The sequence below is a fragment of the Nuphar pumila genome, chromosome 14 (genome assembly GCF_984573655.1).
Source record: "Nuphar pumila chromosome 14, dmNupPumi1.hap1.1, whole genome shotgun sequence".
NCBI classification, from domain to species: Eukaryota; Viridiplantae; Streptophyta; class Magnoliopsida; order Nymphaeales; family Nymphaeaceae; genus Nuphar; species Nuphar pumila.
In genome coordinates, this window is record NC_143262.1 from 31,934,352 (window position 1) to 32,006,440 (window position 72,089).

Below are 72,089 nucleotides of genomic sequence, written 5' to 3' on the forward strand. Positions count from 1 at the left end.
ATTAATTCATTCAATACTTAGGTCTTTTTAGGTTTAATGAAAAGAAAGCCAAAAGAAGTTTACGTGAATGGCTGGGTAAGATGGAAAGGAAGAAAAGGGAAGAAGGAAAGAAAGGGAAGAAAAGAAAGGAAAGAAAGAAGAAAAAGAAAAGGAAAGAAAGGAAGAAGAAAGGGAAAAAGAAAAAGGAAAGGAAGGAAAGGAGAGGGGGATGGAGGTTTGGGTGACCACCTTGTGGGTCCCACCTCCTCTCAAAGAAAATAAAATAATATAAAAGAAATAACAAACAAATAAAAAAAAACAAAACGAAAGAAAAGGAAAAGATAAAACTTTTTTTTAATAGAAATGAAGGAGCCATCTCAGAGTGGGCTCTCTTTCTAAATTTGAAGTTCATTTTGATAATCATAGGGGTCAAATGGTCTTTTTAGAAATTTTTTGGATAAAACGAGCTATTTTTGGCAGTTTCTGAAACAAGCTCGGATTTTGAAGTTCAATACCTCGTTGGGAAGCAAATCCAATATAGAATTTAAAAATTTAATTTTGAAAAAAATCCAGATTGTTTTTCTCGAGAAAATAGTTCCAAATTTTTTTTCAGACGAAATGAGCTATTTTTGATAGTTTTTGAAATGAGCTCAGATTTTAAAGTTCAATACCCTGTTGCGAAGCAAATCTAGTATAGAATTCAAAAATTTGAGTTTGAAATAAATCCAGATTATTTTTTTTGAGAAAATATTTCCAAATTTAGACTCTCGAAGGTAAAAATGTCAATTTTGGAAACCCAGGGTTTGAAATTGATTTCTGAAAGCTTTTAAAACTCGATCTGGATTGAAATTTATAAAACTGGAGTTCTGGACTTCGAAAATGAAATGAAATGTGATGAAATGTTATGAAATGCTGAGAAATGATATGAAATGATGAGAAATGACATGAAATGCTATGTGAAATGCTAACCCTGAATGACGAATTTTGGATTTTAAACCCTGATTGGCAGCTGTACCAGTTCAAAAAGCATAAAAACTGATAAATTTGCAAAATGGTTGAAGAAATGGTTTTTGGACTCTACTGGGTTAGAATGACACTGAAAATTAGGGTTCTAGCTGGATTGAACTGAGATAAGCTGGATTGAGCTGGGTTCTAGAGTTTCAGAACTCAAATAAACTGACCAGGCACTGACTCAACTGACCTTTCCGACTGAATTTTTAAGAAAAGCTGACATTCTTAGAGAAATGGTACAGAATGATCACTGGAATGAAGTGAATTATGAACCTAAACTGGGTTTGAGCTGAAACAAAGGTCAGTAATACTGAGATGAATTAAAATTGAGGCTCAAACACTAGCTCAACTGACTGAACTCAGCTCAATTTCAGTTGAAAGAGCTGAAATGGACTAAAATGGGCTCCTGGACACTTAGAAATGGTTTTGAACTGAAACTAGAGCACTCGAACTCCTGATGAGATCAAGTTAGACTTTGGGGAGTATGACTGACTTTGAATGACTGACTCAGAGAGAATTGGCTTGGATTTGAGTGAGAAATTAGCTCATTTCTGAAGAAATGATCCCATTTTGGCAAGAATGGTAAGAAATGGAAATGGTTTGTTCCTTGTTAGTTCAGATGAGCTTGAAATGATTGATATTCTAAATGTTCTGAACTAACCAATGAGCTTGGTTGACCCCGACTGACTGGGGTCCGGGATGACCTAGGGGTAAAACGGTAATTTTCCTAATGAAAGTTGGTAAACTGGTGATTTTCTGAAACTGACTCAGGGTTTGACTCCTACACTGACCTAACAGGGTTGGCACTGCACGAGGAGGGTTGTTTGAGAATGGATGAGGAAAATTTGGGGTGTTTACACATATGCACTTCATTAGTGCACAATATCCTTCCCTGCTGAAACACCTCCAACACCATTGTCATCTTTATCTTCATAATGCCTCATGCACTTGTTACAACAGCCATATTTTGCACCCTTCACAACAACAACCACATTTCTATTCAATGCACATGCTCTCCCCGGTACAACATGTTGGTGCCCATGCCATTTTAGTCACTGTCTCAACATTCATACACCCATTTGCACAGTCACTTGCAAATCGTACTATTCATTCCCCATCTTCATTTTCCTGTCCAGCACCTCCATTATCCCCCTGTTATTCCACCCTACTTATCACCATACCGTACCTGTTAGCACCCTCAGACTCCCATTATTCAGTCCCCTCTGCTGTATCACCTGTTGCTCATAATCGGGCACTTCATTACTGCATCCACAGTAGTAGCACCCGGTCCAGCCCCATCTTCAAATTCCTCTTTGCTGCAACGCATATGCCCCTACTGCAATCCACACGTCAGCACCAGCCTTCACCCTGCTGTGAGCTCTCCACAGTAGCTCACAGTTGTCGTAGCTCACGACACCCTTTGCTATTTAGGCTCAATATGCACCTGTCCTTTCCCCACTATAACTTACAATACTTACTCCACTTTCACAGTAGTATACCACTACTGCTGCACATCTTCCCTGCTATCTTAGCAGGTCAGCACCCACTCCCTGCACTTGTGTAGCCGCCGTATTTTCTTGCATTCCAGCCACCCTCACTAGGTAGCATCTAGCATTCTCATAACACAACATCCACCTTGCACACCCTGTACACAGTCACTAATCATGGTTAGTTGTTATCCTTCTTGTTGAATATCATTTACAATCCACCCCTTTGTTCCTTAGGCCACCGTATCTGTGCACTTAGCATAGGCATTATAGGTAAATATAATACCCATTTCATCATTAATATGAGCATGATGCTTAGGCAATGTATAAATGATCTTATATCAAGCATATATTTATGCTTAGACTAACGTCTATAGACTTTTCATTTTAGACTAAGGCATTATATGTACCTTCTCTCATATAGATCATCATTAGCTTAGGATGTCATATGTATAGTCATGTATATAAATTATCTCATTAGCATATACATGTATACCTCATCATTGATATAAGCACAACAATTTGCATAGATATTCCTCATTAGAATGGACATGATCTCGTTTTAAGGTGGCATTTTATCTTCTTTTGTATATTGCCTTTTGCTAACTCTATTTTGCAGAAAAGATGCAGAAATGTTAAAATTTCTTTTCTAGATTAAGAATCTTATGATTTTAACTTCAGTTCAAATGTAATAGTTAGATACTAATGAGAATCTTTATATTTCCAACTTTTAAATAGAATGAATGAGCATTATAAATATCATGAATTGCTCGTTTTCATATCATTTTACTTTTTATTTCAAAAATTCACGGATGGAAACATGAATGGCACGTGCACCATTCTAATAAGAGGTGATTAAATCCTAAGTTGACGATTTGCATCAATGGCCATAGTCAGAATGTGAACAAAACTTATGATTTTCATCTTTTATGGGATAACATTGGATCCACACTGGATCTCTTCTTAAAAATCATTATATTTTCTAAATATTTTCTTCCTTTATCAGAGTTTAACTCAAAGTTAACTCAAAATATATATCAATGGCCATAGTCAGGATATATTGAGAGTTAATTTCATTTGAAACTCTATAAAGGCACAAAAAATGTGTTTTATTCTTTACTGAAATTTAAATATGATTACTATACAATACATTCAATGACCATAGTCAGGGATGTATTATATCTTCAATCTTATTTCAATTCATTTAAAGAATGAAATATGCTTTTCCAAAATCCAATTTCAAAATTTTCAATTCATTTCATCATTTAGGATAGAATTACATCATATTTTCAAAATTTCTTTTTCAAAATTCAAGTGATCTTGAATATCTTCTTCATTTTTCAAACCAATCTTCAAATTTCTATTCATCTTTCCATCTCACTTCAAAATTCAAAAATTCAATTTCAAAGTCCCATTTGACTTTAAAAAATCGAATTCACTCCTATATTCCAAATTCAAAGTTCAATTCAATTTTGAAAATTCAAATGCATTCCCATTCTCAAGATTTGATTTTGAATTCAACTCAATATTCCAGATCAAATTTTGAAAGTTCAATTTAACTTTGAAATTCCCGGTTCATCTTCTAATTTCAAACTCAAGGTTTAAATCAAAGTTTATCCTTTATTTTTCAAAATCTTCAAAGTTCTACCCCAAGATTGAGCCTTGATTCTCAATTTAAAATCAAGGTTTTGAGATTGATTCTGAGTCTCAAAACCCGATTTTCCCTAAGTTTAAAATCTCATTTTTAAATTCAAATCTGGATTTCCAAAATCTAGATCCATCTTCAAGGTCCCATTTGGATTTTTCAAAATCCAATCTCATCTTGGATTCTAGACTTCGGATCCAATTCCACTTAGGATTCCAGATTCCGTATTCAATTCCATCCTGGATCCCAGACTTCAGATCCAATTCCATTTAGGATTTCAGATTCAACTCTATCTTAGATTTCAGACTTAAGATCTAGTTCCATTTAGTATTTCAGATTTCGGATCAAATTCCATCTAGGATTCCAGAATTCAAATCCAGTTCCATTTTCAAATCCTACTCTCAAAAGATTATTTTTTTATCTATTTCTCAAGTCTAAAATTCAAATTCAATTCCTGTTTTAGGTCTTAAATTCAAAATTTCCTTCTCAAAATTGATTCTTGAAAATCAATCCAAATTCAAAGTCCATTATGACTTTGAAAAATTCATTTCTATTTCAAAATTTCAATTCTAAAATCCCTTTCTCTTCATCTGAAGACTTATCTTTCCAAATTTTGATCATTCCGAGATTTAGAATTTCAAGTCGCTTCTTCCAGATCTATTTCAAATTCTGAGTTAGATTCAAAATCTAACTTTTTCCAATCAATTTCAACCCTTTGAATCATTTCTTCACTCCACTATCACATTTATTTCAGAATCACTTGGAAAATCCCAAAATTTTCTCAAACGCATACATTTCTGCATTTGCATTGCATAAGCATGATTCTTTGTGCATTTTAGACTTAGAATAAATTCTTAGATGATATTAAGGCAAGGAAAAAAGGTATAAATTTGATCCTTGGTTTGATTATCCCTGGTAAAGGCGCCAGAAACGGTCAAACCTCGTACCGACGAGCAAATCCTGTCTCTTATTTTCTCACAAATATTTCAAAATTAAGGTCAAATGAGACCTTCAGAAAAGAGTTCCTCTGACTCTTCTTTCTTTTCTCTCCTCTCTTCTTTTGCTGCCTTTTATTTCCCCTTTACAAAGGGAAATAGAGGTTAGAAAGAAAAAGCGAAGGAAGAGAGAGAAACTAAGAGAAAAAATTTTGCGATGATCACAGTCATCTTCGGCTATCCCTTCCCTATGGCTTCCTCTCATAACGAAAAATCCATTAAAATTTTTCCAAAGCTCGTCTTCCCCTCTTTTGAAAATTTTCAAAAACACGGTTGTTTTCAAAGAGTTTTTTTCTAAAAGGTGGTTCTCACTAAAATGATTTTAAAAAAGGGACCTTAAACCGATTTTTTTTGTATTTCTTCTCCAAATTTTATTTTTTTTGTTGTTTTCCTTGTATTTTCTTCATTTTTTTTTGTGTTTTTGAAATAAAAACTCTAAAAACTAAAGGATTTTAAACTAATTTTGCAAAATTTAAAAATATTACAAAAGAAGGATTTTCTGAGAATTCGGGTTTGAATTTTGAAAATTTCTTCAGAAAATGGGTTTGGATCCAGGTTTAGAGGAAATATTCTAGTTTTTGGACCTTGAATTGAGAAATATGGAACAGTGGATTCAAACGGATACCGAATGGATTGTTTGAGAGGTTTTAAACTATTTTTGGTATTTTTGTAATTTCAATTTGGAAATTGGATAATGAGGCACAGATTTGGGGTTTGACACTGGATCCGGATTTAAAATCAAATCAGACATAGAAAATTGATTTGATTTCAGTAAAATTCGAGAAATAACTAGAATTTAGATTAAAATTGACTCAATTTATTTAGAAAATGGGGGCCAGGGGCAAAAAAGAATTTTTTATAAAATTTTGAAAAATTTGGGGTGTTCACACCGACGGACCCCTTCAGGACTTGCTCATCATGGAAGATAGTGATGGTACAACCCGAGTGACATATATTTGATGTTGAACCTGACAGAGTTCAATGGGACCTCAGTCACTCAAGGGGTTTGAGGTCGTGGTTATCCTTAAGATCTAAGGATTGAACCCAACTACTGCAGTAGCAGGATGCATCTGAATTGGTCTGTTAGGGTTCTCCTGATACGAGAATATCGTCCTAACATAGATGGGGTCATCAGGCCTCTGAGGTATCTAAAATACATAGAATAATCAACCCCCAGAACATCGCATTGATGCCTGGATAAAGAGTTCTCCCATGTACCAGAGGGTGAAATGTTAATATCGAAACAATGCATTAGCTCTAGGTTCAAGGATGTATTGAATGTATGAGTGGATGGACGTTGTTGTGTCAAGTTCTACATAACCTTATGAAAGGTGTCATGGTCGGTATACTACTAGACCGATTGGGCAAAGACCCATGTTGTATCTATACGACTAAGCAAAGCTCGAGGAGCTTGTGCCTTAGGCTCATAAGATACGGATGTGTCATGTATGAAGACTTGAGCTTTGACATCCCAATTGAGACCCGGAAGAGGTCAGTGTTAAGTCATGAGGACTTAAGCAAGATATTCAAATCACAGCCCGGAAGAGGCTTGAGCTAAGTCATGAAGACTTGAGCGAATGCTAAACTCATAGCCCTAAGGAGGCTCTTGCGATATACACCAAGTCATGGACACTTGAGCATCGTTATTGCGAACTGTGACCCTGAATGGTCAATGCATTTACTTGAGTTGAATGGATGCATGATTGCTTGCTTACCAGACCATCAGTGGTTCTGACCCCGTTTAAATGGGGATTCCAGGTATTGGACCTGCGTTGCGATATGCAGAATAAGGCAGCATCGAGTTCCAGGGTTTCTCTAGACAAAGTTGTATTGCTTCCTTTTATTGAACCTATACTGCTTTTCCAAACAGTGATGTTGTAATAAACATGTGATTTTCGATAAAATGGAACACTTTGGTGGTCAATGAGTTGCTTGGACACATACCTGTAATGTGCTCGAAGTTTTCTAAAACTGACGACTCATTATCATCTGATTCCGTTGCTAAAAGCTTTTCTATGTTCCACTGCAAAGAAAAAAAAAAGAAATTCATAAAAATTTTAACTTAGCTTTGTTTTGGAAATCTAGGGCGTTACAGAAGTGGTATCAGAGCATGTGTCTGAGAAACCTGGTTCAAGTTCTGTCATGTTTGCAGTATCGCATTGTAAGTATAAATTTTATACTTTTTCTGATTTTGGATGCATATTTGTATAGATGGCAACTCACGACTCATGTGGATACTGCTATCGTTGCGAGATCATACACGATGAGTGGGTATGCCAGTTGAAAGTCCAAGACTACCAATATTGTGGCGAAGATGAGCATTCTGCCAACGAATGCCAAAGGAGGTATACCGCCAATATGGGTCGGTGAAGGTTGCTTTGTTTAAGAGCTGAGACCTCATGCATTAGTGGATCACATCACACAAGTGTTGGGAATAACCATATCTCATCGACTTCAGATGAATTGCCACATCTGGTGGAGTTCAACTTGAACTTCCTTACGAAATTTAATCGCTTGCAAGGCTATCAACATGCGTCACATACGCCTAGCTTGCACTGCAGGGATGAGGGATACAACAACTCCTTCTATAATCCCATTATGATTTCGGATTCTCTGAGTCATAGCGCTATTGTATGGGGGAATGTAGTGGCATCACAAACGTTGAACCTGGATGACTGTAAACACCCCAAATTTTCACCCTCATCCAGTGCTTACATTTCATATGTCACTGCATATCATTGAATGCATTCGACATATCATTTCATTGTATTGCATGTTATTGCATCTCATTATCGAGATCCAGAACTCCTGTTTTCAAAATATTAAATCCAGATTCGAGCTTTTAAAACTTTTCTTTCAAAGTCAATTTCAAAACCTGGGTTTTGAATTGACATTCTATCATTTGTCAACCTCCAGGATCTTATATTTTGAAGTGTTTCTCTCAGAAAACAATCTGGATTTATTTTAAACTCAATTTTAATCGATTTCAATTCTCAGATGAGACCCATTCAGGTAGTGTCGCTACCGGATTCCTTTATTTATCAAAAATATCAAAAATTTCAAAGTCCTAGTTGGATTAGGACTCTGTATTTTCATCTTTTTGAACCTTTTCAAAACTTCATTCTGATTTTAAACCAGATGTAGTCATACCCCTTGCTCATTCTCGTCACTTTTGTCCAAAATTTCAGAATCGCAGTCCAATCAGGACTCTTTTTCTAGAATCTTAGTTGAATGAGGACTTTTTTTTAGAGTCCTAGTCAAATCAAAACTCTATTTTTTATAACCCTTTTTACTGGTTTTTGAGAAAGCTTATCAGAATCCTTTGTTTTTTGGCCAAAATTCTAGAGTCCCAGTCGAATTAGGACTCTTTCTCAGAGTTCTAATTGAATCAGGACTCTATCCTGATTTCATCTGTTACTCCTGTTCTTCACTGGTTTTCAAAACCTTTTCATCTGATTTTCAAAATCTTTCATTTTAGCCAAAACTTTAGAGTTTTAGTCGGATTACGACTCTTCCTTAGAGTTGCAGTCGGATCAAGATTCTATCTTTCATCGTTATTCCTACCTATTTTTAATCAAATCTTTTAAAATCTTTCAAAGAGAAGTCAAAAACTCAGAGTTTTAGTTGAACCAGGACTCTGTTAAAGAGTCCTAGTTGGATCAGGACTCTGACCTTGATTTCAATTTTGAGAGAATCTTTCAAAAAATCCTTCTATTTATCCCTTCAGGAATAAAAATTGTTATATCTTTATTTGGGAGTTTCAAAATTCTGAGGTTTTATCCCAGAGTCCTGATCGAATCAGGACTCTATCCAAAGTTTGTTTTCTCACTTCATTTTTACTGGTTTTCAAAAGTTTTGTTTAAATCTTACCATTTACTTCTTAGAAAACCAAAAATTTTCAGAGTCCTAGTCGAATTAGGACTCCTCCTCAAAGTCCTAATCAGATCAGGACTTTGAACCTAACTTCAATTCTATCTTGTTTTCACTTGTTTTTCAAAATCCTCTCATTTGTTTTCTCAGAAAAACCAAAATTTTGAGAGTCCTAGTCCAATTAGGACTCTATCTCCAGAGTCCCAGTTAGATCAAAAGTCTTTGATTTCAATACTTATCGTTATTTTTACTGTTTTTGCAAGTTCTTTCGTCTGTTTTTCAGAAAATACCAAAAAAATTTAGAGTTTCAGTCCGATCAGGACTCTATCCCAGAGTCTTAATCTAGTTAGGAGTCTATTCTGAAGTTTTTTTTCACTTCTATTTTCATTTGTTTTTCAAAAATTAGGTCATTTTGTAGAGTCCTGGTTGATTCAGGACTCTATTTCAGAGTTTCGGTTGAGTTAGGACTCTAACCCTGACTGTGTTTTTCAACTTGTTTTTACCAGTTCTGATAAAATCTTTCAAAAACTCCTTCATTTGTCTTTTAAAATCTAAAATCTCAGAGTCCTAATTGATTTAGGACTCTGGCCCAGAGTTCCAGTTCGATTAGGTCTCTATTCTCAAGCCTTTGAATTTTATTTAATGATTTCAATCCCTTTTCAAAGCTACTTTCAATCTTTATTTCAGGTTTTTCAAAATTTCAATGTGGGGCCCACCCAGTTGGCGCCATATCTGGAGGAGTTCTGACCCAGTCAGAACTCTGTATCATTTCAAAACTTTCAATATCAAGCTCACTTTTGAATCTCCTTTGAAAAATTGATCATTTTCAAGTTTTAAAATCGTTTTTTAAAATTCAAGTGGGGCCCACTCGGGGTGGCACCACATTTGATAAAGTCAAGGTTAGACTAGGGTTAGTCATAGTTCTAGTTAGATTAGAAATTTAGAAGAGTCAAAAATGATTTTGAAAATCCATTTTAACTTTGGCTTTTAACTATTAGTTTTTAAAAGTTTTAATTAAAGCTTTAAAAAACCGATGTGGGCCCACAGAGGGTGGCGTCACATTTGGAGTCATTTTAATAGGATTAGTAGTCTTAGGTTAGTTAGGGGTCTAATTAGGAAGGTCAAGAGTCAAATCAAATTAGAAAAAATCACCCCCACTAATTACTTGAGATAGGTTTTAAAAAGGGGTAAATTTGGAATTAAGTAAAAGCCCTAATTAAGACCTAATTCTTCCTATTTAAAGAGGCTAGAGGGGAGGTCGACCCCTAAGGATTTCTCAGCAGTTTCTTGGACCTTCTCTCTCCTCCCAGCTGCTCCCTCCATTGCTGCACCATCCAAGGTAGAATTCCTTAGTGATTTTTGATAGTTTTTATTATTTTTTTGGTGTTTTTCAATAGATTTCTCCATTGGCGCCTCCTCTTTCATGGTTTTAACCTTGGATTTTCATCCAAGAACCCTAGAATCGACCCAAGAAAGTAATCTAACTCAATTTGGGGATATTTTTCAGGATTCTAATCCGTTAGAATCGATGAAAGGTATATTTTTTATGTTCTTAACCAATGAAATATGCGATTTACCCGTTAAATGGATTAAATCCATGATTTCAAAGGTAAAATTAATTCCAGCCATGGATTCCCTATTTTCTTTTTATTTTTTTAGCATATTAGTGTTTATTGAATATGTTTCAATATTAAAATAGTTTTTTTTTTGCTTTTTAGGTATTCTTTACTATTTTTCATTGTTAAATCATGCTTTCTTTAGTGTTTTCTTAGATTTTCATATGTTTTAATTCTAGATCTGTAAAAAGTATGTTATTTTGCATTTAAATATTTGTTAGAAATTGTGGATTTTTTTATATGTGATACACGGATATGTTATTGAGTCTCTGTAAAAAAATTAGAGGTTTTGAGATTTGGGAACCCTGTTGGAAAAATACAAAGTCGAATCAGGATTTTTGTTGATTAAAATCGTTGTTCAAATTAAAGTATAACTTGTAGATGTGATATTTCTTTCATCCGATATCCAATTCAAGATCCGTAAAGTGCAGTAACTTCATGTTAATGTCTGCTATTTACTGTAAATTTTTATAATTTTTTGTCACTGTTTGATATTTTTTGTCTGTCAGAAAGTCAGGTCCATGTTTTAAAACTCGTTATGACTTACTAAAACCTTAATTCAACTTGTGTTGATCATAGATCCTTAACCGTAGATCCGATTCATGATCTGTAAAAAGAAAAGTTTAATATTTATCTTTATAATATTGATTTATGAAATCTTAGAAATTTTTTATGAGATCTGCTACTTTTCTCTGTATTTGCAACCATAAGTGCCTATTTTGATCAATTTTATATTCGTTAAATTCAAGTACAGATTGTCGGAATGATATCTCCCCAACCAAAATTGATTTTTCAGATCTGTAAAAAGGAGATTCTTTATTTTTCTGTCTATTTTGTTTCCGTAAAATTTCAAAAATTTCCATGGTGAATTGGCCCCTGATTCGGGTTTGACACTGAAACCGGTGCGTGATCGCAGGTAAAAATAGCATATTTTAGGGTTTTAGTGCAATTTTTGAATTGGAATAATAGCAAAAATATATTTTTATAATTTCAATCTAATTTTAGGATGGTAATAAGTACAAGTGCCAATTTTTATGAACTTTTGATCTCATTTGATGCTTGAATGGATTAAATTGCAAAACAGGGTGCCCGTAGGATCCCGAAACACTGCCAAAATCATGATTTTTGAATTTTCGTCTATAATTTCATGTTTTTAAGGTTTGTTCATGTTTAGAATCATGTGAGGACACTTCATGGTCGATTTGGTTGTTATTTGATTTTATTTAAATACTAAACACAAAGTTTTTACCAAAATATTTTCCTAAAACCCTGATTTCAAGGCCATAGTCTTGCTATTAGAGGTAATTTGGTCATTTGACCTCATTTTTGAAATTCCTAACTTGGGTTTTCTTATTTTCATTCATACTACATTAGATTATGATTGATTTATTTTTATTTGAATTCCAAAACCTCATTTTTACAAAATATCTTTCTGAAAAACCTTGGTTTCAAGGCCATAATCTTACTATATGGGGTATTTTGGTCATTTTGACCCCAATTTTGAATTTTCAAATCTTATTTTCATTATTTCTTCTAATTTATTTCATATTTCATTATGTTTATCTCAGGAAATCATGGAAAAAGGCTTATATCTAGCAAAAACCAGTAATTTCCAAATATTACTGGATAAATCTAGAAAAGCCAACATATCTTCACTAACAAGTTTTCTAGTTTTGCTGGGATATTTAAGACTTTACTTTCCTTTAATTTCCTTCATTTAAATTCAATTAGTGATGTAAATTAAATGTAAACTTTGGAATAAGAATTTCAAATTCTGCTTAGATTAGGATTTGCATTGCATATAGTTTGAACTTTGATATATAACTGTTATGCTTGTCATTCATGTGCATATTTCTATAAATCCTCCATGGTCTACACGAATGGCACGTGCACTAGATCTTAAGAAGTTGACAAACTCGGTGGAATTCATATTTTTGGCCATAGTCAGAATATGAATGAGACCCAGATTTGTGATCTTCGTATTAACCACATTCAGCCTACACTCTTAGGATAACTTCAAAATGCACTGCATTTTTCAAAACTCAAAAGAATTTTCACAATTCCTCAAAGCCATGTCTTTCAAATCTATATTCATTCATTTCATTCAATTTGCAAATTCCAATTCCAATCTAGAGAAATCGATTTTCTCAAAATATTTCTAAGTCTCACTCAGAAATTGATTTTCTCAAAACTCTGAGCTTTCAAATGGTATTTCAAGTATTGTTCAAAGTTCAAAATCCGATTTTTAGGTTATATATTCATTTTCAAAGTTTGAATTCAGAGAAATCAAAATTTCCAAAGTTACTTGAAATTCTTCAAAAATCGGTTTTCTTAAAACACTTGGATTTCTTCATAAATTGATTTTCATTTTCCTTAGAAATATCCTCTCACCATGATCCACGATTTTCCAAGTGACATATTCTCCGAAAATTCTTTAAGTATTTCAAATATTCAAAGCAAACATCATGTTTTCAAACCTGCATTTTCAGAAAATTCATAGCACATGCCTGATTCTTTGTGCATTTAGGAAATAAAACACGATTTAGACAAGTTGAGCAAAGCTAAGCACACTTTTGATCCTTGGTTCGATTACTCCTGGTAAAGGCGCCAGGAACAGTTGAACCTCATACCGACAGGCAAGTCCCATTCTTGAGAATTATCTCGCATTTTAAAAATGAAGGTGAGTTATTTTCAAAATCTTTTTCAAATGTCAGTTTGACTTGCAAAAGTAAAATTTTGCGATGATAACAGGTTTGACGACAGAGATGGGACCTGTCTTCGCCTGATCAATTGTGTGCTTGACTTAGTTCGAATTATTAAAATTGTGTTCTATAGAATGTCAGCTTTTATTTTCTGATATCATGTGAACTTAGGAGCCTAGACTTGAACCCAACTGACATGGATGCATGTAGACTAGGCATGAATTGGAAGGACCATATTGAGGAGGAATTTTTCATGCTCACAGGGACTTAGGTCTAATATAACCCTCCTCAATCTAGGAATTGTATGAAAACATAGTTTGCTTCTTTAAATTTTCAAAAATCTATCTCTCTAGGTCTTAGAGCCCTCTGTTTGCTTGCATGTGCTCATTTTTCAAAAAACCACCCCACCTATGTCTTCCTAGTCTTCACGTTGCTGAGCTTTATTCCATAACCATAGTTCGGGACAAAGCCTCACAACTGAGTCACTTATTTGGGCTAACGCCCCATGCCACGTACCAAGGGTCATAGTCCAACGTATATCTGCAGGCACCCAAGGATGTTGAAAAACATGAACCTAGAACCAGAGAAATTGATCTTATTCCATGTACATCAGGATTCAGCTCGAGTATACCAGCATAGCATGGTTGGACACGGATGATCTGAGCCTAGAGTCAAAATTGGGGTCCTAAAGCTCTTTCAAAACTGATGCATTTAGAGTCAGCTTCTTAGGGAATGTTGTATGTGCATAATTGTCTGTGCAGAATGTGATGTATTTATTTTTCATCTTATTTTGTCATATTTTCCTAATTTTCCTAAAATATTGGACAATTTTCTAAAATATCTCATTTTCCAATTTATGAAACCCTTCTTTGTATTTTCTCAAAAACCCTAGACAAATTTCAAAATTCTCCTCTATTTCCTTCAAAACTCCAGGTGATTTTCTATCCTTTCGTTCTTTTGGATCTCGAATTTCCAGCTTCATTTTTATCCTGCCTGCATCTTTTTCAAAATCCTTGTATTTTTCTCAAGTCTTATTCTAGTTTTCCATGTTTTTCAGTCTGATGGCATCCAGTCAACTTGATTCGGTCTTTCCTAAGGGTCACATCTCCTACGAGGTGCGACAAAGTATTCTCGAACATCGAACTCTCAGCACCGGATCCTTCATTCCCCGGTGGTATTATTCATGGCTCAAGAACTTCTCTCGTATGTTTTCGGACCATCTGAGTGATTGTGGGTTAGAACTGACATCTACAGTGGGAAAGCAGACCGTCAACAAAAATTTGATCCATGCATTGGCAGAGCGGTGGAACCCGCACACATGTACTTTCTGGTTCCCATGGGGAGAAATGACTTTGTTAATGGATGAGTTTTCAGAAATCATGGGATTTCCCGAACCAGCCGGTCATCCAGGAGATCCATTAGAGAAACAGTTCCTAATCAATGTCAAGGGTCTGGATCCCCGAGACGCTTTAGCCCGCATGACAGGACGCAAGTCTTGTCCATTAATTGAGGAAAATGGAAATGAATATGTGAACCTGCTCGAAATCTATAGACAGTATAGGACATTTGTCGAAGTCAGTTCCTTATCTCGAACAACTCGGAAGAGAATCCATCATGCGATGATCTTATGTACAGTAGGATTGACTTTCTTTCCAGACAGACAAAACTACATGGATATCAGGATAGTTCAGCTCTTGCGAAGGTGGAAAAGTCGACAGACCAGCTGCCTCTCCATAGCCATGGCTGCACTCGCTTTTCTGTACAAAGGGTTGACTCATTTTACACTCAGAGAATTAATTCTAGTCGAGGGGTGCACCTATGCCCTACAGTTCTGGTTCCTCCGACATGTGCCAACTAGAGCCTGTTCATTCAAATACAATGGCGAGAAGCTTCTTCCAGTTGCACGATACCGGTTCTTGATCGACAATCTCCAAGAGGAAGAGATCGTGTGGGACTATTTCGATCATCAGGAATCACCTCCCAGATATACTTATTCATATGGCAAGCGGTTCAGGCTACTTGACCCATTCTTCTGCACATATTACCATCCAGAGCGCTGCGTCAGACATTTCTCTCAGAGGCAGAAATGTGTAGAAGCTCGCCTACTTTCAGAGATCATGCCAGAGTTAGATCTCGCATCAGTGCAGTGGTCCAGAGCATACCATTTTGACAAATATAGCTGAGATTCTTTTGTTAATCTTACTTTTTTTTCGGGCCTCGAGTGTCCAATGATTATCAGGAGTGGTGGAAAATTGTTTGTCACCCTCCTTTATGTCAAGTTTATTATTAAATCATGTTTCCTTCAATAAAATTCTTTTCATTTTCATTCTATCATGGTTTGACGACCTCGCCTAGGTAACAAGGTGCATTTTTAGTTGTCTATTTTGCAAAGAATGGCAGAGCAATTGTCGTGACTCCAGTGATGACTCAGTCCCTAGTAATGGGACATCTTTCAAATTGTCTACTAGATATCCAACAAATGTTTCCTATTCAAAACCATTTTCAGCAGCTAACCCTCAGTTTTGCCTTATAGAGAGCACTTGCATCCTTACATTGTTCAGACAAGGTCCAGTAGGAAAACCACACCAATCCAGCTTATCAGTTCTCTGTCAGCCTTAGTGTAAACACCCTAATTTTTTCAAAATATTATAAATAATTCCTTTTTGCCCCTGATTCCATTTTCTGAGTAATTGAGTCATTTTTAAATCTAAATTCCAGTTTATTTCTCAGATTTACTGAAATTAAATCCATTTTATATATCTGACTCGATTTCGGATCCGGATCCAGTGTTAAATCCAAAATATGATCCTCACTAATCCGATTTTCATATTAAGTTTTACAAAAATACCAAAAATAAATTCTAAAATTCTCGAACAGTCGATCCAGTATCCATTTGGATTCGAGACTCTATATTCCTCGGTTCGAGGTTTAAACCTTGAATATTTCTTCAAAATCCAAATGTAAACCCATTTTCTAAAGAAAACTCCAAAAGATAACCTCGAACTTTCAAAAAGCCTTCTTTTGTAAATATTTGAAAACTTTTTAGAAATCCCATAGCTTCAGAATTTTTTGTTTTCAAAAATAAAAAAAATATAGAAAATTTCAAGAAAAGAACCAAAAAAATAAGAAAATCGAAAAAGAAAACACAAAAATGGCCTTTTAAAAGCACCTTTTTGAAAATCGAGTTTTGAAAACACTTTTTAGAAAAAAATCTTTTTAAGGCCTCCTTTTTGGAAAATTTGATAAAAAGAAGGGACCCGATCTGAGAGGGGCCTAACGGCCACCTCTTATAAAATCGACCCTCAGGGGGTCGATAATATCATCCATTCTCCACTTCACGATCTCCTCATTCCCCTCTGACTCCCCTTCTTTCCCTCTTCTACTGGTCTTCCCCAATTAGCAAGAAGGATCGACTTCCCCCCTGCGAAGCTATAGGAAGTCGATCGACCTCCCTCCTCCTGAAATTCATCTGCAACCGTAAGTAAATACTCTTCTCCCTTTCATGTTGATCTTCCTAATTTTTTTTTTATCTTCATCTCCTCTTAAAGCATGTTCGATAGCGTCGGATTGCCTATGGCAATGTCGATCTACTCCTATGCAATATCAATGGAGTCATAGAACTCCAACATTTTCTGTTATTTCCTTTCATTATTATTTTCTTTTTTTTCATCCTCAATTCCTTTTTGTTCCCTGTGATTATCGAATTTCCATTTGTATCTGCATAAACAGTTGATCTGGATGATCAAAGAAGCTTCGATTTCCTGTCTTAACCTTTAAGTTTCGATTTGATGTTTAGACTCTTTCTTTTATGCTTTTGATTATCATCCTGTATCTCGTTAGCTCTTTTGATTTTTTTTTTTGTTGTTGTTTGTTTAGCATATTCAATTTACATTTCAGGCCCCAATTCATACTCGATGCTCGATTTTGATAGCATTCTATAGTCATATCCTGTCCCTGCATTTCCGTTCTGATGATGATTCTGTATACTAACCATAAGTGTCTGAGCCCTGTGTTACATTTTCTGTGCTTCATCCACCCAATTGTTCACGATTCTAGTATTTATGGAGCCAGCTGCTTCTGTTAGGACATGCTGAAGGCCAGATTCACCATAAACCAGTCTTAAACTTGATCTCATGATGAAATAGTGGCTCACTGTGCAGTCTTTCACGTTAGCTCACCTCTACATTCATCCTCGATATATCTTAAAGGCACGGATAGCTTCCGTCAGATGCTCTCAACTTCAGTCAGGAGCAAGAGGCCCAAATGACCTTGGATATGGATGTCAATCCCAAGTTCCCAACTGGACTTGTGGAAACTCACGGATGCTCTCGAGCAAGAGAGCAAAAGCTCAATGAGTCTATTTCATTAAATCCTCCTTAGGTTTCCATAGTTTAAAATTTTTTTTTTTGCTTTATTCCATTACATTTTTTGCTCTGTTGTTTGTTCCCATCAAAGAGGCTCCCATCATAAAACACCGGCTACTATACGTATCTCTTTCCCCTGTCATTTCCATTTTTTATTTGATTTCCCTGCTTATCGACTATCAAAGGCATCCTCGTAACTTTGAGTTGCTCATTGTAATGTCAAATCCATGTCTGTGCAGTATTATTGGAACGTGAATCAAATTTTTTTTTTGCCGTAGTTCATTTGCTTCTTCCCTTATAACTTCATCTGATATAGCCTACCATTCCCTTGTACCTGATAAGTTCTTTTGATCTCTCTGTTTTACATGTTCAACTTATATTTTAAGTCCCAATACACATTTGATGCTCGGTTTTTAGCACAATGCTCTGTTTACTCTGAAATCAATCAAGAGATTGTTGAGAAAGTGTTGGGTTTGCTGACATTCGTAATAAGATCCACTCAGACCCCTCCCATCTGGAAAGTTTCTTCATACAGGTTTGTAAAAAAAAAATATAACGAGACTTAGTGTTTTGATGCTCTAAAGAGCCTGTATAATGCTGAAAGGAGAGGAAAGAGACGGGTCTTGATCAAAATTTACTAAAAAAAAAAAATCTTTTGAGAATACAGAAGCATGGTTACATTGAAAAATTTTGAAATTGCTGAGGACAATATAACAAACAAGCTGATTGCGGGAGTGAATAAAACACCGAACAAGTATGGAGTGATCAACTTTCGGTCTTTGATAATGCAGAAGCATGGTTCATTCATTTGCATCACATTAATAGCATTGATCATCGGAAGCATTGTCCACTCGTTTATAACAGCATAACCCAAATGGTTTTGCATTTGTTACTGCCCCCCCCCCCCTTATCACTCTCACCCATTAGCAAACTATGCTAATTTGCCTTCATTCATCTTCCAACACCTTGCACACACTCAATATATGTTCACATTCATCCCCCTCTATGTTCAGCACTCCATTGCACGTACCAACAACACACCATGTTCACCTACACTTTCATCTTACAACCCTACTCATCTATGTTGTTGTCTCTGCATATCTCTGCACTTAACACCATGCAAAATGAACTATTCACTTCCAGCACCTATCACTTCTCTACTTTGTTGCATGTCACCATCTCCAACAGCATTTACACTGTTGTGTTTTCACTTGTTGCAGTATCTTTTACTGTTGTAAATCTCTGTCATATTTTTTTATATAACCTCCACTTCTTCCATTCATCACATCAGCACTTGTTGCTACCATAACTTCACAAGACACTCAGCTGCTGTATTTTCCAACAAACACCATCCCACTAGTGTTACTATTTCAGCTGTGCCCACCGAGCTACAGTGAGATCTTCACCTAACCATCTACAATACCTTCTTCACTATCCTGCAGCAATGTCATCAATACAACCTCACATGTATTTCCTGCTGCATGATATCCCCTTACCACTCCCACAACATACCTTCACATTTAGCACCATCCACTTGTATACATTACATCAGCAAACACCTCTTCTACCTGCTGTTACACAACAACACTCTCATTACCCTTCATCATATTACATATAATTCCATTTCACTATACCTATGACTACATGTGATCATCGCAAAATTTTTCCTCTCTTGTGGTTTCTCTTTTCTTCCTTCTCTTTTCCTTTTCTGACCTCTATTTTCCTCCTTTTGAAGGGAGAAGAATAAAAGAAAGATAAGAAAGAGAGAGAGAAGAGAAAAGAAAGAAAGAGAGAGATAGAAGAGGAACTATTTTGCGGGTTTTCACTTGACCTTTATTTGAAAAATATTTAGAAAATAACTCGCCTCCATTTTGAAAATTTGCGGGAAAAAGATGGAGAGACGGGATTCGCTCGTCGGTACGAGGTTCGACCGTTCCTGACGCCTTTACCAGGGGTAATCGAACCAAGGATCGAATCTATGCCTTTTGCTTTGCCTAAATATAATCTAAGAATTTATTCTAACTCTAAATGCACAAAGAATCATGCTTGTGTAATGCAAAAATGTATGCTCCTTTTTTAAAGAGGTTTTGAAAATTTCCAAGTATCCTGAGATGAACTTGGTAAAGGAGTGAGGAAATGATTGAATCTAACTTAGAACTTGAGATAGATCAGATGAGTTCTAAGTCTTTGAAATAAATCAGGATTTGGAAGAATAAATGAGAAGGAATGACTTGAAGTTTTAAAATGAAAGGAAATGAAGTTTCAAAGTCAGAAATAGACTTTGAACTTTGAATTTGTTTTTAGGAAAGGAAATGAATACTTGAGTTTAGATTTTGAAGTTTTTAAATTGGAATGGATTTTAGAAAACTCAAATGGTATTTAAGAATAGAAATGGATTTAAGAGATTCAGAGTAGCTCTGAAAATGGAATTGAAATCTAGAATTGGAATTGGATCCCGGATACTAAACAGAATGGGATCCGAGATTTGGAATCCAAGATGAACTTGGGTTCTGGATCCTAAAATGGAGTGGATCTGAAGTCTGAGATCCAAATGTAGAATTGGACTCTAGATCCTAAGATGGATTCGGATATGAAGTCTGAGATCTAAGGTGAAATTGGAGTCTGGATCCTAAGGAGGAGTTGGATCTGAAATCTAAGATCCAAAGTGAAATTGGACTCTGGATCCTAAAGAGGAATTGGATCTGAAGCCTGAGATCCAAAGTGAAAGTTGGATTCTGGATCCTAAGATGGATTCGGATCTGAAGTCTGAGATCCAAGGTGAAATTGGAGTCTGGATCCTAAGGAGGAGTTGGATCTGAAATCTAAGATCCAAAGTGAAATTGGACTCTGGATCCTAAAGAGGAATTGGATCTGAAGCCTGAGATCCAAAGTGAAAGTTGGATTCTGGATCCTAACATGGATTTGGAATTTATTGAATTAAGAACCTCCAAGTTTTGAATCGAACTTGGAAAATGAAATTTAAAATTTGAACCTTGAATATATAAATGAATTTAAAAGTCAAATTAGACGTTGAATTTTTGAAGTTTAAATTTGAAATTTAGAAGATGAAGGGAATCTCAAAGTTAAATTGAACTTTGGATTTGATTTGGAGTATTTGGATATAAATGAATTTGGAATTTCAAAGTCAAATTGAACTTTGAAATCCGATTTGAATTTTGAATATAAAATGAATTTGAAATCTCAAAGTTTAGATTGAACTTTTGAGATTTAAAAATGAAATAGAATTTTGAAAATTGAAAGAATGAATTGGATTTGATAAGGATTGAAGATAGATTTGAAGAAAGATATTTACTTGGAGTTTTGAAAAATGAATTTTTGAAAAATATGATGCAGTTCAATCCTAAATGATGAAATGAATTTAAAGAATTTGAAATTGGGTTTGAAAAGGCTATTTCATTCTTTAGATGAATTAAAACAAGATTGAAGATATAATACATCCTTGACTATGGTCATTGAATGTATTATATAATAATCTATATTTAAATTCAAGTGAAGAATGAAACAAATTTAAAGTGAAATTAACTCTCAATATACCCTGACTATGGCCATTGGTATATATTTTGAATTAATTTTAAGTTAAATTCTGATAAAAGATGAAATATTTGAAAATATGATGATTTTTGAAAAGGATCCAGTGTGGATCCAGTGTTATTTTATAAAAGATAAAAATACTAAGTCTTGTTTACACCCCGACTATGGCCGTTGGTGTAAATCATCAACTTAGAATTAACTTACCTCTTATGGAATGGTGCACGTGCCATTCGTGTTCCCATTTTGTGAGAATTTGAGAAATAAAGGCAAAAATGCATGAAAAACAAGTCATTCATGATATTTACAATGCTCATTCATTCTACCTAAAGCAAGAAATGTAAATTCTTGTTCCAATCTAGTTATTACAATGGATAAAATCAAATGTACGACCCCAAGTAATGATATATTTTCCATATTCCCTGCAAAACATCTGGGTTAATACGAGAAAGGAAGAAAATTTTACCCATATCATGTGGATGTCTACAAAATATTCACATGAATAATGACAGGACAGAGAGGATGATATATGTACTCATACATACATATATATATATATATGTATATATATATACATGTATATGTTATATAGGTATATATATGCATTTATATATACAGATACATATAGTTTGAGAAATAAGATGAATTAGATGGTTTACAAATGGTGGAGCTGGATGATAGTAGTAGTGGAACATCACAGCAATGCTAACCACTGCTGTGAACTAGTAAAATTTTTACTGCAGTGACCACTATTGTGAGTGTGTGGAAATCACAGCAATGTTTAAACACAGCTGAGAGTGAGTGGGCCGGGGTAGTGAGCTGGGTAAAAATTACCACAGCAGGAGGGTATACTGATGACAAGCTGGAAAAGGGAGCACCACTGTAAGTGTTGCAATGATGGTACGAAGGTGAAGACAATGCTAAGATAGCAGTACATGGGTGGCTGAACAAGATATACAGTGCCATAAACATCGAGGTATGCAGCTGGACTAAAATAAATGAATGCTATGGATGATAAGTGGAAGAGGTGTTGAGTCGATATAATATCAACTCTTTATACTGTGGCAAGTACAATGTGTTGTGAGGGATGGGTGCAGCAATGTTATATAGGCAAAATGAAGGTGCAGGTGAGAGTGTGAGTGGTATATGCAAAAAGAGGTGTTTTTGTATAACGAACAGTGTAAGATGGGAAAGTGAAATGACTTGGCAGTGGAGTGCACTGTGATTTTGCTATTATGGCACAGAAAATACTGTAGTGACAGTAGATATCAAGCTATCATAACCATATTTGTAACCTTCCAGAAATTTCTGACCCTGTTGTAACTCCCATGTCCTTTTAGTGCAGATGCGTCACTAGCCATTGCAACTGCATCATTCTGGTATTGTAGTGAATCAACCAACATGTATTTGGGGGAAAAGCTCAACTCTGGTAAAAAGTACCATATGTTGCAGGACTAAGATTTTCTTAATAGCAGGAAGTTCTTCAAATTCCGAAGCAACGTAAGATCAAGCAGATAATCAAAAAGACCTTAATTTGGTGGCATAGAGGCCCTGCAATGAATTTGCCATCACTAGGGACAACTATACTGCCAGCGCATGCAATATAACATAGAATGGGAGATAGTTCACAAATGTAGTGAAAACACCTACATGATGAGTACTGAGATTGAGCTGAGATGTGCTATCTATGAGGCTGCGCAATCCCTCATGAAAAATTCAATTGACAAAACAATGCTACAGTTCTACACTCAACCCATTGATCAATGATACAGGGTCAGTATTATGGAAGTCATGCATCAGATAGAATATTCGAGATGAGCACTTAGCAGGGGACGATCCTGGACTAGGATAGTCTTGAATAACAACAGGGGAAGAAAACAGGAACATTAAAGATACAAAGCAGGAGATCAATTTAAGCATAAACGAAAACGAATAAATAAAATGAAAACGCACTAATAAGAATATAACAATATCTATGCTAAATTAATCTAGTTCATTCAATTGAAATTATCATAGAAACTCATGCATAACATGGAAAGGAAATGATGCTCATGTTCAGCTGAAAGGCTAAAAGGGAGTAAAATGCACAATAGGTGAAATATTGAGGAATGAATACTTACATTACAGAGTAACCAACGGATGCCATGGAAATCACATGAGATGTGATATGGGAATATTATGAAAATAGATGAAGGTGAGATAAAGAAATGATGCAAAAAAAAAAAAAAAACCTAAATATATATATATATATATATGACAGGAAAAACAAAAGAAAACTGTAAGCCATCATGATCATAAGGGGAATTATTGACGTTAAACGGATCAAAAAATCCTGGAGACAAAAGTGGTACCCTCGTTACTGATGATCTTCCAACACTGTTTCTTCTTAAATGCTCATGATTGATCCATAACGTGGATATATATTAATGGGATCAGGGATGGCTTGCTGGGGAGTCTTTGAGGCACCGCGTAGCTTGATTGACCCATGAGAGCCCAATGGACTTGATGCCTAGGGGGAGGTCCACCTGTATGATCCCTTCACACTGAAATAATAATAAAAAAAAGTAAGGCTTCCCCAACAAAATTTTCATACCTGTCTGGTGGTCCTCTTTGTTGCAGAACAGGTAGGCACCGTGCTGGAGACATCATATGAATGGTACCACAGGAGACAAAATGCAGTCAAGGGGATAAAGATACACACATGCACCCTGCTGGGGTGCGTGAATCCTTCAAGTCACAGATTTGCTTGACAATATGTTTGCTAGCAATGTTGCTGCCAGCTTTATGACCCACCACAGCATGTATATGGAGTGGATAAGAAAGAAAACCACCAGAAAAAGCTGCTTGAACCATGAAATGGAAAAGAGACCAGTTCATTCATTATAGCAGTAACATATATTGAGCAACTACATGAAGAGCTTGTCTCTTGATAAGATTATGAATTAGGCAAATCAAGTGTTACTCTCTCTTTTCTTTTCTTTTCTTTTCTTTTCTTTTTTTTTTTTAGAACCTGGAATGGCATCTCATCTTCCCTTGATATACCCCCTTTAGTATATGACATGGTTTGATCCTTGTTATAAAAATGGCGAGAGATGTACCTGCAGGAACAAAACATTAAGAGAGCAAAAAAAAAAAAAGATATACCCGGGATTCTCAACTTGGAGTAGTACTCAATACCTATCGTTGCAAGAAATTGTGTATATGATGCAAAAGCAAAAGAGCACTGCATCATGAACCATAATATAAACTTATAGATTCCAATTTCCTCTTATCCCAGAGACGGTATGGAGATGAAAGTGTGATGACATACCTGTACTCCTGTGCTGTACATCTAACGCACAAATTTTCACTATCAAGGCCATTTAACTACCATAGTATAACTGTACCTTTTTAGAGATGCATGAACCGTCAGGCATAACTTCCCCACTGCTATTGACATTACTAATGATTCCATACTGGGAGGAATTTTCATAGGCTGGAACAAGGATGACTACCGATATTGAGGCCTTCCGGATGAGCATGGTATTGACAACCTCAAAATCTTGGAAATGAGGAATTCTCGGAACCTGATTGCTACCAGCTCTTGCAGCGTTTTCCATTTGATTCCTCCATCGAAGTTTAATATGGACCCAATCCTGTCCACAATGGTTTCAACAGGGCTGCGCTCATGAGCCATTCACGCATGAACTTTCAAACATTTCTGTGCAACTATGGGATTTTCTAGTCGAGTTCACTGTGAATCTGAGTTGATTTACGGTGGGGCTAATGCAGGCAAGACATAATACTGTTACTTATGGGGGTGACCCCATTATCCTCAGCATGGCGTGATGAAGCCATGATGATATGCATGAGTCGTGATCCCATCCGATCGATGCTAGAACAATAACGATGACCCAAATGAAACCAAAGGGGGCTCTCGGATATCATGACCAACCAAATGTTAAAATGCAGTAAAATGCACAAGGAAAATGAATCAGAAACATCTAAAGGGGTATTACATATAATCAAGGCAAAACAGGAACTCCGTTACAGCAGTAGGATGAATCGATAAAATGCTGGAATTACACGACCATGAAAACATATCTAACATTTATAACGAAAGTGTAAATTGAAAATGAGTGCTATAATGCAGGGAAATACAGGTTTAAAATGAAAATCGACATGCTAAAATATTCTTAATACTTAAGAGGATGAACAGAAATTCATGAAATAAATGGCAAAGGAAATCTAAAGCAATGCCAAAGATGAGAAAAAAAAAAAAAAACAAAGAGATGAAAAAGAAAGATATGAGAAATAATGTCGGAACTCATGTGTTCCTGTCGTTTTTGCACATATGTAGATCAATTTTGCCATCAGCAGAATGATCTTGCACGGGTGCTCTAAGGGCGTGATTTAAACAGAAATATTAAGAAAAGAGATCAAAAGCAACTGAAGAAGAAGGGGAGTATTTACTGTGTTTTGCAGAAATTCTGAAAGAGGAAGGATTCCCTTCAATGGGGTGAAGCTGAATGCTGCTTTTTCTCTCACTTTCCCTTATCTTTCTCGATTGACCAAATGAGGCGGGGGTGCTATGCTCCTGCCTATTGCTGCAGGAAGGGCCGTTTTCCTCCAGATGGGAAGGTGAAGGTGGATCCTGCTGTAGGGTTTCTTAGAGGAGGGGTTTTGATTGCATGCTAAAGGGGGAGGTCGACCTTCTCCTTCAGCCGATTAGGGAAAGATCAAAAGGAAGGATAGAAGATAAAGAAGAAGTAGAAGTAAAAGAAGATGTGGAAAAAGGATGAAAGAAGAAGAGATCGATATACACAGAAAGGGGGGAAGGGTGATAATGGATGACCTTTAGGGTTTCTTGAAGGTGGTTTATGTAGAGGGTGGAGGATCCTTCTGGAAAGGGGGAGCCTGCGGCTGATGGAGGCATGAAGGAGAATTCGGTGGTTGAAGATGAGGGGTTGAGGGAAGAAGGAGTTGTTGCAGATCAAGGGTTGATGGGGGGTTCGGTGCAGATGGACGGAGGAAGGAAGGAGCTCATGGAGGCTAGTGATGAAGGGCTTGGGCGGATGGAGGCCATGGGTGCCTTCGAAAGACCGAGCAGGAGGGGTTTCGTAACCCTAACAGAAAATTTTTGTTGAAACCCTCTTATTTTAGATATTTTCAAAAGACTGGTAGTTTTCCAAAAAGCTTTTACGAAAGTTGTTTTCTAGTAAAAAGGTTTATTCTTCAAAAACCAATTTTTGTTTTCTTTTCTATATTTCTCTGATTTTTTGTCATTTTTGGGCATTAAGATTCTAAACCTAAGCAATACGAGGGACAAGAGCATTTTTTGTATTTTTGATAAATATTTATAAAAAGAGGGTTTTCAAGGCTATCTTGGGAAAATTTCTTCAGAAAATGGGTTTTGGACCCAAGTTTTGAGAAAATATTCGAGTTTTAAGCCTCGAATTGAGAAATATAACCCGATGGATCCAAACGGATACTGGATGAACTATCTGAGCCTTTCAAAAAGTTATTTTTGATAATTTTGAGAATTTGATTTAAAATTAGATAATGAAGCTCGGATTTGGATTTTGACCTAGATCTGGATCCGAAATTGAGTCAGATATGTAAAATGAATTTGATTTTAACCAAATTTGAGAGACAAAATAGAATTTAGATTTAAAACTGACTCAATTACCCAAAAAACAGGGTCAAGGGGCAAAATGGGGATATTTACAACATTTTGAAAAATTTTGGGTGTTCACAGATGGCCCTCTTTGCTACTAAGCCGGTTGAAAGCCGAGCTTAGTGGCAAAGAAACACTCCAAATTTTGAAAAATGCCCCAGTCAGCAGATCTGAACTAGGTGTGGAAGAATTATTTCGAAAACATGGTTTTTCAGGCTTAAAATCTTATCCTGAATGGCTTTGGGGGACGAAATCCTTGACAATGATATGACTGACTGATAGAGATGAGGAAATCGTGATGGGATTTTGAGCGAAGATCCCGAAATGATGGAAGATAAGATTTTCGATCAAGTCTCATGGGTGAGACAAGATCAGCCTTTCAGAACGACTCAGGTTTAGCCCTTAACCTGGATGGGACGAAGATATATCAAGAAAATTTGGATGGGGAAAGAAATATATGAGGACCTTGAAGGGACATTTTTGAGAAAATGCTTCATGAGATGAAGCCCAAATAGGATTCTGTCCTGGATGGATATACAAAGCATGGGTTTCTCGATGGGAAGAACCATGATGGGACTGGAAGGAGACGCCTCATCGAAATGAGGGGAAACTCGTTTGGAATGAGATTCAGGTTTAACCAAAACCTGAAAAGGAAGATACCTCGATGCACGAGGTTCAGGCTTAACCCTTAACCTGAAGGGGACGACCATATGGAATCCTCGAGTGAAGAGACCATGATGGGACCTTCGGAGTTTGGACGAACAAATCCGAAAGGGGTTTGCGAAAGGAGGAAGGAAATGGGGTTCCCTAAAGCTTTAAAAAGGGATTAACTTGGACGTCTCATTGCTGAGACTAAATCAGCTTTTGAATTTAATGACCTCTCGCAGGGAGTACAGGTTTTGACCCTTAACCTGAGTGGGAACAACCATACGGATTTCTTGAAAACCGTGATGGGACAAGAGAGATGAGACAACTTTTATGGGAAATGTAAGAGATGAAAATAAGGATATGTGAGACAAATCGATGAATAAGGTGACAGAAGATGAATCTTTCGATGGAGTGAAAGATGAATAAGGCGAACCCTTTATCAAGGAGACGAATCTCTTGACAAGGCAAAAGATGGAAGAGGGCAAATCCTTTGGACAGGAGAAGGTAAAAGCGAAATATGAAGATGGCGACGAAGATGGCAATAGTAAGAAGAAGGCGAAATGTGAAATATGAAGAAGGCAATCCTTTTAACAAGGAGAAGGAAATAATGTGAAATATGAAGAAGGCAATCCTTTTAATAAGGAGACGGCAAGATGTAAAACATGAAGAAGGCTATCCTTTTAACAAGGAGAAGGCCAGATGTAAAATATGAAGAAGGCTATCCTTTTAACAAGGAGAAGGCCAGATGTAAAATATGAAGAAGGCTATCCTTTTAACAAGGAGAAGGCCAGATGTAAAATATGAAGAAGGGAATCCTTTTAACAAGGAGAAGGCAAGTCTCTCGACAAAGTGAAAGACGAGGAAGGTGATCATTTAATCAAGGAGAAGGCGAGTCTCTCGACAGAGCGAAAGACAGAGAAGGCAATCCTTTTATCAAGGAGAAGGCAAGTCTCTCGACAAAGCGAAAGACGGAGAAGGCAATCCTTTTATCAAGGAGAAGGCGAGTCTTTCGACAAAGCGAAAGACGGAGAAGGCAATCCTTTTATCAAGGAGAAGGCAAGTCTCTCGACAAAGCGAAAGACGGGGAAGGCGATCCTTTTTATCAAGGAGAAGGCGAGTCTCTCGACAAAGCGAAAGACGGGGAAGGCAATCCTTTCATTCAGGAGAAGGCAAGTCTCTCGACAAAGCGAAAGACGGAGAAGGCAATCCTTTTATCAAGGAGAAGGCGAGTCTTTCGACAAAGCGAAAGACGGAGAGGACAATCCTTTTATCAAGGAGAAGGCAAGTCTCTCGACAAAGCGAAAGACGGAGAAGGCAACACCTAGATGTATCAAAACAGATGTCAAGTTCTTATTTCTTTATCAGGAAAGCTGGAGAATTTTGCCAAAATGATAAAATTTACAGTTGCTTCAAGGTAATTTTAAGGTAAGCACTTTTTGGAAGATATTTCCTTTTCCACCTAGAGTATTACCCCCAACTAGGTTAACTCTATAGAATCCAGGATCAAAGTCAAATTTAGTTGTTGGTCTTCTTCAAGGATGCTATCAATTTCCTTGATATGAAAGGAGAGGAAATATTCTTAGCTGCATAAAAGTAATTAAATGAGAAGATATTGATAGAAGAATTTCACATAGATGAAGAAGATTCTTTGCAGTTTGGGCAGTTTGCACTCTTTTGAGTCATGGGGCTTTCTTGGGCTTTTACATCATCCTTCATTTTGGAGATGTCCTGACTTTTCTCTCTTTTTCAGGGAAGGGTACGTCACAAACTCCTTCATCTTGGAGATGTTCCGATCCTTCATTTATCTCAGGGATTATATATGATGGTATTGGCTCAAAGGTACTTAGATGATAGCTGGAATCAAATATCTTTTAGGGTTTGTCGGTAGGTCCATCACATCCGCCTTCATCTCGACGGTGATCCGAACTTTCCATGGAAGGATCCGTCACAAACTCCGTCATCTTGGAGATGTTTCAAATCTTCTTTAGCCCGGGGGGTCTACTCGCTTAATTTGCCTTCATCTTGACGACAATTGAGGGATCCCCTTTGCGGATATTTGATTTGCAGCTTAGCTGACTTGAGGAGACATGAATTGGGTAGGTTCTTTTCTGACTGCCCAGGATATTTCCACTGTCTTAATGCCAAAGAATAATCTTTAAGAATATGCCATAGCTATGATCAATATCAGCTCATTTATGGCTCTTCAACGTCATTGAATATTTTCTTTACCGGTCATATCGAAGATTTTTTCTTCATCCTCTTGGTTGACCAACAGAAAATTTGGAGTTTGAGCCTTTCTTCACAGAAGCTTCACCCTTTTGGAGGGAATACTTAAGGAGATTTGAGGAAATTCTTTATGTAATAAAAGTTTGAGATCAACAACTATTTTATGGCAATTTGGCAAGATATTCCTGAAATCCTTTGATGACGAAACCTTTGCTTAACATCAAATTTTGACACATCAGTGGGATTCTGGGGAAGAATCCAACATGAGATTGAATTCTGAAGGTAAATGTGAATTTAAAGTTCTGAAGGTAAGCTTGATATAAAACTAGATTTTGAAGGTAATCCTTTGAAAAGAGTATCAGGACTCGGATTCTACAAGGAAAACAGGGAAATTCGAGTAAAACTCGAATTTTCAAAGGAAAACTGGGAGGTTCAAGTCGGGGCTCGAATCTTAAAGGAAAACTTGAAAGTTCATTTATCGAAGGCAAGAAAACTCGAGATAAAACTCAAATTTTCAAAGGACAGCAGGAAGGTTCGAGTCAGGGCTCAAATCTCAAAGGAAAACTTGAAAGTTCATTTATTGAAGGCAAGAAAACTTGAGACAAAACTCAAATTTTCGAAGGGAAGCAGGAAGGTTCGAGTCAGGGCTCGAATCAAAATTTTGAAGGTTTATTTACTGAAGGCAAGAAAATTTAAAACTCAAATTTTTGAAGGAAAGTTGGAAAGTTCGGGCCAGGGCCCGAATTTCAAGGGAAAACTGGAAAGGTTCAGATTTGTGAAGGAACAAAAGACTTGAGTAAAAACCCAAACCTTCGAAGGAGAACTTGAAAAATTCCAGTCAAGGCTCGAATCTCAAAGGAAAGAGTTGGAAATTCGAGTCGAAAACTCGAATCTTCAAAGGAGAGTTGATGAGAATGGATAGAAGAAGACTGACAGAATTTAAGGAAACTCGAGGAAAGATTTGAAACTTGAATGACCCGAAGATCGACATTGGATTTAGAGCTCTGATTTTTGATGAAGGGTCAGTGCAAAAGACTGATCCTGAGAGGCTAACTGATCGGTCAGCCAGGCACTAGCATGAGTGCTAGGCCTACCTGTATGAGTACTGAATTCTTCAAAAATGCCCTAGTGTAAGTACTGGGTTTTCTGATGGAGATTTGAAGAAAAAAGGGGACACCGACATTCTTTAAGATACTTGAGATTTGAGCAAGAATGATTGTCGGCGTTTTCAGGATTTTCCCTTATCCTGAAGGGGAAATGGAATAGACATTTGATGAGAATTTAGAAAGGAACGATTCAGGTTTACTCCTTAACCTGAAAGAGGAGAAAAATAAAATTTATAAAAATGGAGAAGAAGAAAGGAAAGAAATTTTGAAAATTTATTTTGGAAAGGAATTCTCACAGGTAGCATTGTTGCTCCATGAGGGGTTTCAGGATTATCCTTTTATCCTGATTTTAAGAAAAGTAAAATGAAGGAAAATTGATATAAATCTAGAGAATCAATAAAGATTGGCAAAACTTGTATTTACGAAAGAATCCTCATAGGTAGCATTGTGGCTCCTACGAGGGGTTTCAGGATTGTCCCTTATCCTGAATGGGAACACCTCGGACAACGAGGGTCAGGTTTATCCCTTAACCTGAGCGAGAAAGATAAGAATAAAGGAAATACCTCATGGGAAGGAGGCATCAGGTTTATCCCTTAACCTGAAAGGGTAGAAAAAATTGATAAAATTTAATGGATTTGAGGAAATATTGATAAACTTGATAAAAACTTGATAAAATTGATATAAACTTGAATAAAGTGAATGAAACTAAAAAAAATATCAAATTTAACTGAAAATTTATAAGATTTAAGAAAAAGGAGTTTTTCCGATCCTGCCTGCATATGGGATCTTGAAAGGAAAATGTTTATTTAAGGGATAAATGAGAAATCATTTTGGGGGAAGAAAATCCACCACAAGAAGAATGATCAGCGCAAGATCTGATCCTTTAAATCAAACATGAGAGATCATCATGAGGGTTAATTTTCGAAGGCAAAGGTTTTGAAATCTAATTTTGAAGCAGAAGATCAACAATAGATCTGATTTCTAAAAATAACAGTTCAAAATTGATAATAAGATCAATACAGGGGTTGATCTTTTGAAGATAATGTTAAAAATCAACCTTGGAAGATAAGATCAATCACAGGGGTTGATCTTTAAATATACAATCCTGGAAGATAAGACCAACACAGGGGTTGATATTTGAATATAATGATTTAAAACCCATTTTTGGAAGATAAGACCAATGCAATGATTGATCTTTGAATATGATGATTTATAACCCTTTTTAAAAGATAAGAACAACGCCAGGGTTGACCTTTGAAAAGTTTTGAGATCAATTTTGGAGGACAAGACCAACACAAGAGTTGAACTTTTGAATAAAAAGACTTGAAATCTATTTTGGAATAGAAGATCAATACAAGGATTGATCTCTGAATATAAAGGTTTTGAAATCCACTTTGAAAGATAAGGGTTGATCTATAAAGATTTGAAATCCATTTTGAAAGATAAGATCAACACAAGGGTTGATCTTTGAATATAAAGGTTTAAAATTCACTTTGGAAGATAAGACCAACACAAGGGTTGATCTTTCAATATAATGGTTTGAAAGACTTATTTTTGAAGATATGATCAACACGAGGGTTGATTTTTTTGTCAAAGGTTAGACCAAGGAATATTTGAACCCCTTGATCATAACGAAGATTTTTAAAATTTCATGATTTTTGAAAAAGCCCTCATAGGTAATATCATTTCTCTCATGAATGATGTCAGGATTGGTCCCGCATTCTGAAAGGAACAGGAATTTAAATGTGATTTTAACAGAAGCTGATGAAGAGATTTTTGAAATATAGATTTTCAAAAGCAAATGCCCCTATGTGGCAGAGGAAGAAAGTATTGGGATATTTAGAGATATAAAGGAAAATTGACATTTCATTGACGAGCAAAACTGATAACAAAGAACTGAAATATTTACAAACACTTCGACCAAAAGGTCACAAAAGGACTGGGCTGACTGGCCCCCTACAAGATGACTTGGCAAAAAGGGAAAAGGTAGGAGAATTCTGACATCTTCAGTCTTCTGAGTAGCCGGGGAGAGACTTGGTCATGACGGCTAGGTCATCTTCCTCTTCATCTTCAGCAAAGAGATTCTTGTCGACGCAATCCTGAACAATATTTTTGAAGACGAAGCAGTGATCGGTGTCATGCCCCACTGCTCGATGGAACTTGCAGAACTGATTTGTGAACCTTCCCATGATCGTGGGAGGATCCATGACTTTCGGGAGTTTAACCAATCCTTTGGCCAGCATGAATTCAAGGGCTTCTTCGAGCGTTTGCTTCAGAGGAGTGAACTCACGGTCATTACTCCAACCTTCGCACTTTATCTTCTCCTTTTGCGAAAAGTTAGACTGAGACAACTTGTTATTCTGCTTGGAAGACTTCTCCCTTTAAGCTGCGCCATGGTTCTGACCATTTTTGCTGTCATTTCTGTTTCTTCTGCTGTTATCATGATTATTGCCAGAGGTATCAGCTGCATGAGTGAACTGCGCTTTCTTTTTCTGATCTTGGATATTTTTGGCAAGAGGCATGCCCTCGTAAAGCCCACTTTCTATTTCTGCCTCGAGCCATTCGACTCGTTCAATCAACTTGATAAAGGATTTTGCCGGAGAAGTGGCAATGAGACTTCTCAGGGGCTGAGAGAAATTGCTGAGGATTATTTGTAATGCATGTTCCTCTGGAATGGGAACTTTCATCTTGTTGCAGATACTTCTCCACCTGTGGATGAACTCTCCTGCTCTTTCAGTCTCATTCTGCTTTAAATTGTAAAGGTGATTGAGCGTAGGTGAAACCTCAGTGTTGAATAGAAAATGCTCAATGAACATATTTACTACCTTATCGAACTCTCGTAGTTCGATAGGATTCACATGATCAACATACCATCTGGCTGCTACACCCTCCAGACTGCGGGAAAAACAGATGAACAGAGCCCTGTTATCTTTCCTGAAACGGCTGCACTCTGCATAAAATGTGGCTAAATGGGCTTTAGGGTTGCCAGTCCCGTCAAATTTGAGAAACTTGCGGGGAAGATTCTCCAGATTATCATCCCCACCTAGACCATCATAAAAATCTTCGCCGGTGTAGGTCTGCTTGCCCTTACCCTTGGCTTGAATGTCCTTGATTGCTCGACTCATTTCCTTCATCTGCTTGCTCATCAGGTCTTCTGCTGGAGCCCCAGATTTGGGCTTGTTGACGGATTCAGGCTCTTCTGCAGCTATCTTTACAGTCTGTCTCGGAGGATTCTGTCTGTAGACAATCTGCTCTTCCTCTTTTGACTCTTCCTCGACTGACTCTGATTCCTCCGAAGTAGTGTCTGGCTGCACCTTCTTTTTGATGATTCTGATTGTCTTTTTCACAGGCTTCTTCTTCAGCTTGCTTTTAGGAGCTGCCTCTTTCAGCTTGGCCTCAGCTTGTTCCGACATCATCCTCGCCATCATCTTTTGGAACATGTCATACATAGCAGGGTCGATGTCATCCTTCTTGTTCTGACCCTATCCCCTGATTGATTTAGGAGAGCTTATCTCTTCCGCCTCACTGTCGCTGAGTTGAGGAACTATTTCTTTTCCCCCTCTTGTCGTGACCATTTTCAAATATCAACTCTCTCTGTAGAGGAAAGTGGAGGTTTTTTTTAGACCAAAGAAACCTTTTTGGAGAAGTTTTGACAAGAGGAAGGATTTATGTTGGAATCTAAAAATTGTATCCCATTACTAGGGATTGAATCGCCACAAAATTTGTGACAATTGCGTTGTTCACTCTATGAGGGAGAGTAACCAACTAAAAATATGAAAGAAAATACCATTTTGAAAAGGATATCTCTTGACGGAAAGAGATTTTTATGAAAATATAAACAAGAACATAAAAACAGAAGAGAATAAAAGGAAAAATGGAATTTGAGAATAAATGGTAAGGATTTAAAATTTGAAGAACTTGCAGGCAGGATCAGAAGAATTTTTTGAAGAAATTTTAGAAGGAGAAGAAGAAGAGAAAAATACACCTGGGTTTTGAAATCAAAGAGAAAATTTTGAAATATATACCCAGGGTTTTGGAAAATATAAGGAAGATATAAAATATCATACAATCACAGATATATAAGCAAGGATGCACAAATAGCACTCCCTAAAGCTGACTCTATATGCAATATTTGAAATGGCAAATAGGATCTTAATCCTAACTCTAAGATTTAAATTATCTGATTTCCATCAAGGTACGCCGATATACTCAAGTCGAAGCTTGAAGTACGTGGCATATAAGATATCTCTTCGGTTCTAAGGTAAAGGCTTCCCAACATCCTTGAGCACCTACCGATATACCTCGGACTATGGCCCTTAGGTACGTGGTAGGGGGGCGCGAACCCAAATAAGTGGTCCAGTTGTGAGGCTCTCTCCCGAACTATGGTTCAGTGAGACAGCCCAGCAACGTGAAGACCAGGACAATATAGGTAGGGATGTTTTCAAAGTATGATCAACATGCAATAAAATCAGAAGGCTCTAATGCAAGTCCTAAAGAGATAGAATTTAAATGAATAGAAGCATACACTTGCACACATTGTTTGCATTCAATCCCTAAAATTGAGGAGAGTTGTATTTAAGATCTAAGTCTAATGTGAACATGGATGTAATCTCCTCAATATGGTCCTACCAAACCATACTTAAATCCTATATGCAATGATGTCAGCTTAGGACAAATTCTAGGCTCCTAAGGTTTGCATGAAAATGTAGCTGACATTTTGAAGAATAAAGACTTAGATAATGTCAAAGTAAAAGAAAAGGCATTAAATTCGACCGAACGATGACGGGTCCCATCACGATCGCCAAAACTGTGATCATCGCAAAATTTTTCCTCTCTTGTGGTTTCTCTTTTCTTCCTTCTCTTTTCCTTTTCTGACCTCTATTTTCCTCCTTTTGAAGGGAGAAGAATAAAAGAAAGATAAGAAAGAGAGAGAGAAGAGAAAAGAAAGAAAGAGAGAGAGAGAAGAGGAACTATTTTGCGGGTTTTCACTTGACCTTTATTTGAAAAATATTTAGAAAATAACTCGCCTCCGTTTTGAAAATTTGCGGGAAAAAGATGGAGAGACGGGATTCGCTCGTCGATACGAGGTTCGACCGTTCCTGACGCCTTTACCAGGGGTAATCGAACCAAGGATCGAATCTATGCCTTTTGCTTTGCCTAAATATAATCTAAGAATTTATTCTAACTCTAAATGCACAAAGAATCATGCTTGTGTAATGCAAAAATGTATGCTCCTTTTTTAAAGAGGTTTTGAAAATTTCCAAGTATCCTGAGATGAACTTGGTAAAGGAGTGAGGAAATGATTGAATCTAACTTAGAACTTGAAATAGATCAGATGAGTTCTAAGTCTTTGAAATAAATCAGGATTTGGAAGAATAAATGAGAAGGAATGACTTGAAGTTTTAAAATGAAAGGAAATGAAGTTTCAAAGTCAGAAATAGACTTTGAACTTTGAATTTGTTTTTAGGAAAGGAAATGAATACTTGAGTTTAGATTTTGAAGTTTTTAAATTGGAATGGCTTTTAGAAAACTCAAATGGTATTTAAGAATAGAAATGAATTTAAGAGATTCAGAGTAGCTCTGAAAATGGAATTGAAATCTAGAATTGGAATTGGATCCCGGATACTAAACAGAATGGGATCCGAGATTTGGAATCCAAGATGAACTTGGGTTCTGGATCCTAAAATGGAGTGGATCTGAAGTCTGAGATCCAAATGTAGAATTGGACTCTGGATCCTAAGATGGATTCGGATCTGAAGTTTGAGATCCAAGGTGAAATTGGAGTCTGGATCCTAAGGAGGAGTTGGATCTGAAATCTAAGATCCAAAGTGAAATTGGACTCTGGATCCTAAAGAGGAATTGGATATGAAGCCTGAGATCCAAAGTAAAAGTTGGATTCTGAATCCTAAGATGGATTCGGATCTGAAGTCTGAGATCCAAGGTGAAATTGGAGTCTGGATCCTAAGGAGGAGTTGGATCTGAAATCTAAGATCCAAAGTGAAATTGGACTCTGGATCCTAAAGAGGAATTGGATCTGAAGCCTGAGATCCAAAGTGAAAGTTGGATTCTAGATCCTAACATGGATTTGGAATTTATTGAATTAAGAACCTCCAAGTTTTGAATCGAACTTGGAAAATGAAATTTAAAATTTGAACCTTGAATATATAAATGAATTTCAAAGTCAAATTAGACGTTGAATTTTTGAAGTTTAAATTTGAAATTTAGAAGATGAAGGGAATCTCAAAGTTAAATTGAACTTTGGATTTGATTTGGAGTATTTGGATATAAATGAATTTGGAATTTCAAAGTCAAATTGAACTTTGAAATCCGATTTGAATTTTGAATATAAAATGAATTTGAAATCTCAAAGTTTAGATTGAACTTTTGAGATTTAAAAATGAAATAGAATTTTGAAAATTGAAAGAATGAATTGGATTTGATAAGGATTGAAGATAGATTTGAAGAAAGATATTTACTTGGAGTTTTGAAAAATGAATTTTTGAAAAATATGATGCAGTTCAATCCTAAATGATGAAATGAATTTAAAGAATTTGAAATTGGGTTTGAAAAGGCTATTCCATTCTTTAGATGAATTAAACCAAGATTGAAGATATAATACATCCTTGACTATGGTCATTGAATGTATTATATAATAATCTATATTTAAATTCAAGTGAAGAATGAAAACAAATTTAAAGTGAAATTAACTCTCAATATACCCTGACTATGGCCATTGGTATATATTTTGAATTAATTTTAAGTTAAATTCTGATAAAAGATGAAATATTTGAAAATATGATGATTTTTTAAAAGGATCCAGTGTTATTTTATAAAAGATAAAAATACTAAGTCTTGTTTACACCCCGACTATGGCCGTTGGTGTAAATCATCAACTTAGAATTAACTTACCTCTTATGGAATGGTGCACGTGCCATTCGTGTTCCCATTTTGTGAGAATTTGAGAAATAAAGGCAAAAATGCATGAAAAACAAGTCATTCATGATATTTACAATGCTCATTCATTCTACCTAAAGCAGGAAATGTAAATTCTCGTTCCAATCTAGTTATTACAATGGATAAAATCAAATGTACGACCCCAAGTAATGATATATTTTCCATATTCCCTGCAAAACAACTGGGTTAATATGAGAAAGGAAGAAAATTTTACCCATATCATGTGGATATCTACAAAATATTCACATGAATAATGACAAGACAGAGAGGATGATATATGTACTCATACATACATATATATATATATATATATATATATATATATATATATACATGTATATGTTATATAGGTATATATATGCATTTATATATACGGATACATATAGTTTGAGAAATAAGATGAATTAGATGGTTTACAAATGGTGGAGCTGGATGATAGTAGTAGTGGAACATCACAGCAATGCTAAGCACTGCTGTGAACTAGTAAAATTTTTACTGCAGTGACCACTATTGTGAGTGTGTGGAAATCACAGCAATGTTTAAACACAGCTGAGAGTGAGTGGGCCGGGGTAGTGAGCTGGGTAAAAATTACCATAGCAGGAGGGTATACTGATGACAAGCTGGAAAAGGGAGCACCACTGTAAGTGTTGCAATGATGGTACGAAGGTGAAGACAATGCTAAGATAGCAGTACATGGGTGGCTGAACAAGATATACAGTGCCATAAACATCAAGGTATGCAGCTGGACTAAAATAAATGAATGCTATGGATGATAAGTGGAAGAGGTGTTGAGTCGATATAATATCAACTCTTTATACTGTGGCAAGTACAATGTGTTGTGAGGGATGGGTGCAACAATGTTATATAGGCAAAATGAAGGTGCAGGTGAGAGTGTGAGTGGTATATGCAAAAAGAGGTGTTTTTGTATAACGAACAGTGTAAGATGGGAAAGTGAAATGACTTGGCAGTAGAGTGCACTGTGATTTTGCTATTATGGCACAGAAAATACTGTAGTGACAGTAGATGTCAAGCTATCATAACCATATTTGTAACCTTCCAGAAATTTCTGACCCTGTTGTAACTCCCACGTCCTTTTAGTGCAGATGCGTCACTAGCCATTGCAACTGCATCATTCTGGTATTGTAGTGAATCAACCAACATGTATTTGGGGGAAAAGCTCAACTCTGGTAAAAAGTACCATATGTTGCAGGACTAAGATTTTCTTAATAGCAGGAAGTTCTTCAAATTTTGAAGCAACGTAAGATCAAGCAGATGATCAAAAAGACCTTAATTTGGTGGCATAGAGGCCCTGCAGTGAATTTGCCATCACTAGGGACAACTATACTGCCAGCGCATACAATATAACATAGAATGGGAGATAGTTCACAAATGTAGTGAAAACACCTACATGATGAGTACTGAGATTGAGCTGAGATGTGCTATCTATGAGGCTGCGCAATCCCTCATGAAAAATTCAATTGACAAAACAATGCTACAGTTCTACACTCAACCCATTGATCAATGATACAGGGTCAATATTATGGAAGTCATGCATCAGATAGAATAATCGAGATGAGCACTTAGCAGGGGACGATCCTGGACTAGGATAGTCTTGAATAACAACAGGGGAAGAAAACAGGAACATTAAAGATACAAAGCAGGAGATCAATTTAAGCATAAACGAAAATGAATAAATAAAATGAAAACGCACTAATAAGAATATAACGATATCTATGCTAAATTAATCTAGTTAATTCAATTGAAATTATCATAGAAACTCATGCATAACATGGAAAGGAAATGATGTTCATGTTCAGCTGAAAGGCTAAAAGGGAGTAAAATGCATAGTGGGTGAAATATTGAGGAATGAATACTTACATTACAGAGTAACCGACGGATGCCATGGAAATCACATGAGATGTGATATGGGAATATTATGAAAATAGATGAAGGTGAGATATAGAAATGATGCAAAAAAAAAAAAAACCCTAAATTTATATATATATGACAGGAAAAACAAAAGAAAACTGTAAGCCATCATGATCATAAGGGGAATTATTGACGTTAAACAGATCCAAAAATCCTGGAGACAAAAGTGGTACCCTCGTTACTGATGATCTTCCAACACTGTTTCTTCTTAAATGCTCATGATTGATCCATAACGTGGATATATATTAATGGGATCAGGGATGGCTTGCTGGGGAGTCTTTGAGGCACCGCGTAGCTTGATTGACCCATGAGAGCCCAATGGACTTGATGCCTAGGGGGAGGTCCACCTGTATGATCCCTTCACACTGAAATAATAAAAAAAAAAGTAAGGCTTCCCCAACAAATTTTTCATACCTGTCTGGTGGTCCTCTTTGTTGCAGAACAGGTAGGCACCGTGCTGGAGACATCATATGAATGGTACCACAGGAGACAAAATGCAGTCAAGGGGATAAAGATACACACATGCGCCCTGCTGGGGTGCGTGAATCCTTCAAGTCACAGATTTGCTTGACAATATGTTTGCTAGCAATGTTGCTGCCAGCTTTATGACCCACCACAACATGTATATGGAGTGGATAAGAAAGAAAACCACCAGAAAAAGCTGCTTGAACCATGAAATGGAAAAGAGACCAGTTCATTCATTACAGCAGTAACATATATTGAGCAACTACATGAAGAGCTTGTCTCTTGATAAGATTATGAATTAGGCAAATCAAGTGTTACTCTCTCTTTTCTTTTCTTTTCTTTTCTTTTTTTTAGAACCTGGAATGGCATCTCATCTTCCCTTGATATACCCCCTTTAGTATATGACATGGTTTGATCCTTGTTATAAAAATGGCGAGAGATGTACCTGCAGGAACAAAACATTAAGAGAGCAAAAAAAAAAAAAGATATACCCGGGATTCTCAACTTGGAGTAGTACTCAATACCTATCGTTGCAAGAAATTGTGTATATGATGCAAAAGCAAAAGAGCACTGCATCATGAACCATAATATAAACTTATAGATTCCAATTTCCTCTTATCCCAGAGACGGTATGGAGATGAAAGTGTGATGACATACCTGTACTCCTGTGCTGTACATCTAACGCACAGATTTTCACTATCAAGGCCATTTAACTACCATAGTATAACTGTACCTTTTTAGAGAAGCATGAACCGTCAGGCATAACTTCCCCACTGCTATTGACATTACTAATGATTCCATACTGGGAGGAATTTTCATAGGCTGGAACAAGGATGACTACCGATATTGAGGCCTTCCGGATGAGCATGGTATTGACAACCTCAAAATCTTGGAAATGAGGAATTCTCGGAACCTGATTGCTACCAGCTCTTGCAGCGTTTTCCATTTGATTCCTCCATCGAAGTTTAATATGGACCCAATCCTGTCCACAATGGTTTCAACAGGGCTGCGCTCATGAGCCATTCACGCATGAACTTTCAAACATTTCTGTGCAACTATGGGATTTTCTAGTCGAGTTCACTGTGAATCTGAGTTGATTTACGGTGGGGCTAATGCAGGCAAGACATAATACTGTTACTTATGGGGGTGACCCCATCATCCTCAGCATGGCGTGATGAAGCCATGATGATATGCATGAGTCGTGATCCCATCCGATCGATGCTAGAACAATAACGATGACCCAAATGAAACCAAAGGGGGCTCTCGAATATCATGACCAACCAAATGTTAAAATGCAGTAAAATGCACAAGGAAAATGAATCAGAAACATCTAAAGGGGTATTACATATAATCAAGGCAAAACAGGAACTCCGTTACAACAGTAGGATGAATCGATAAAATGCTGGAATTACACGACCATGAAAACATATCTAACATTTATAACGAAAGTGTAAATTGAAAATGAGTGCTATAATACAGGGAAATACAGGTTTAAAATGAAAATCGACATGCTAAAATATTCTTAATACATAAGAGGATGAACAGAAATTCATGAAATAAATGGCAAAGGAAATCTAAAGCAATGCCAAAGATGAGAAAATAAAAAAAAAAACAAAGAGAAGAAAAAGAAAGATATGAGAAATAATGTCGGAACTCATGTGTTCCTGTCGTTTTTGCACATATGTAGATCAATTTTGCCATCAGCAGAATGATCTTGCACGGGTGCTCTAAGGGCGTGATTTAAACAGAAATATTAAGAAAAGAGATCAAAAGCAACTGAAGAAGAAGGGGAGTATTTACTGTGTTTTGCAGAAATTCTGAAAGAGGAAGGATTCCCTTCAATGGGGTGAAGCTGAATGCTGCTTTTTCTCTCACTTTCCCTTATCTTTCTCGATTGACCAAATGAGGCGGGGGTGCTATGCTCCTGCCTATTGCTGCAGGAAGGGCCGGTTTCCTCCAGATGGGAAGGTGAAGGTGGATCCTGCTGTAGGGTTTCTTAGAGGAGGGGTTTTGATTGCATGCTAAAGGGGGAGGTCGACCTTCTCCTTCAGCCGATTAGGGAAAGATCAAAAGGAAGGATAGAAGATAAAGAAGAAGTAGAAGTAAAAGAAGATGTGGAAAAAGGATGAAAGAAGAAGAGATCGATATACACAGAAAGGGGGGAAGGGTGATAACGGATGACCTTTAGGGTTTCTTGAAGGTGGTTTATGTAGAGGGTGGAGGATCCTTCTGGAAAGGGGGAGCCTGCGGCTGATGGAGGCATGAAGGAGAATTCGGTGGTTGAAGATGAGGGGTTGAGGGAAGAAGGAGTTGTTGCAGATCAAGGGTTGATGGGGGGTTCGGTGCAGATGGACGGAGGAAGGAAGGAGCTCATGGAGGCTAGTGATGAAGGGCTTGGGCGGATGGAGGCCATGGGTGCCTTCGAAAGACCAAGCAGGAGGGGTTTCGTAACCCTAACAGAAAATTTTTGTTGAAACCCTCTTATTTTAGATATTTTCAAAAGACTGGTAGTTTTCCAAAAAGCTTTTACGAAAGTTGTTTTCTAGTAAAAAGGTTTATTCTTCAAAAACCAATTTTTGTTTTCTTTTCTATATTTCTCTGATTTTTTTGTCATTTTTGGGCATTAAGATTCTAAACCTAAGCAATACGAGGGACAAGACCATTTTTTGTATTTTTGATAAATATTTATAAAAAGAGGGTTTTCAAGGCTATCTTGGGAAAATTTCTTCAGAAAATGGGTTTTGGACCCAAGTTTTGAGAAAATATTCGAGTTTTAAGCCTCGAATTGAGAAATATAACCCGATGGATCCAAACGGATACTGGATGAACTATCTGAGCCTTTCAAAAAGTTATTTTTGATAATTTTGAGAATTTGATTTAAAATTAGATAATGAAGCTCGGATTTGGATTTTGACCTAGATCTGGATCCGAAATTGAGTCAGATATGTAAAATGAATTTGATTTTAACCAAATTTGAGAGACAAAATAGAATTTAGATTTAAAACTGACTCAATTACCCAAAAAACGGGGTCAAGGGGCAAAACGGGGATATTTACAACATTTTGAAAAATTTGGGGTGTTCACACTACATCACTCACTGTCACCCACACAGTAAATCCAGCCATTACAGTCCTGTCAAATACCATGATTGTTGTTGCTCAATCCTATAGCAGCATCCCCCTTTACCATCAACCCACGCAGCCCATTGCTGCACTTTCGCCATATCACGACATCCATTTCCAGCTTCACAGGCCCATTTATAGCATCATTTACATAACATCATCAGCTTCATCCCCTCTGCAAACAACCCAAGTAAGGTTGTAGGTTCCATGTACCTGTACCCCTTTTCCAATTAGCTTATAGTGTCATACATATACATTCAAAATCTCCTTCATGGACCTATAGATCACCCTTAAACCAAGGTATGCAGGTTTCATCATCAAGGTAAGGTGTTATGTATACCTTTTTTTTTAAATATACCCCTCATTTAGTATAATTATCAAATTTAGATAGGTATATGCACATTTCATTCTGATTATATGCACATTGGCTCTTAAAATAGTATTTTTCAGTGTCCTTTATATTATCACATCCAGTCTTGTGCTAACTTAGTATTTTGCAGGAATACATAGAAATATTGCTTTTCTTTCTTAATTTAGGGATTTTTTTTATCCAATTCAATATTGTAATAGCGAAAGCATTAAATAGTTACCTTTCCAGCCTAGATTAGAGTGTATGAGCATATATATCTCCTGAAAATGCTTGTTTCATACTATTCTCTCTTCTATTTTCAAAAATTCACGAATGGGAACACAAATGACACGTGCACCATTCTAATAAAAGGTGATTAAATCCTAATTTGATGATTTACATCAATGGCCATAGTTAGGATGTAAAAAAAAACTTAAGATTTTTATCTTTTATAGACTAACACTGAATCTACACTAGATCATTTTTCAAAAATCATCATATTTTTCTAAATATTTTTCTCTTTTATCAGAGTTTAGTTTAAAATTAATTTGATATATATATATATTAATGGCCATAGTTAGGATATATTAAGAGTTAATTTCATTTTAAACTCTATAAAAGCACAAAAATATGTTTTATTCTTCATCTGAATTTAAATATAGATTATTATATAATACATTCAATGACCATAGTCAGGATTGTATTATATCCTCAATCTTATTTTAATTCACTTAAAAAATGAAATATGCCTTTTCAAATCCAATTTCTAATTCTTTAAATTCATTCATCATTTAGGATAGAATTGCATCATATTTTCAAAAATTCCTTTTTCAAAATCCAAGTGATCTTGAATATCTTTCTTCAATTTTTATTTCAATTCATCAATTCTATCTCATTTTTGAAATCCGATTTCAAAGTCGAATTTGACTTTGAAATTTTAAATTCATTTTATATTCAAAACTCCAATCAAATTCAAAGTTCAATTTAACTTTGAAATTTGTGGTTCATTTTCTAAATTCCAAAATTCAAGCTTCAAATTCAAAGTCCAATTTGACTTTGAAATTCATTTGTATATTCAAAATTTAAATTTCAAATCAAAACTCCAAGATCATTTTCAAAATTCAAATTCAAATTCAATTCAATTTCAAAGTTCAATTTAACTTTGAAAATTCTGATTCATCTTCTGATTTCAAATTCAAACTTTAAAATCAAGGTTATTATTTATCTTCAAAAGTTCTATCTAAAGATTGAGTCTTGATTCTCAAAAATCAAAGTTAGAGATTAATTTTGAATCTCAAATTTGACTCTTCTTAAATTTTAAATTCAATCTGGGTTTTCAAAACCCAGACCCATCTTCAAAAGTCCCATTTGGACTTTCAAAAACCAAATTCAAAGTTAGAACCCAATCCATTTAGGATCCAGATTTTCAAATGCAATCTCCACTTTTGGATCTCAGACTTCAGATCCAAATTCCATCTTGGATTCCAGATCTTGGGTCCAATTCCATTTAGGATCCAGAATTCAACTTCATCTTGGATCTCAGATTTCAGATCCAATTCTCATTTAGGATTCTAGATCCAGAATTCAACTTCATCTTGGATCTCAGACTTCAGCTCCAAATTCCATTTAGGATTCCAGATTTCGAATCCAACTTCATCTTGGATCTCAGACTTCAGATCCAAATCCATTTAGGATGCCAGATTCCGAATCCAAATCTATCTTTGATTTCCGGAAACCAAATTCCACTTTCAAAACACATCTGGCCTTTTTGAAACCAATTTCTATCTTCAAACTCAACTTGGATTTCTCAAATCTCATTCTGATCTCAAATTTTAAATATAGAATTCAATTCCATTACAAATATTCATTTCCCCTCCTAAATTCAAGTTCAAAATTTAAAATTCAAAGCCCATTTCTGACTTTGCTTTTATCTCAGCTTCAAATCATTCTTTTCAAAGTCCAAATTTATCTTCCCCCAAAAAAAATCTGATTATTTCAAAGACTTAGAACTTTAAATCTCAAGTGCTAAGTTATAAACCCTTTCTTCACTCTATTATTAAATTCATCTCAGAAATACTTAGAGATTTTTTAAACCATCTTTTGAAAAAAGCATACATCCTTGCATTGCACAAGCATGATTCTCTGTGTATTTTTTTTGACTTAGAATAAATTCTTAGATAATATTTTAGGCAAAAGCAAAAGGCATAAATTCAATCCCTGGTTTGATTACCCCTGGTAAAGGCGCCAGGAACGGTCGAACCTCGTACCGACGAGCGAGCCCCGTCTCCCAATTTTTCTTGCAATATTTTCAAAACGGAGGTGAGTAATTTTCTAAATATTTTTTCAAATCAAGGTCAAGTGAGACCTTCGCAAAAGAGTTTCTCTCTCTCTTCTTCCTTTTCTTTTCTCTTCTCTTTTCTTTTCTGTCTTTTATTTCTCCCTTAAAAAAGGAGAAATAGGGATTAGAAAGGAAAAGAGAAGGAAGAGAGAGAAAGATACAAGAGGGAAAATTTTGCGATGATCACAGATTTGGCAACTGTGATGGGACCCATCTTTGTCTGGTTGAATTTGCGCATTTTTGCTTTGCTCTGATATTATCTAAGTCTTTATTCTACAAATGTCAGCTTCATTTTCATGCAAACCTTAGGAGCCTAGACTCTGTCCTAGCTGACATCAATGCATATAGGATTTTAAGTATGGTTTGGTAGGACCATATTGAGGAGATTATCCCATGTTCACATTAGACTTAGGTCTAAAATACAACTCTACTCAATTCTAAGGATTAAATGTAAACAATGTATGCAAGTGTATGCTTCTATTTCATTTAAATTCTATCTCTTTAGGACTTGCATTAGAGCTTTCTGGTTTTATCTGCATGTTGAACATGTTTTTGAAAACATCCCTACCTATATTGTCCCGGTCTTCACGTTGCTGGGCTGTCTCACTGAACCATAGTTCGGGAGAGAGCCTCACAACTGGACCACTTATTTGGGTTCGCGCCCCCTACAACGTACTTAAGGGCCATAGTTCGAGGTATATCGATAGGTGCTCAAGGATGTTGGGAAGCCATTAAATTAGAACCGGAGAAATATTTCTATGCCACGTACTTCAAGCTTTGGCTTGAGTATATCGGCATACCTTGATTGGAATCAGATGATCTGAACCATAGAGTTAGGATTAAGGTCCTACAAGCCATTTCAAATATTGTATTTAGAGTCAGCTTTAGGGAGTGTTGTTTGTATATCTGTGATTGTGTGATATTTTATATCTTCCTTATATTTTCCAAAACCCTGGGTATATATTATTATTCAAAATTTTCTCTTTGTTTTTTTTTAAAACCCAGGTGTATCTTCCTTTTTCTTCTTCTGATTTCTTCAAAATTCTTCTGATCCTGCCTGCAAATTCTTCAAATTTTAAAATCTTTACCATTTATATTCTCAAATTCATTTTCCCTCCTATCTTTCCAATGTATCTTCTAAATTCTATTTTTCTTGTTTATCTTTTCATAAATAAAATCTCTTTCCGTCAAGAGATATCCTTTTCAAAATAGCATTTCCTTCATATTCTAGTTGTTTATTCCTCCCCAGGGAGTAACAACGCAATTGTCACGAATTTTGTGATGACTCAATCCCTAGTAATGGGATATCATTTTTTTAACCTAATCCTTCATCTTGTCAATATTTTCTCCCAAAATTTCTAAAAGCCTCCGCTTTTCTCTGCAGAAAGCATTGATATTCAAAAATGGTTCAGACAAAGACATGAAAGGAGACTTTCTAACAATTCAGTGATAGTGAAATAGAAGGAATGAACTCTCCTAGGTCATCCAGAGGACAAAGCCAAGACAAAGGAGACGATGTCGATCCAATTATCTATGGTTTGTTCCAGAAGATGATGGCTAAGATGATGTCATAACAGGCCGAGATTAGTCTGAAAAAGGCAGTCCCTAAGAGCAAGCTGAAAAAGAAGGTTGTGAAAAAGCATGTCAGAATCATCAAGAAGAAGAGACAGCAGGACAGTACTTCTGAGGGGACAGAATCAGAGGAAGAAGAAACAGAGAAAGAAGAACAGTCTGTGTTCGGCCAGAATCCTCCATGGCAGTTTGTAAAGATAACCGCTGAAGAGCCCGAATCTATCAACAAACCCAAGTCCGGGAGTCCAGCAGAGGACCCGATGAGCAAACAAATGAAGGAGATGAATCGAGCAATCAAGGACATTCAAGCCAAGAGTAAGGGCAAGCAGACCTACACTGGCGAGGATTTTTACGATGCCCTAGATAGGGATGATAACCTGGAGAATATTCCTCGCAAGTTTCTCAAGTTTGACGGAACTGGCAATCCTAAGGCTCACCTAGCCACCTTTTATGCAGAATGTTGTCATTTCAGAAAGAACAACATAGCTCTGTTCATTTGCTTTCCCCGCAGTCTAGAGGGTGTAGCGGCAGGTGGTATGCCAACCATATCAATCCTATCGAACTACGAGAGTTCAATAAGGTGGTAAATTTGTTTATTAAACGCTTCTTATTCAACACTGAAGCTTCACCTACACTCAATCACCTTTATAATCTAAAGCAGAACGAAAATGAAAGAGCAAGAGAATTCATTCACAAGTGGAGAAGCACCTGTAATAAGATGAAGGTTCCCATTCCAGAGGAGCACGCACTGCAGATAATCCTCAACAATTTCTCTTAGCCCATGAGAAGTCTCATTGCCACTTCTCCAGCAAAATCCTTTATCAAGTTGATTGAGCGAGCTGAATGGCTCGAGGCAGGAATAGAAAATGGGCTCTACAAGGGCATGCCTCTGGTCAAGAATATCCAATACCAGAAGAAGAAGGCACAATTCACTTATTTAGCTGATACCTCCAGCAATAATCATGGCAGTAGCAGCAGGGGAAACAGAAATAACAGCGGCAGTGGCCCGAAAGTAGATCAAAACAAGGGGCAGAAGGAAAGGTCCTTTAAGAACAATGATAAACCACTTCTGACTGGCCTTCAACAAAAAGGGGATCTTCAAGAGAAGCCCAAGTACATCAAGTGGGAGAAAGATCGAGTCTTCACTCCCTTAGATCAAACTTTGGAAACAGTTCTGGATTACATGTTAAAGCATGGGATGATCAAACTCCCTAAAATAGCAGACCCTCCCGTAATCTTGGGAAAATTCAAAGACCAATTCTACAAGTTTCATAGAGCAATGGGGCATGATACAAAGCACTGCTTCGTCCTTAAGCATATGATACAAGACTACATTAACAGAAGTGAGCTGGTGGAGGACGGGGAAGAAGCGCACCTAGCAGTCCTGACAGAGCCATTTCCAGATCACTCAAAGAATTGAGGATGCCAAAGTTTTTATGCACTGTCATTCCTTTTTGTTAGTCGTCTTCTAGGGGCAAGTCAGCCCAGTCTTTTATGAAACATTTCTTTTAAAGTTCTTGTAAATATTCAGTTTTGTTATCGAACCTTTGCTTATCAAAGAAATGTCAATTTTCTTTATATCTTTTATATCCAATACCTTTTTCTTTTGCCATACTGGGGCATTAAATTTTCAAAATGCAGGACAATCCTAACATCATTCATGAGAGAAATGATATTACCTATGAGGGTTTTTCAAAAATCATAAAATTTTGAAAGTTTATGTAAAGTCCTCATTATGATAACAAAAAAAATTCAAATATTTTTTATCCAACCTTGGTAAAAAATCAACCCTCGTATTGATCTTCGTTTCTAAAATTTGTTTCAAACCATTATATTAAAAAATCAACCCTTGTGTTGATCTTATTATCAACTTCAAACCATTATCTTCAAAAATCAACCCTCATGTTGATCTTCTTTTTCAGAATTTGGTTTCAAATCATTATCTTCAAAAATCAACCCTCGTGTTGATCGTATTTTCCAATAATGGGTTTCGAACCATTATCAACCCTCGTGTTGATCGTATTTTCCAAAAATGAGTTTCGAACCATTATCAACCCTCGTGTTGATCGTTTTTCCAAAAATGGGTTTCGAACCATTATTAACCCTCGTGTTGATCTTATTGGCAAAAAATTGGTTTCGAAACATTATGTTCAAAGGTCAACCCTTGTGTTGGTCTTATCTTCCAAGATTGGTTTTAAAAGCATTATATTAAAAAATCAACCCTTGTGTTGATCGTATTATCAATTTCAGACCATTATCTTAAAAAAAAATCAACCCTTGTATTGATCTTATTATCAGTTTCGAACCATTGTCTTAAAAAAAATCAACCCTATTGTTGATCTTCTTTTTCAAAAAGTAGGTTTTCAAAACCATTTCCTTCAAAAAAATTGACCCTCATGATGATCTCTCATGTTGATTCTCTTTCAAAGATCGGATCTCGCGTTGATCATTCTTCTTGCGGTTGGTCTTCTTCCCAAAAATGATTTCTCACTTGTCTTTCAAAATGAACATTTTTCTTTCACATTGAAGATCCCATATGCAGGCAGGATCAGATAAACTCATTTTTTCTCAAATCTTATAAATTTTTCAATTGATCTTGTTATCTTTATTAGTTTCATTCATTTTTATTAAGTTTACATCAATTTTATCAAATTTTATCAAGTTTTTCCTCAATTCTGTTAAATTTTATCAAGTTTTTCCTTAATTCTATTAAATTTTATCAACTTCTTACCCTTTCAGGTTAAGGGATAAACCTGATGCCTCTTTCCCCTGAGGTATTTTCTTTTTCCTTCCTTCCCTCTCAGGTTAAGGGATAAACCTGACCCTCGTTGTCCGAGGTGTTCCCATTCAGGATAAGGGATAATCCTGACACCCCTCACAGAAGCAACAAGGCTATCTGTGAGCATTTTTTTCAAAAACAAAATTATCATAAATTTATTCGATCTTTCCCCACCTTTTATAAATTTTATTCTTTTCTCGCTCAGGTTAAGGGATAAACCTGACCCTCGTTCTCTGAGGTGTTCCCATTCAGGATAAGGGATAATCCTGAGATCCCTCGCAGGAGCAACAAGGCTACCTGTGAGAATTCTTTTCAAAAACAAAAGTTTCATAAATTTATTCAATTTTTCTCCACTTTTATAAATTTTATTCTTTTCCCCTTTCAGGTTAAGGGATAAACCTGAACCTCGACATTCAAGGTATTTTTTTCCCATTCAGGATAAGGGATAACCCTGAGACCTCTCGTAGGAGCAATAATGCTACCTATGAGAATTCTTTTGCAGCACAAGTTTCATCAATCTTTATTGATTTTCTAAATTTATATCAATTTCTCTTCATTAATTCTCCTTAAATTCTATTTCTTTTTCCCATTCAGGATAAGGGATAATCCTAAGACCCCGCACAGAAGCAACAAGGCTACCTGTGAGAATTCTTTTCAAAAACAAAATTTTCGTAAATTTATTCAATTTTCTCCACTTTTATAAATTTTATTCTTTTCCCCTTTCAGGTTAAGGGGTAAAACTGAACCTCGACATTCGAGGTATTCTTTTCTCATTCAGAATAAGGGATAAATCCTGAGATCACTCATAGGAGCAACAAAGCTACTTGTGAGAATTGTTTTTTAAAAAATAAATCAATTTCCTCAAAATTTTTTGTCCATTTTTTATCAATCTTTCATCAAATTTTATCTCCTTCTATCTTCTCAAATTTTATTCTTTCTTTTCCCCGTTCAGGATAAGGGGTTAATCCTGAAAATTAGACCGCATACAGCTAAATCTGTTGGTCCATCTAAATCATAAATTATAAATCATAAATCTTGTCATATCCCTTCTAAATTCAAGTCCCAGGTTATCTCTTCACAAAATCTTTTTTCCCACTTTCAGGTTAAGGGATAAACCTGAATCATTTTTTATTATAATCTCCTAAATTCTCATCATATGTCTATTTCTTCTTCAGAATAAGGGATAATCCTGAAACCCCGACAATCATTTCTGCTTCAAATCTCCAAATATCTTAAGAATGCATGTCTCCTTCCCGACTCTCAGTTGGAAAATCTAGTGCTCGTACTGGTATATTTTCAAAAAATCAGTGCTCTCACTGGTATGCTTTCAAAATTCAGTCCTCAAATTGGTCATTTTAAATTTTCGATCTTAGATTGAACCATTTTTTTCGGAACCCAGTCCTCGAACTGGTCATTTTAAAATTTTGATCTTAGATTGAACCATTTTTCGGAACCCAGTCCTCGAACTGGTCATTTTTCAAAATTTTCATCTAAAGACCAAGTTCATTTGAAAAACCCAGTTCTCGCACTGGTCAGGTCTCAAAATTTTTAAATTAAAGACCAAGTCTATTGGAGGAACCCGGTCCTCGCACGGGTTACCTCTCAAAATCTTCAAATTTAAAGATCAAGTTCAGTCACAAAACTCAGTCCTCATAATGTTTGTCTCTCAGAAAGTCTCAATCTTAGATCAAATCATTAAATCAAAGGTTTCAGCTCCTTTGTTGGTCGTTAAATGAAAGGTCTTAGTTTTCACTGGTCATTAAATGAAAGGTTCCAGCTCCTTCGCTAGTCGTTAAATGAAAAGTCCCAGTTTCCATTGGTCATTAAATGAAAGGTTCTAGCTCCTTCGCTGGTCGTTAAATGAAAAGTCCCAGTTTCCACTGGTCATTAAATGAAAGGTTTCAGCTCCTTCGCTGGTCGTTAAATGAAAAGTCTCAGTTTCCACTAGTCATTAAATGAAAGGTTCCAGCTCCTTCGCTGGTCGTTAAATGAAAAGTCCCAGTTTCCACTGGTCATTAAATGAAAGGTTCTAGCTCCTTCGCTGGTCGTTAAATGAAAGGTCCCAGTTTTCACTGGTCATTAAATGAAAGGCTCCAGCTCCTTCGCTGGTCGTTAAATGAAAAGTCCCAGTTTCCACTGGTCATTAAATGAAAGGTTCCAGCTCCTTCGTTGGTTGTTAAATGAAAGGTCCCAGTTTTCACTGGTAATTAAAAGAAAGGTTCCAGTTTCTTCGCTGGTCGTTAAATGAAAAGTCCCACCACTGATCATTAAATGAAAGGTTCCAGCTCCTTCGCTGGTCGTTAAATAAAAAGTCTCAGTTTCCACTGGTCATTAAATGAAAGGTTCTAGCTCCTTCACTGGTCGTTAAATTAAAAGTTCCAGTTTTACTGGTCAAAATTTTTCAAAATAAAAAATTGAGCTCAAGGTCTCATCAAAATCTATATTGAGTGATTGTTTCACACAGAATTCGTGAAAACTTTGCCAATTTGCTAAAAGCATTTGTTGATTCTAAATTTTCATACTACACAAATAAATCTCCTAAGATTATCTCTAGTATTCTTTCCAAAAGGGTGAAACTTTTTGTGAAAAAGAGATAAAATTCAGAACTTTTCCCTGTTGATCAACCAAAAGGATGAAAGAAATATCCTCAATATGATTAGCAAAAGAAATATTTAATGATGTTGAAAATCCAGAAGCGAATTGATATTGATCATGGCTATGGCACATGTTTAAAGACAACTTTCTTGCAATTAGGCAGTGGAAATATCCTGAGCGATAAAAAAAATCCACTCAATCAATGTCTCCTCAATCCAGTTAAGTTGCAATCAAATATTTGCAAAAGGGATCTCTCAACTGTCGTCAAGATGAAGACGAATATGCGAGCTAGACCCCCTGGGCCAAAGAAGATTTAGATAATCTCCAAGATGAAGGAGTTTGTGATGGGTCCTTCTAGGGACAGTTTAGATCATCGTCGAGATGAAGGCGAATGTGATGAACCTACCGACAAACCCTAAAAGATATTTGATTTCTGCTATCATCTAAAGACCTTTTGAGCCAATATCATCAATAAAATCCCTAAGACAAAAGAAGGATCAGAGCATCTCCAAGATGAAGGAGTTTGTTACGTACCCTTCCCTGGAAAAGAGAGAAAAGTCAGGGCATCTCCAAAATGAAGGATGATGTAAAAAGCCCAAAAAAGTTCAATGAATCAAAAAGAGTGCAAAAGGATCATCATGGAAAAACACTCAAGTATCAAACGACCAAAATTGTCAGAAGTCATCTTTTCTTATGTGAAATTCTTTTATTAATATCTTTTCGCTACTTGCTTTTATGAAATTGAGAATATTTCTTCTTTTCTCATATCAGGGAAATTGATAGCTTCCTTGAAGAAAATCATCAGCGCTAAAATTTTGAATTTGACTCTTAAGACCGAGAAGTTAACCTCATTAAAGGAAATACTCCAGGTAAAAAGAGGGAATGTCTTTCGCACATACGTGCAAACATTTTCAAACGATTGAATCAAACTACAATTTTATCTTATTGGCAAAATTTTCTAGCCATTCCAAAAATGAAATAAATATTCAATATCCATTTTTGATGCAACCTAGCATTGTTTATATCTTCCAGAGGAGTTGCCTCATTCAGGAGAGGTATCTCTTCCTGTCCCATCACGGTTTCTTCACTCGAGAATTCCGTATGGTCATACCCGCTCAGGTTAAGGGTCAAAACCTGAACTTTCTACGAAAGGCCATTCATTTCAAAAGCTATTTCAGTCTCAGCGATGAGACGCCCAAAATCATCCTTTTTTTAAGCTTTAGGGAACCCTATCTTCCTCCTTTCGCGAACCCCTTTCAGATTTATTCATCCAAACTCCGAAGGTCCCATCATGGTTTCTTCATTCGAGGATTCCATTTGGTCGTCCCCTTCAGGTTAAGGGTTAAGACTGAACCTTACCCTTCAAGGTATCTTCCTTTTTCAGGTTTGGGTTAAATCTGAGTCTCGTTCTGACGAGGTTCTTCATTTTGATGAGGTATTTTCTTCCAGTCCCATCACGGTTCTTCCCATTGAGGAATCCATGTTTTGTATATCCATTCAGAATAGGATTCTACTTGAGCTTCATCTCACGAGGCATTTTCCAAAAATGTCCCATCCAGGTTAGGGGCTAAACCTGAGTCATTCCAAAAAAGTTGATTTTGTCTCATCCATAAGACTTGATCAAAGTTCTTATTTTCTACCGTTTAGAGACTTTCGCCCAAAGTCCCATCATGATTTTCTCATTTCTATTATTCAGTCATATCATTTTCGAGGATTTCGTCTCCCCAAAGCCATTCAGGATAAGGTATTAAGCCTGAGAAGCCATGTCTTTCAAATAAATTCTTCCACACCCAGTTCAGATCTGCTGACTAGGGCATTTTCAAAATTTGGAGTGTTATCTTTGCCACTAAGTTCGGCTTTCAACCGGCTTAGTAGCAAAGAGGGGCATCTGTAAACACGTCAAAATTTTCAAAATATTATAAATATTCCCTTTTTGCCTCTGATTCCATTTTCTGAGTAATTGAGTCATTTTTAAATCTAAATTCCAGTTTATTTCTCAAATTTACTGAAATTAAATCCATTTTATATATCTAACTCGATTTCGGATCCGGATCTAGTGTTAAATCCAAAATCTAAGCCTCACTAATCTGATTTTCATATTAAATTTTACAAAAATACCAAAAATAAATTCTAAAATGCTCGGACAGTCGATCTAGTATCCATTTGGATTCGAGACTATATTCCTCGATTTGAGGTTTAAACCTTGAATATTTCTTCAAAATCCGGATGTAAACCCATTTTCTGAAGAAAATTCCAAAAGATAACCTCGAACTTTCAAAAAGCCTTCTTTTGTAAATATTTGAAAACTTTTTAGAAATCCCATAGCTTCAGAATTTTTTGTTTTTAAAAATACAAAAAGATATAGAAAATTTCAAGAAAAGAACCAAAAAAATAAGAAAATCAAAAAAGAAAACACAAAAATGGCCTTTTAAAAGCACATTTTTGAAAATCGAGTTTTGAAAACACGTTTTAGAAAAAAATCGTTTTAAGGCCGCCTTTTTGGAAAATTTGATAAAAAGAAGGGACCCGATCTGACAGAGGCCTAACGGCAACCTCTTATAAAATCGACCCGCAGGGGGTCGATAATATCATCCATTCTCCACTTCACGATCTCCTCATTCCCCTCCGACTCCCCTTCTTCTCCTCTCCTACTGGTCTTCTCCAATTAGCAAGAAGGATCGACTTCCCCCCTGCGAAGCTACAGGAAGTCGATCGACCTCCCTCCTCCTGAAATTCATCTGCAACCGTAAGTAAATACTCTTCTCCCTTTCATATTGATCTTCCTAATTTTTTTTTATCTTCATCTCCTATTAAAGCATGTTCGGTAGCGTCGGATTGCCTATGGCAATGTCGATCTACTCCTATGCAATATCAACGGAGTCATAAAACTCCAACATTTTCTGTTATTTCCTTTCATCATTATTTTTTTTTCTTTTTTTTTTGCATCCTCAATTCCTTTTTGTTTCCTATGATTATCGAATTTCCATTTGTATCTGCATAAACAATTGATCTGGATGATCAAAGAAGCTTCGATTTTCTGTCTTAATCTTTAAGTTTCGATTTGATGTTTAGACTCTTTCTTTTATGCTTTCGATTATCATCCTGTATCTCGTTAGCTCTTTTGATTTTTTTTTTTGTTTTTTGTTTAGCATATTCAATTTACATTTCAGGCCCCAATTCATACTCGATGCTCGATTTTGATAGCATTCTATAGTCATATCCTGTCCCTGCATTTCCGTTCTGATGATGATTTTGTATACTAACCATAAGTGTCTGAGCCTTGTGTTACATTTTTTGTGTTCCATCCACCCAATTGTTCTCGATTCTAGTATTTATGGAGCCAGCTGCTTCTGTTAGGACATGTTGAAGGCCAGATTCACCATAAACCAGTCTTAAACTTGATCTCATGATGAAATAGTGGCTCACTGTGCAGTCTTTCACATTAGCTCACCTCTGCATCCATCCCCGATATATCTTAAAGGCACGGATAGCTTGCATCGGATGCTCTCAACTTCAGTGAGAAGCAAGAGGCCCAAATGACCTTGGATATGGATGTCAATCCCAAGTTCCCAATTGGACTTGTGGAAACTCACAAGTGCTCTCGTGCAAGAGAGCAAAATCTCAATGAGTCGATTTCATTAAATCCTCCTTAGGTTTCCCTAGTTACATTTTTTTTTTTGCTTTATTCAATTACATTTTCTGCTCTGTTGTTTGTTCCCATCAAAGAGGCTCCCATCATAAAACACCGGCTACTGTAAGTATCTCTTTCCCCTGTCATTTCCGTTTTTGCTTTGATTTCCTTGCTTATCGACTATCAAAGGCATCCTCGTAACTTTGAGTTGCTCATTGTAATGTCAAATCCATGTCTGTGCAGTATTACTGGAACGTGAATCAAATTTTTTTTGCCGTAGTTCATTTGTTTCAACTTGTTCATCGAGAGGTTCCTTTTCAATACCGAGGCTCCGCCCACCCTCAACAATCTTTTCAACCTGGGGCAGAATGACAATGAGAAGGCAAAATATTTCATTCATAGGTGGCGATTGTAAACACCCCAAATTTTCACTCACCTCACTGACATCGCCCTCAATCATCATATTTCAGTTCTTCAGAAGCAATTAAGGGCAAAATGGTCATTTTTTGAGATTGAACCTTGCAGAAAGTCCAAAATTTCATTCTTGAGCCTCCAAATTTCTATATTTAGGTTCAAAGACATCTTCAAATTGCAAAATTTCAAAATCCGTTTTTTGGACAAAAAGCTAAAATTTCCAAGTCCGAGCTCAGAGTGACATTTCATAGAACATGTCTTTGCATAGGATTGCATCATTTCATTGCACAACATGTCATTTTGAGATCCAGAACTCCTGATTTTCAAAATTGTCAATCCAGATTTGATTTTTAAACTTTTCAAATTGATTTTTAAAACCCTGGGTATTCAAAATTACCAATTTTTCCCAATTTACCCCCAAGACTTTGAATTACAAAAGTTTTTCTCAAGGAAAACAATCTGGATATTTGGATATTGATTTTAAAGATTTTATCTCAAAACTTTTTGCAAAAAGATTTTAAATCTCTTTACAAAAAAATCTACATTTATTTTATCCATATTTTTTGCACTGAAAAACCATTTTTTTTTTCAAATTCTTGAAAAACAAATAATGTTTTATCTCGTATTTTCAAATAAATGGACCGGGACCTGCCTTTGAACTAGCATCATACTCAAACTCCCAGGTAAGTTTCTTATTCTCAAGCGGGACCCACCCGGAGATCGTACCAATTTGCAAAATTTTCTTTTTAATTTCTTATTTATTTATTTAATTTTAGTTAGTGGGCCCACACACATGTGGCACCCAATTGAAAATAAAAGATTTTAAAAAACAAAATAAAACTTTATTTTCCAAAAGGATTTTAAAAGTAGGTTGAGGTGGCATTTCTATAAAAGCCTGTCATTTATTTAATACTCATTTTATTTTATTCCTTTTTATTGATTTGTTTAAATAAAATTTTTTTTTTAAGAAAGAAGCAGCATTAAACGTGCCCACCACAGCCGAACAAGTTTTAAAATCATATATTTCTTATCATTTTACCTAAAGCCTAGGTAAATGAAACAAAATTTTGAAAAATCATAAGGTGCGCCCCTCTTGAAACAGCTATTTCAAAAAAAATTCAAAAAGAAGGTAACAAAACCTCATGCTGCGTTTTTATTCAAGGGGGATGAAAGTTTTTTTTTAAAAGGGGAAGGCTATTGATTCACAAAGGGGGCCAATTAATGGTGATTTTTTCCTGTTTTGCAGGTGGGTCTTCGGAGGGTGTAGCTCTCTTCCACCTCTAACGACTGTTGTCCATCTTCTTCAACCCACCAGCTTTAACCCATCATCTTCAGCCTACCTTCCTTCAGCCCAGCCACCAGGCATTTCAACGGTTTCTGCATCCCCACTTCAGCCCAGCCGCAGGTCAGTCCAGCAGAGATCCAGCAGCGTTTTCACCTTTTCTTCATCTCACCAGCAGAGATCCAACAGGAGTCTCCCCTTTCTTCAGATCACCAGCAGAGGAAACTCCAGCCAAGCTGCTCCCCATCCATCTCCAGCCCCATTGAAACTCCATCCAGCAAAACCGCAGGAAATCCAACGTTGCTGCCCATCTTCCTTCAGCCCAGCAGCAGAGAAGGATTATTATATGCTATCTACAAGGGAATTCACAAGCTGGATCAACGTATTGATACGAACTTGTTGTTAAAGAGGATCGATCGTTACAAATCTGGTGCGTATTGTGTAATCGGATCAATCAAAGTTTTTTTTTATCAATATTAAGGTTTGAACATCCAGTTATTACTTGAACTCCAACACCGATTAGAGGTCTGGATCCATTCCATCCAATCAGAATCTTGAAGAAATGTTAAACTTTGTCACGATTCATTGCATTGCTCAGATTCAAACTCTGCATTTTCTGCAAAGTGGTGCAGGGAATTCGTTCCAGCCAATCAGAATCTTGAAGGAATTTTGTCACAATTCATTGCATTGCTCAGATCAAACCTCTGCATTTTCTGCAAAGTGGTGCAGGGAATTCGTTCCATCCAATCAGATTCATTGCATTGTTCTACATTTTTTGTTAATTGTTTCTAATTTTCTGCTCTTAACCTTTCAATTTTTTTTTGTGTATCATTAAGTTCCTGTTTTTCTATATTGCATATTTTCAGTACTAAACCTTTCATTTTACTGTTTTAGTTTTAATATAGATTTCATCAGCCTACATTTATGTTTTGTATTTTTTTTTACAATTTTTGATGTATTGTTCCAATCGTTGCTTCGATGTCTTGTTGTCATTTGACTACAATTTCAATTTCCTTTCTTTCATTCAACGATTTTCCTGTTTTCCCTGTTTTCCATTCTTTTGATCATTTTCTTAATGTCCTGTATGTTGTTTTACATTCTTGTAATCATTTCACAGTATGGTTTTCATTTGACAGCATTCTTTTGATCATTTTTTTCTTCTCCCTTTTGTTATTTCCTGTCTTTGATGCCCAACCATCATCAGCTTTATCCATCTGGTTCTAACCCCTAGCATCATCAAAGTTATATTGCAATACTCTGTACGATCTAGCACTATCATTGTGTTGTGTCTTAACAGCCTCCACCTATCACCCTTCACAGCCATCACCTACATGATCACCTTTGTTATCTTTATCCATCTCTTTTTCTACAGGTGTGCAGTCTTGATAATTAGCCACCTTCATGAACGGATATATCCATATCCGTTCATGATCTCTATGCCATCTTTTGCACGCTTCATTATTGATATATAGAGAAGCTCCATACCCGATTTTACTGAGAAATATGTTGTAATTTGGGAAATACGGCTGTGTAAAATCACCTACAGAAACTGTATATACCTGTATTTTCTGATTTTACCCATTATATGGAATTTTCATTAATATGTATATTTTCTCATTATATGTATATATATATATATATGTATATCTATGTATATCTACCTATATGTATACGTATATTTGTATATATATATGTATATATATATATTCATATATATATATATATATACTTATATTTACATATGTCCGCTTTCATGTGCTTTTACTTCCATATATGAGCATTCACATAACCATCTTCTCATATAAATACACCTCCATTGTTACATGTCATTTAGCACAAATTTTAGCATTTTGATATATATATATATCTTCGTTGTATATATTATATATATATATACCCATTTTCTTGGTTATCTGGTACTAACTCTCATTTTGCAGGAAAATCTGGAGGAGGCTGATTCTTTTTCATTATGTATTTTTATTTTGACTTATGTCAGAGATGTAATAATCAAACTTGGAATAAAATTTATTTTTACTGCTTAGATTAGGCTGCATCTCATATAGTTTGATTTTCGCAATATCCTGATTCTATGATGCATATATCTCAATTTTCGAAATTCACCGTGGATGAACACGAATGGCACGTGCACCAACTCTTAGAGAGTTGATGAACTCGGTAGAATCCATATTTACGTCCCTAGTCGGAATATGGACGAGACCCAGATCCATCATCTTTCTACCAGTCACACTAAGCCTACACTCTTAGGCTATCTTAAAATTCACATCATATTTCTAAATTTTCAAAATATTGCGAATTAACTCAAGTAAACTCTGAACATATTCATGGCCACAGTCAGAATATGTGAAGGATTTACTTTGGCTTAATTCACATTTTTCCAACAAATTTTTCAGAAATCTTTTCAAAGTGCATTCATTCATTCAAATCATTTGCATCATCTGTCTTTCTCATGATTTTCTCAAGAGATTTTCACTTCATGGAATCGATTTCTCAAGAAACTATGAAGAGATTCGGAGTTGGATTTCCCAAATCAAAGTTTTCCTGTGATTTCCCTGAAAATATTATTTTCTTAAGACACTTTCAAAAGGAATTTCTCATCTTTCTCAATAATCCAAGTTGATTTTCAGACATTTCAAAAGACAAGATTCTCAGAAATTCAATTTCCTAAGTTTTGAATTTCCTTCTCCAAAGAATTTTTCTATAAATTTTCTATCATTTTCTTAAGAAAATTCTCAAAGTCCGAGTTTTCTCAACAAGTGCTTTCCTTTTCAAATGTTCATCTTTTCTCAAGAATTCCTTCAATTTTTCCCGAGATTCTCATTTCTTCTTGGTTTTCCAAGTCTTTATAAACTTTCTCAAAATTTTCCTGAGATTCTCATTTCTTCAAGATTTTCCAAATCTTTATAAACTTTCCCGAGATTTCAAATCTTCTTCGTCTGAGTTTCCTGAGAGATTGATTTCCATCCTTTCTTGAAAAAATTTTCAACTCCAAATATTTTCTAAGCATACATCATATCTTCCAACTTGCATTTTACAAGATTGCATAGCACATGCCTGAATTCTCTGTGCATTTAGGATAAAATACAATTTCGATAATTATACTAAGTCAAGTACAATTTTGGTCCTTGGTTTGATTACCCCTGTTAAATGTGGCAGGAACGGTCGAACCTCATACCGACAGGTCGAGCCCCATCCCATGGATTTTCCCACGATTTTCAAAACGGAGGCGAGTATTTTAAAACAATTTCCAAAATCCGGTCAAGTTTTAATCGCGAAAGCATTTTCCTCTCTCTTTCGCAAGGAAGGGAAGACGGGAAAATTTTTGCGACGATAACAGGTTTAGCGACTGTGATGGGACCTGTCCTTGTCTGACTTAAATTGTGCTTGACTTAGTTCAATTATCGAAATTATGTTCACAAAATGTCAACTCTTTTACTTTTGATATCATGCGAACCTAGGAGCCTAGATTCTGACCTAGATGACATTGACTGCATATAGACTAGACATGGTTTCGTAGGACCAGATTTATGAGAAATTTGCATGCTCACATAGACTTAGGTCTAAATACAACTCTTCTCAATTTAGGATCTGAATGCAAACAATGTATGCTTCTTCAAAGTTTTCAAAATCTATCTCTCTAGGACTTAGAGCCCTCTATTTCTTCCATGTGATCATTTTTTCAAACCTCAATTACCTATCATTACCCGGTCTTCACGTTGCTGCGCTCTCTTCCAGAACCCTAGTTCGGAACAGAGCCTCACAACTGGGCCAATTATTTGGGTTAACACCCCCCTACCACGTACCGCGGGCCACAGTCCGAAGTATATCGGTAGGCGCTCAAGGATGTTGGAAAACCTTACCTTAGAACCACAGTTGAAATTATATGACACGTACCTCGGATTTCGGTTTGGGTATATCGGCATAACTGGATTGGACAAAGATGATCTGAACCTAGAGTTAGGATTAGGGTCCTACAGCTGTTTTTCAAAATAATGCATCTAGAGTCAGCCTTTTAGGGAGTGCTGTATGTGCACAAATGTTTGTGCAGGATGTGATTGTATGCTACTTTTATTTCCCTCATATTTTTCCAAAAATATTTTTAAATATCCATATTCTCACATTTTCCTTTATTTTTCTCAAACCCTGGATGATTTTATCAAATATCCCATTTCTTTCAAAACTCCAGGTGATTTTTCATTCTACCGTTCTACTGGATCTCGAATTTTCAGCTGCATTTTATCCTGCCTGCAATTTTCAAAACTAATATGTTTTCTCTCATTGGATTTTCAATCCTTTTGTCTATTTGCAAAATTCTTCATCTTATTTTCCTCGTGAATACCTTGATTTTTTGCGGTGGAAATTGTTTACCCATTTACCTTCTCCTTATTCTAAATCCGTTTGCGGATTGTTTTCCAAGAGATATCTCTTTCCTTCAAAATGGTGTTTTTCCTCGTGGTTGACGACCTCGCCTAGGTAACAAGGCACATTTTCTGTTGTTATTTCTCTTACAAAGAATAACAAAACAATTGTCGTGATTTCAGCGGCGACACCATCCCTAGTAATGGGATAGTCTTCCAATTGTTTATCATATCGTCAATAATCATTTTCCTCCCAATCCAAAATTCCCTCAGAGTCTAATCAAGACTTTATCCTGCATAGAGCATCCACAACATTTGATGGTTCGAAAAGGTCAGGAAGAAGAACCACATCACCACAATACTCCTCAGCCTCAGAAGAAGGGATGGGCTCCCCGCGACCCGTCAGAAGTCAAGAACAACAGCAAGAGAACGATGGCATAGATCCTCAGATGTACGTGATATTTCAGAAAATGATAAAGAGGATGATGAGTGAGCAGGCTGACACCAACTCAGACAAAATCCATTTAGTCAGAAAATTAGAGATCGTGTGGCCAAGAAATCAACCAAGGAGCATGTTCAAGATACTTCGGATGAAGAAGAATCAGCAGATGATACCGAGGAAGAATGCGAGATCATTCATGGAGCAACTCGCAAACCAAAGGGCCAAGCAATAGAAAAACCGCTTCAAGCACAGTTAAAAAAATGACCAAGATAGTTAAAGATCTAAAGGTCGGGATAAAGGCAAGAAAGTCTTCACTAGCGAGGACTTTTATGATGGCTTAGAAGGAGACGAAGATTAGGAAAATCTGCCTTGTAAATTCATCAAGTTTGATGGTTCTGGCGACCCGAAAGCCCACCTCGCCATGTTCTTCGCCGAATGCTCCAAATTCAAGAAAGACAATAGAGCCCTATTTCTTTGTTTTCCTCATAGCCTAGAAGGCACTGCCGCCAAGTGGTACTCTGAGCATATCAATCCAATCGAGCTACGAGAATTCGATAAGGTGGTCAACCTATTCATTGAGCGATTTTTGTTCAATACTGAAGCGCTTTCAACATTGAGCCATCTCTGCAATCTAAGACTGAATGAAAATGAAAAGGCAAGGGACTTCATTCACAGATGAAGAGAGACCTGCAACAAAATGAGGGATCCTATATCAGAAAGGCATGCTCTATCGCTGATCCTTAATAATTTTTTGCAACCTCTGAGAGGATTAATTTCTACCTCACCATCCAAATCTTTCGTTGAACTCATTGAGCAAGAAGAATGGCTCGAGCTGAGGTGGAGAATGGAGTCTATGAAGGCTTCACATTTTCCAAGAGTAACCCTCAAGGTGAACAAAAGAAGAAGGCTCACTTTACTTTTGCGGCCAAATCTTTCAATAATAGCAAAGGCAACAAGAATGATCATGGCAACAGTTTAGAGAGAATCAAAAGGCAAAAAGGGAAGGACATCAACAGTGATAAACCTCTCCAATCCAGCCCTCAACATCAAAAGAAAGATCAGGAAAAATCAAAGCGCAAAGACTGGAGAACTGATCGAGAATTCACCCCTGTGGATCAGACACTCGAGAGTATCATCGAGTATATGCTTGAGAAAGGCCTTGTTCGGTTGCCTAAAGCCAATGATCCTCCAGCAATTATGGGCAGATTCAAAGAACAGTTTTGCAAGTTTCATTGAGCAGTAGGGCACGATACAAAAAACTGTTTCGTCCTTAAGAACATTGTTCAAGACTACATTGACAAGAAGGTCCTCGTTGAAGATGAAAAGGAGGACTAGTCATCTTGACTAAGTTTTTTTCTACAATCATTCCAAAAGATGACAATGCCGACACTTTCCCATTTCTCATCTTGCTTTTCTAAAGAATAATGTAATCCCATTCTCTTTCCTTGATTTTAAAAGCATCAATAAAATCATCGATTTTTTTTTTTTAATAGCTCAGTGCCATCTTATTTGTTTCTTCTCCCTTTTCATAATATGTCTATTGTGAGGAATGATCTTGAGGACGTCTCTTAGTCAAGAAGCTTGTCGCCTTATTCATCAATTGTCCTTCTTTTATTCAAAATTTTCCTCCCTAGTTACATTGGAGCATTTTTTTTGAAAATTTATCTTTACCTCAAAACATCCTGTATGTAGGCAAGATAAACCAATCTCTCATTTTGCATATATATGCACTCATTTGCATTAATTTTGCATTCATTTGCATTCAATTATATTCATTTTCACTTCATTTGCATTTCACGTGCATATGCATTACATTTGCATTAACTATGCACCCAATTCCATTTCCCATTCAGAATAAGAGATAAATCCTGAGACTATGAATGATTTCCCATCTTAATCATCAATCTCTGACTCTAGTCTACAATCTCTGTTGTTTTTTTTCTCAAAATCCTTCAGATAGGATCCTCTTTTCAAAAATCTAGTTCCCGCACTGATAATTTGCAAAATTTTGATCCCCTAACCGGGTTCTCCTCTGAAGATCTGAATTTCGATCCAAGCTCCTTTTCTTTCAAACTCCAACTTTCAAGTTGGTCCATATTTTTCTTTTGTTGATCCGGGTTCCGACTCGTGATCTCTTTACCTTATTCGAGCTATAACTCGAGCTCTTCATTTTTCTCTGTTGATCTGAGTTCCGACTCATGATCTCTCTACTTTATTCGAGCTCTAACTCGAGCTCTTCATTTTTCTCTGTTATTTCAAGTTCTGACTCGTGATCTCATTATTTCATTCAAGCTCAGATTCGAGCTCTTCATTTTCTTTTGTTGATCCGGGTTCCGACTCGAGATCTCTTTATTCATTCGAGCTCAGATTCAAGCTCTTTATTTTCTTTTGTTGATCTGGGTTCCGACTCGAGATCTCTTTATTCATTCAAGCTCAGATTCGAGCTCTTCATTTTCTTTTGTTGATCCGGGTTCCGACTCGAGATCTCTTTATTCATTCAAGCTCAGATTCAAGCTCTTCATTTTCTTTTGTTGATCCGGGTTTCGACTCGAGATTTCTTTATTCATTCGGGCTCAGATTCAAGCTCTTTATTGTCTTTTGTTGATTCGGGTTCCGACTTGTGATCTCTCTACATCATTCGAGCTCTGATTTGAGCTCTTCATTTTCTGATCCGGGTTCCGACTCGGGATCTCCGTGTTTTATTCAAGCTCTGACTCGAACTCATTATTCTCCTTTGTTAATCCAAGTCATTTCAATCCTTGGGGTCTGTCAATTGCTCAAATTTGATATTTTGCCCATCAAATTCCAATTTTGACCCTCGGGTCATCCAATTCTTCGATTTCAACCTTCGGGTCATCCAATTTTCATTCCCCATTCAGGATAAGGGAATAATCCTGAAACCATTCATAGAAGCGATCCAACTCTCTATAGTGGTCCTCATTCTTTAGTGAACTGATATTGTTCTCAGTGAACTGATAGTCGTTCTTCTTCGAACTGATAGTGTTCCAAGTGAACTGATAGTCGTTCTTCATTGAACTGATAGTGTTCGAATCAAACTGATAGTGTTCCAAGTGAACTGATAATCGTTCTTCATCGAACTGATAGTGTTCCAAGTGAACTGATAGTTGTTCTTCATTAAACTGATAGTGTTCCCAAATGAACTGATTGTCATTCTTAATTGAATTGATATTGTTCACAGTGAACCGATGGTCGTTCTTCATTGAACTGATAGTGTTCCCAGTGAACCGATGGTCGTTCTTAATCGAACTGATACTGTTCCCAGTGAACTGATAGTCGTTTTTCATCGAACTGATAGTGTTCCAAGTGAACTGATAGTCGTTCTTCATCGAACTGATAGTGTTCCAAGCGAACTGATAGTCGTTCTTCATTGAACTGATAGTGTTCCAAATAAACTGATGGTCGTTCTTCATTAACTGATATTATTCCCAATGATGGTTGTTCTTAATTGAACTGATATAGTTCTTAGCAAACTGATAATCGTTCTTCATTGAATTGATAGTCGTTCCTCATCAAACTGTTAGTGTTCCAAGTGAACTGATAGTTGTTCTTCATTGAACTGATATTATTCCCAGTGAACTGATAGTCGCCTCATTTGGGGAAAGGAGAGGATAATTTTTGTCGCGGATGTGTTGAGCCGGACCTCAAATTCTCACTTTCACCAAAGATTTCAAGAAAATTTTGTCAATTTGTCAATCAAATTATTTGTTGATTTCAGAATTTTTATTGCATAAATATTTACCTCAGTATACCTTCAGCATTACTTCTAAAAGAGTGAAGCTTTTGCGAAAAGAGATTCAAAATTCAAATTTTTTCTATTGACCAACCAAAAGGATGAAAGATAAATCCTCGATATGGCCAGCAAAAGAAAATTCAATGTTATTGCAAAGCCATAAATGATTGATATTGATTGTAGTTATGGCACATCTTTAAAGATTATTCTTGTAAAGACAAGGCAGTGAAAGTATCCGGAGCGCTAGGAAAAGAGAGAATTCATCCAACACCTATCTCCTCAGAATCACCTAAGTTACAATTAAATATCCGTAAAAGGGATCCCTCAATTGTCCCCAAGATGAAGGCGAATTAAGCGAGTAGACCCCCAGGGCCAAAGAAGATTTGAAACATCTCTAAGATGACGGAGTTTGTGATGAATCCTTCCAGAGAAAGTCCAAAGCACTGTCGAGATGAAGGCAGATGCAATGAACCTCCCGACAATCCCTAAAAGATACTTAATTTCAGCTATCATCCAAAGATCTCAAACCCATGAGCCAATATCGTCAAAGAAGTATCGATACATCTCCAAGTTAAAGGAGTATGTGACGTACCCTTTCCAAAAGAGAACAAGAGAGCAAAAAGAAAGAGAGAAAAGTCAGGACATCTCCAAAATGAAGAAGAATGTAATCGAAACCCAAAAGAGCCCAAAAGAGTGCAGAAAGATTATCATGAGAGAAGCTCCCAGGATATCAAACTTCCGAAATTTGCCAAGAATTTCTTTAAATTTGTGCAATTCTATTATCAATATCCTTTCGTCAATTGCTTTCATAATATCAAATTCTCTTTCTTGTTCATATCAAGGAAATAGATAACCTCCTGGAAGAAGGTCAATCGCAAGCAATTTGGATGCTAAATCTTGATTTTACGAAGTGAATCTCGTTTGGAGGTAATGCTTCAGGTAGAAAAGAAAGAATATTTTGCAACAATGCGTATCATTTTTAAATACTTTGCATCAACAACAAAATTCTCAACATTTTGACAATATTTTCTAGCTATCCTGACGTGAAGTGAGAGCTTGATGTTCATTTTCAACACATTCTGACACCAATTTTAAATCCCTCTTAAGGACTTGATTCCTTCCCTTCTTTGAGAGCGAGCTCTCAGATTTGCACACTTCTCTGTGTCCCCACTGTCCAACCATAGACAGTCCCATTTTAGTTCAAGGTTGAACCACCAATCATTTCTTGCAAAAGGCAATTGCAAAAGGCAATTTCAAAAGCTGATTTTAGTCTCAGCAATGAGACGCCCAAGATCAACCCCTTTTCAAAGCTTTAGGGACCCCATTTTCCTTCCTTTTGCAAAACCCCTGTCGGATTTATTGTGCAAAATCTGAAGGTTCCATCATGGTCTCTTCTTTCGAGGATTCCACTCCAATTTCCCCCCAATCAGGATAAGGGTATAAATCTGAGCCTCATTCAAAGAGGTATTCCACCCGATCAGGATAAGGGTATAAACCTGAGCCTCTTTCGATGAGGTATTCCATTTTCGCCCAATCAGGATATGGGTATAAACCTGAGCCTCATTCAAAGAGGTATTCCACCCGATCAGGATAAGGGTATAAACCTGATCCTTCTTCGATGAGGTATTCCATTTTCCGCCCAATCAGGATAAGGGTATAAACCTAAGCCTCATTCAAAGAGGTATTCCACCCGATCAAGATAAGTGTATAAACATGAGCCTCCTTCGATGAGGTATTCCATTTTCTGCCCAATCAGGATAAGGGTACAAACCTAAGCCTCATTCAAAGAGGTATTTCATCTTCCACCCGATCAAGATAAGGGTATAAACCTGAGCCTCCGTCGAAGAGGTATTCTATTTTCTGCTCGATCAGGTTAAGGGTATAAACCTGAGTCTCATTTCTATGAGATATTTCAATCCCCAATCAGGTTAAGGGTCAAAACCTGAGCTTCGTTCCATACGAAGCATTTTCTGTCCCATCCAGGTCAAGGGCATAAACCTGAATTTCATTCTCACAGAGTGAGTCTTTCCTTTTCATTCTCCATTTCATATCTATCATCTTCATCGGGCGAATTTCTTCATACCCAATCAGATCCTTCTAACTGGGGCATTTTTTTATAGCCCAAATTTGAAGTGTTTTTCTTTGCCACTAAGCTCGACCACGAGCCGGCTTAGTAGCAAAGAGGGGCATCTGTAAACACCCCAAATTTTTACTCACCTCACTGACATCGCCCTCAATCATCATATTTCAGTTCTTCAAAAGCAATAAAGAGCAAAATGGTCATTTTCTGAGATTGAATCTTGTAGAAAGTCCAAAATTTCATTCTCGAGCCACCAAATTTCTATATTTAGGTTCAGAGACATCTTCAAATTGCAAAATTTCAAAATCCTTTTTTTGGACAAAAAGCTAAAATTTCCAAGTCCGAGCTCAGAGTAACATTTCATAGAACATGTCTTTGCATAACATTGCATCATTTCATTGCACAACATGTCATTTTGATATCCAGAACTCCTGATTTTCAAATTTGTCAATCCAGATTTGATTTTTAAACTTTTTCGAATTGATTTTTAAAACCCTGGGTATTCAAAATTACCAATTTTTCCCAATTTACCCACAGGACTTTGAATTATAAAAGTTTTTCTCAAGGAAAACAATCTGGATATTTGGATATTGATTTTAAAGATTTTATCTCAAAACTTTTTGCAAAAAGTTTTTAAATCTCTTTAAAAAAAATTTACATTTATTTTATCCATATTTTTTGCACTGAAAAACCATTTTTTTTCCAAATTCTTGAAAAACAAATAATGTTTTATCTCGTATTTTCAAATAAATGGAGCGGGACCTGCCCTTGAACTAGCATCATACTCAAACTCCCAGGTAAGTTTCTTATTCTCAAGCGGGACCCACCCGGAGATCGTACCAATTTGCAAAATTTTCTTTTTAATTTCTTATTTATTTATTTTTAGTTAGTGGGCCCACACACATGTGGCACCCAATTGAAAATAAAAGATTTTTCAAAAACAAAATAAAACTTTATTTTCCAAAAGGATTTTAAAAGTAGGTTGAGGTGGCATTTCCATAAAAGCCTCTCATTTATTTCAATACTCGTTTTATTTTATTCCTTTTTATTGATTAGTTTAATTTTTTTTTTTTTTTAAGAAAGAAGCAACATTAAACGTGCCCACCACAGCCGAACAAGTTTTAAAATCATTTATTTCTTATTATTTTACCTAAAACCTAGGTAAATGAAACAAAATTTTGAAAAATCATAAGGTGCGCCCCTCTTGAAACGGCTATTTCAAAAAAATTTCAAAAAGAAGGTAACGGAACCTCATGATTGGGGGGGCTGCGTTTTTCTTCAAGGGGGCTGAAAGGATTTTTTTAAAAGGGGAAGGTTATTGATTCACAAAGGAGGCCGATTAATGGTGATTTTTTCCTGTTTTGCAGGTGGGTCTTCGAAGGGTGGAGCTTTCTTCCACCTCTAACGAATCCTGTCCATCTTCTTCAACCCACCAGCTTCAACCCATCATCTTCAGCCTACCTTCCTTCAGCCCAGCCACCAGGCATTTCAACGGTTCCTACATCCCCACTTCAGCCCAGCCGCAGGTCAGTCCAGCAGAGATCCAGCAGCATTTTCACCTTTTCTTCATCTCACCAGCAGAGATCCAACAAGAGTCTCCCCTTTCTTCAGATCATCAGCAGAGGAAACTCCAGCCAAGCTGCTCCCCATCCATCTCCAGCCCCATTGAAACTCCATCCAGCAAAAACGCAGGAAATCCAACGTTGTTGCCCATCTTCCTTCAGCCTAGCAGCAGAGAAGGATTATTATATGCTAGCTACAAGGGGATTCACAAGCTGGATCAACGTATTGATATGAACTTGTTGTTAAAGAGGATCGATTATTACAAATCTGGTGCGTATTGTGTAATCGGATCAATCAAAGTTTTTTTTTTATCAATATTGAGGTTTGAACATCCAGTTATTACTTGAACTCCAACACCGATTAGAGGTCTGGATCCGTTCCATCCAATCAGAATCTTGAAGAAATGTGGAACTTTGTCACAATTCATTGCATTGCTCAGATTAAAACTCTGCATTTTCTGCAAAGTGGTGCAGGGAATTCGTTCCAGCCAATCAGAATCTTGAAGGAATTTTGTCACAATTCATTGCATTGCTCAGATCAAACCTCTGCATTTTCTGCAAAGTGGTGCAGGGAATTCGTTCCATCCAATCAGATTCATTGCATTGTTCTACATTTTTTGTTAATTGTTTCTAATTTTCTGTTCTTAACCTTTCAATTTTTTTTTGTGTATCATTAAGTTCCTGTTTTTCTATATTGCATATTTTCAGTACTAAACCTTTCATTTTACTTTTTTAGTTTTAATATAGATTTCATCAGCCTACATTTATGTTTTGTATTTTTTTTTACAATTTTTGATGTATTGTTCCAATCGTTGCTTCGATGTCTTGTTGTCATTTGACTACATATTCAATTTCCTTTCTTTCATTCCACGATTTTCCTGTTTTCCCTGTTTTCCATTCTTTTGATCATTTTCTTAATGTCCTGTATGTTGTTTTACATTCTTGTAATCATTTCACAGTATGGTTTTCATTTGACAGCATTCTTTTCTTCTCCCTTTTGTTATTTCCTGTCTTTGATGCCCAACCATCATCAGCTTTATCCATCTGGTTCTAACCCCTAGCATCATCAAAGTTATATTGCAATACTCTGTACGATCTAGCACTATCATTGTGTTGTGTCTTAACAGCCTCCACCTATCACCCTTCACAGCCATCACTTACAGGATCACCTTTGTTATCTTTATCCATCTCTTTTTCTGCAGGTGTGCAGTCTTGATAATTAGCCACCTTCATGAACGGATATATCCAAATCTGTTTATGATCTCTATGCCATCTTTTGCACGCTTCATTATTGATATATAGAGAAGCTCCATACCCGATTTTACTGAGAAATATGTTGTAATTTGGGAAATACGGCTGTGTAAAATCACCTACAGAAACTGTATATACCTGTATTTTCTGATTTCACCCATTATATGGAATTTTCATTAATATGTATATTTTCTCATTATATGTATATATATATCTATATATATATGTATATCTATGTATATCTACCTATATGTATACGTATATTTGTATATATATATATGTATATATATATATATATATATATATATATATATATATATATATATATATATATATATATATA